This window comes from Ambystoma mexicanum, chromosome 6q, assembly GCF_040938575.1.
Source record: "Ambystoma mexicanum isolate Mex_15411 chromosome 6q, UKY_AmexF1_1, whole genome shotgun sequence".
NCBI classification, from domain to species: Eukaryota; Metazoa; Chordata; class Amphibia; order Caudata; family Ambystomatidae; genus Ambystoma; species Ambystoma mexicanum.
In genome coordinates, this window is record NC_090937.1 from 518,969,743 (window position 1) to 519,041,831 (window position 72,089).

Here is a 72,089-nt window from a genome sequence, read left to right on the forward strand (position 1 = left end):
CGAGTTCTTTGATTTTCTTAATAACTCGAACTGGGTTGGCAATGAGATCTTCTATATTACAGGCAACTGAGTCTAAGATGTTCAAAACTTTAGTTTCCCATCGGGTGAGCATATGACAAGTTCCTAGTCGGATTTCTTCGTTTATCAACTGATAGGCGTGGGGCGTATCTTTCTGTCTGCATTTCCGATAGAGCATGACACTATTACAATCCACAATTGATTTTAACGAGGAGAGGGTTAGTTCACGTCTGATTACTGATATCGGGGTTGTTTTCGGGAGGCCCAAGATTGGGCGCCAGAAATTTGCTTCTAGTTTTGGCCATAAGTCATCTGGAAGATTCGGCATTGCTTCAGCGCCATATGTCAAAGATGGAATGACTTTCCCTTTATAAAAATCTCTTGCAGGTATGATTGAAAATCTGCCGTATTTGATATCAATTGCCTTCCCTTGAGTGGCTAGCTTGGTAGTTTTTGCTCGTAGGTGCTCTTGCATTGCTTTTTCCTTATGTGAGCTGTCTATGATAACTCCCAAGTATTTGAAGTTAGTGACTTTCTCGATGTTGGTTGTGTCTAGTTTCAAGTTCGGTGTGTGTTTCTTTTTAGGGAATTTCTCTATTATCATCATTTTTGTTTTGGATTCGTTAATTTCCAAGTTATTTGTCATCATGTAGAGTTTAAGATTTGTTAGTTGGCGTTGAAGACCAATAGGGGTGTTATCCAGCAAGATTAGGTCATCGGCGTAGAGTAGGCGACTAATTTGTTCTCCTCCGAGTTTCGGAGGGAAAGCTCGAATCTTTGTTTCAGTTTCTTGGAAGTCGCCTAAATAAGACCAAAACAGAGCCGGAGCCAATGGACAACCCTGTTTAACACCTCTGTTAGTTGCTATTGCTTCTGTTAATGTGCCTTGCTTGTTTAAACGGACCCTCATGGTGGTGTTTGAATACAAAGCTTTATTTATTTAATTATATATGTGGCAGCAAGCCACTTTTTTAGCGTTGAGATTATCAGTGAACCAATGCTTTTAGGCGCGGTACCAGACTGTGGGCTATGACCAGACTATTGACAGTGAAGCAGGTCAAGTAAAGTACTGCACAAGTTTCAATTCCCCCCCAAAAAATGTAGGATTATCTTCAGAATCCGTTCCTTTAAAGGAGCAGACCCAGAAGGAAGAGGACACAAGAAAAGGAGGTGTGCTTTGGTGAGTGTAAGCAATACCAACAATGTTCGTGAATTAGGAAGGGACTCATGGAAAGTGGAAATGCATGTGATGCATTTTCAGGGAGCAGCCCATTCCTCCATTATATTTATGGAACACTTTTGGGGGGTTTTGCATATGAAGGTCAATTGAGAAGCATACTCAAATCTGTCTATGGGCACCTACTCCAATCAGATAGTCAGAAAGACTGCCTATCATCTCATGCTCCTCCAGCAGATTACCCACTTCTTTACACAGGATCAGCTAGGACGTATTGCCGGTGCTATTCGTGGATCACAAATTGATCACTTACATTAATCATCCGTGGGGATACACTTATATAACCAATTCCCTCAAATTTGTAATTCAATCCTTAGCAAAGGTTATCACTATTACTCCCCAGAGTCATCACATATCTCAAGTCTTACAGAGCTTGCACTGGGTTACCCTTCACGCCTAGAGTTAAGTTAAAAGCCTTGACCCTTGTGCATAAATCCTTCTATAGCATGATGCCACATTAATGGAAATGGCACGTGAACATCTACACCCCAAATAAAGATCTAGGGTCTCTGGGTATATTGTTGATGGATGTTCCCTGGTTCTTGAGGGACGGCAATCCTCTGAGCAAATCAATTCGTTTTATCATGTTTACTGTTTAGCAAGACACAATAAGACAAGCCGAACACAAATGCACTGCAGTGAAACCAGGAAACACACTTACTTGACAAACTTGACGCACAGCAAGTTCCACACCAGCAAGTTGCACACCAGCATTTCAGAGCTGATGTTTCTACCTTTAGAACAATTTTGCAGGCAAATTTCTTTCTGTTTTTACTCGCTTTTATACTTCACTGGTGATCAATTGAAACCATGCAACATAAATATAGTTTGGCACTCATTTTTAATCAAGGAGGGAGATGTGTAGAACTTTGTTCCAGGAGAGATGCTTCTAGTTCACAATCAATTATAATTTCAACAGAAAATGTACACAGGCATGCATTAGGTTTCCTCCTTCTGGTTGTCAGTTCCATCTAGTACCTGCCATCTGTATCTCCAGTGGTCGAAGTGGGTGGGAGTGGATGGGAGTGGGGCTCCTCTACTTTTTTAAATTAAGTTCACCATTGCTATACTTTCATTTTAAAAATAAACAGTTCCGGAATTATTTTGTTTTCAAATAAAAGTGTCAGAAGAAGTTGAAACTTGCACTTCAGTGCACTGAGTCGGCGGTAAAGTGGGAGGGGTTGCTTTAATCTTTAGCATGCCCCTTTAGAGGTACGAATGGTGGGTGATTAGAAAGGGAGGGTGTGTAATGCTGCATGAAGTGGGGGACTACAAACAAAGTTAATGGGTGTTGTTTAAAATGCATTTTTCCTTTTCCTTTTCTGTGTTTCTTTCAGTCTTTACACAGTGGTAGGATTGGAATTAAGGAAAGGTGGGACCCATGTAAGGGGTTTGTATTGTGCGTGGGAGGGGTGATGATGAAGTTTTTGGGGGATGGGCCACCAGGGAGCATAGTTCCACAGTTCCACTACTTCTTTTCATCCACTTGAGCACTGGTAATCAGACTTCGGGCGTCATTCCGAGTTCGGCAGTATTCTGGCAGTAAATCTGCCGGAAATCCAGCCAACAGAAATTGCTGTTACCACCACATGCTCTGACGGAATTACCACTGGATTACAAGTGGCAGTGGCTGAATAAATCACAATTTTTTGAGAGTCGAATGGACTCTATGGGGCATTTTTGGCAGAATTACCGCAGGCGGAATTAATACCACCAATTTTGCTCATTTTCCAATGCCATACTTCTAGTACGGTGGTGTGGGAAAAGTGGCAGTAATTCCATTACCGGCAATGTTATCCTGCACCGCCGTACTTGTAATGAGCCCCTTTATATTGCTTATCCCAATGACGGAAGTGCACTCAGGTAACTTATTTAGGTCATGAGCACCATCCAAATTACCAAATAAAATCGAATCCCAAAGCTCTGGTCTTTCTGCTCTGAATAGAATGCAGAGGGCAGGATTTACAAAGCATTTTTGGAATGGGATTTTCCAATAGAAAACGCTTTTGTAAATCAAGCCCGGAATATTGTGTCAAGTTCATCTGAGTCTTCCAGATGTGTATGTCAGTCTGGAGGCTTGTAGAGTTTGCTTAATACATGTTTGCCTCCATTGCAGACATCTGATATGTCTTCTTCAACTAAAACAGCCAGCTTACCCATCAAAACAACGTCCACACTATCTTTATCCCAAAAAGATGAGGTTCTCTTTAGGAAGACAAAAAAAACTGCATTCAGCATAAACACAAGAAAACGCAAGAACAGACTCTTGCCTGCTCACATCACAAGCCCGGGGTCACACCACAAGCCCTGACATGATGCAACCAGAACAACAAAAGAAACAGAACTTCTTGCATTTTAAAGAAACCTGAGAAGAGAATTGATTAAAGGGCCTACACGCATGCATAAACCTCACTAACACAATCAACTTCTGTCAATTATGAATATTTGTCAACAATATACAATTCCCAGGAAGGTGTTTTTCTAGCTGCTTTGAAGGGAATATCGTGTCCCATTGGTCCCTCATCGACACGATCACCCTACAGTGGTTTGATGTTTGCCTTTGTATATGTATAACCTGCGCACGAGATATGAAGGATATTATTTTTTGCAAGCATTGCAGGTATGAATCCAAAGATATAAATAGATCAAATGTGGTGGACGTGGCTCCCAATGCATGGCATATGTTTAGAGTATATTGCATGCATGGTTAATGTATTCGATGCCTGGCTTGTGAGAGCAGAACCTAGCTGTATGATGGCAATACTTGGACACTTTAACCCATTCCTGGACTACAAAACTTATAAAACAGAACATAAATCCCAATCTCGCACATGCAACCACACACAGACAAATCATACAACTAAAAAGCACCACAAACGAATCTCAAACCGCTCATCCGTCTGCTCGTCTCCATTCCACGTACTTAGCTCGATACTACACAATGCATGCACGTGAGACAAGCCCTGAATGCTTGCTTAATGGGATGGATTTCATGCGTGTTTTATGAATGGTGTGCTTGTGTGTTGTACTACTCGTCACATTAAATAAGGTTGAATTTGTTTATAATAATGGCCAATCAGACACATTTTTTTGTGCTGCCATTTCTTTGGAAATGTCATGTTTGTATGCATCTGTGACTGATCGCATGCACGAATTATGCCTACCATGTTGCGTCCCTTATTTTCCGTTTTGCAGCAATATAGCTTTTGTTACAGAAAAGAATCTGGAAACATAGCCTTGGCAATTCTTTCTGACCGTTGGCAAGCACTCATTTCCCATGGAAGGATGAATATGTTGACATCTTTCGAACAGAATTGTTTTGTGGCATACATTTTTTTTTCATACAAAGAGTTTCATTTTCTAATCTACCAACAATCAAGGCAACATTGAAAATGATTTAATATCGATCGTGTTCCTGGCATGTATGTAATGTATGTATGGAAGAACTACGAAGTAAGCATTGCATAGAAAAAGATAAAACACTATTAAAACAGTAGTAGCAATTAGACAAATGGAGACCTTTTTGGGCAGGCTTTGCAGCCACACATTAAAACATGTTTAAGTGTTAGAAGTGGCCACTAAAGTGTCTAGACACACACGACGGAATCTGAAACACATTGAAATCCTCTGCATGTACTGAAATGTCAAGCTGGCTGAATGCATGCAGAAGACATATTTGCATATAAAATATAAGACTATTTTTAGAATTACATCTTATATATAGTAACTTGGACATGGTGCTATCAAAATCTTTATCTAGCCTCATTTGTCTTGTATTTCGCAGCGACGTTATGACCTTCGGAGAGAAGAATGACAGCTTTATTGAAATAACTGTGTTACTGTGGATGCTATTTCTGCATCCAGATGGTGGCAAATATACTATCCAGTCCATTAAAGTTAGAAAAGAATCATAATTCGCCGAGCGCAGCAAGTATTGCAACAGGGACAAATGCCGCTCATACATGCACGCTTCTGTGATCCAGTGCTTCTTTGTTCAATGTAGCTGCTGTCCTTTCACAGTGCATTAACACTCATTGTGCTATTGACCATCTGGACTTGACATTTGACGAACTTTACACATTGAGTCAACTCAGTAATCATGAAACATGGAATGATTGTGTATCCCTGTACTAAAACAAGTTAAAAATAAATAAAAAAAATGGCTTAACAAATGTAAAAGGTTAAACATTGGAGAAAATAATGAGTTTGCATCTTATGATCGTCCAGCAGCAATAGCGGTTTTTCAGCATATTGTATTCCAATTATAATAATGCTAAATGCAATTACACTCCTTATTCAGGAAAATAATGATTCATATGTCTTCGTAGAATTAGATGTTACGAATATCAAATGCCCATATCTTGCTCTCCTTACAAACAACTCAACTGTAGAAAACAATCGTCTATTGTATAGATACCCCTTGGGACATCATTAATGCCTCAATCAAGTTCAGCTTCTCTTTGGTCATTAGAATTGTGGTACACAAACTGCTGTACCATATTGGAGTACACACACACACACACACACACACACACACACACACTCTCTCTCTCTCTCTCTCTCTCTCTCTCTCTCTCTCTCTCTCTCTCAGCAGAACCATGCACTCTCCTCCCGTCTATGTCATCTCAAGCTAGAGTGGCCCTCCAACCCATCAAATGTACTGTCTAAAAGTGAAAAGGATTACTGTTGCCAGACCTAAAACATGAACAACTAGCATTCAGTGGTGAGGAAGAGATGAGAAAAATCAACAGAATTCCGTGGCCATGCAATAATTGATCCATAACAATCGATTCATCTTCAGAGGTGCATCCGTTCATAGAATAAACTCATTCAACACCAGTTGGCCAAAATTAAAGGCACATGGGGGAAATGAGGGTATGACTATTGCAGTTGGAATTTGGTCATTATCATTCAAGGCATGACCTTACAGATTTCAGGAAGCAAAACTAATCCTTGATGGCTCCCATGCAGTCGCAACATTACTGCTTGAGATAGATGCACTCCCAACAGTGGTACATGTATTTACATTTATAAGGAGGTAATACATAAAGCAAAGCATCAAGCACATGGTTTCAATAGGTCAAGCTAAAAGGGGCTCTAGTGCAGATACTTTGCAACGTTGAAAGTGCAAAGATGCATGGTATTAGCACTTGGGCAATGTTTGCACTATTTCTAAAAACATGGCTACATATTAGAAAACAATTGCACCATGGCAAGTGTAGTTTGGCCTGCTAGAAGCACCAGGGCAAAAAGTGCCCAAGGGTAAAAAAGATACATTTTTAATGTATTATAATGTAATGTAATTTTGCATCAGGGCAAAGATTGTCCTGGTGCTAGGGCAAACATCTTTTCTGGTGCAAAAATGCAGTGAATCTGCAAAGACAGAATGTGAGGATTCAGATATGCGCAGCAGGAACGAGGTCAGTTGTAAGAGTAGCAGCGAGTAGAGGGGGTATCAGGTGAAGGATTCTGACCCATATGAATCTATGTCTCCATCCTTTGTAAAGGGCAAGCCGGGCAGTACTCCCGCCTGTTAAAGCGAGGAGACAAACAGAACAGTTCAGACCTTTGTGCAAGCTCTGCAAAAAGAGTGTGAAGTGTGGCAAGAAGAGTGAGCATTAAGGCTCACAGAACATCCACCACCTCTCTCTCCTTGGCACACTTCTCTATTGGTGCAGATGAAGCATCTGCTATTGGAGATACAGGTCATTAGGCACATGCTTTGAAACATATTAAGCTGTAACCAGCACCCAGATGTGCAAGGGTTAAGTGCGCTATACAAATGTATAAACAAATAAATACGTAAATACAATAGGAAGACCAAAGGCTACAACCTCTGTACTGTGTGCTCACAGGATTGTTACATTAACCAATACAGTGCAAAAGAAATTCTTAGCCTTAGTATTGTTCACTTGGAAAATCCAAACATTAAAAACGTTTTTTTGTACATATGTTCCATCAGCTGTGGAGGAGAAGAGACATATCAATTTGACCAATGCCTATAGAACTTAATCCTTCATCACGGAAAATAATCTGTCTACCAGAGAACGAAAGGCAGCCCACATCTGTTTCAACCAAGAGAAAGATTAACTGGCTCAATAATTGTGAAATAAACTAAGTTACAATATTCAACAAGTAAAATGCGTATCACATACCCATATTGATACCTTCTGCTGAACCAAATGTAAGACAGTCCCCATTATCCAAAGTTTCTTGGTGGGTGATCATCAGTCAGATGACTAATAATGGACTTGAAAATACAATTCAATCGGGCTTCTGTAGTAGACACTCCACCAAGACTGCACCACTACACGTCTCCAACTTTCTCTATGAAGTTCATCACTACACACTATTTTCTCTGCTCTACATGTTGACCTGTCAGCTGGTTTCAACATTGAACACCACTCCTCTATCCTCCTCACTCTCTAAGGGCCTCATTACGACCCTGGCGGTAAGGGGTTTACGCCAGCGTTAGCTGCGCCGACCCCTTACCGCCAATTACGAGGTCCCCTAGCGCCATGGTGCTTTTAACACCTGCTTTTAGCAGGTGTTAAAATCCATGGCGCTAAGGGACCATGGAGTTAATTACGCCACCGTAATTTACGGTGGCGTAATTAACGCCTTCCCCACTCCCATTATGCCCTATGGGGCAAAAATGGGAATGGGGAAGGGTAAATGGGGATTGGGGACTTACCGCCCCGCCAAGGTCGGAATGGGGCGGTAAGTCCGCCAACCACCATGGCGTAAACGTAGTTTACGCCATGGTGGTAAAGTCACGGCCCAGGCGGTAGCTTACCGCCTGGGTCGTAATGAGGCCCTAAGACTTTAGGCTTCATAAATCTGCTCTTATCTGGATTGCCTCCTACCTGGAATGTATATGCTTTAAAATCTCATGGTAATCGCAAACCTCTGACCCCACCCTTTTCCTGTCAGCATCACACAAGTATCAGTCCTTGGACAAATGCACTTCACACTCTATACCTCTGTCCTAGGAGACTTACCTTGTCCTTTGGTTTTCTCATTCACCTTTTTGCTAATGGGACTCAAACAATTGTTCTCCTTTCCCCAGCTATCTTAAATGGATTAGGAACTGTCTCTCTGCAATTTGTCACGGGGTGGCTCTCCGCTGCCTCATGATGAACACTTCAAAAATAGAAGTAATCTTTCTCCTTGCTTCCAATGGTTTCCACCTCCTATCTCCTTCCCACAGACCTGTTTTTTCCTTCAACCAAGGCACGCAATCTTTCGATCCTCTGTGAAAGCAACGTCTGACTGAAACCATTGTTCATTACCCTTGATTCTGCTGCTTGTATTAACCTCCTCAACATTCAGAAAATGTGTCCTTTTCTTAAAACCATTCTGCAAAATCTCTAATCTTCACACTCATGCTCTGTGGGATATATCGACCCACTCAACGTATTTTATATTATTTATTTATTTTATTTTTTTACATTTATAAATCGCTTACACAGCCCGCAGGCATCGAGGCGCTGTTACAGGAATTGTTTTTTTTTCTTAGTTGCGTAATTGTGTTTTTTTTGGTCTTAGTTACGTATTTATAACGCGCTTAAACACCCAGAGGTTTCTCAGCGCAGACCTGGGGATCGAACCTGTTGTTGCTTCCTGTCGTCTTGCTTCCAAGACGCGCATGCTGCTGCTGAGCTATCCTCCTGGGCTAAATGTGGACTCAGTGATGTGGGCTGATTGCCCCACATCACTGAGCTGCATTTGCACTAGAAACAGCAACCTGGCTGTGCTGGCTCCTGTGCGCACCAGGATCTCTCAACTGCGTTTTGGCAGCACCAGAAACATTGCTGCATCATCATGCCACCCACATTTCAGGCGGGGTGGAACAGGCAACACACTGCAGGAGCATGGCAGTGTGTTCTGAGACATATATATGGAATCAAGTGAGCCGGCAGCCCTGCATTGCTGCAAAAGACAAACAATTCCCCTTCAAAATGAAACATTTTCACCCTTTCAAAATGCTGCTTTGGTGCCAATTCCACCTGCCATTCTGAAACCACTGTGAGTGAAAAGGCCCAGTCAAACCAACTCTCAAAGAAATCAAAAGCAACTTCATTTTTCCCTCGCACAGGAACACACGTTTATTTCTTGACAAAAAGTATCTAGGCACAGCAGTTCAAAGAGACTTTTTACTCTCTGAGCCATGTCAAGGATAAATGTATCTATGCTTTAGATAAGAGTCCTGCTGCAAGGAAAATGACTACAGCTGCCCAGACAGTGGCAATCTGAGGAGCTGCAATCCAAATTAAAGAAAGAATGCTAGCAGTTTTTTACACATGTGGAAAAATGGGCTGTGCCTCTTTAAAACTCAATTGTTAATGAAAGCCTGTTTACTTAGCAATAAAAAGGGATTATGTTAGTGGTGATAATACACACATAGGCTACCTTCTGTCACAGGTTTGTTTAATTCCAGAATCAAAGTAAGAAATTAAACAGTTTAAAACACATAGGCTGGATTTGGAAGATCTCAGAAAAACCTGTGATTCCAGTTGCCAGCTATGTATCTTCCCAAAGGAAGGGAGATACACCCTAAATCCAGGACAGGTAGGTGCGAAGTGCCAACTTGAAAAGCGTTGTATGGGGGAGGACAATGAGAGTTCACAAGCTCATCAGACATTCGTCTGTGCTCCAGGCTGGGACAATAGCTGTCCTGGGACACTCACCTGTCAAGTGTGAAGAGGCAATAAAACCTTCAATTAAGACTGGAATCCCCCTTGCCTGGAAGGAAATGACAACTGATTGCAGTTGAAGGAAGAACAAAAAAAACAGGATCAAGTAACAAAGGGACTGCCTTTTGGTGCCAGAGACTAGGTTATAAAGAAACTTTAAATACTCTTATTTCTGTAGAAAGAATTAGCAGAAATGTAAAGGTTTACAGTGTTAAATCTAATTTTGTGGGCCATCTTTTAAAACTTGCTAAAACTCATTGCTGCATGGGGAACAGAAGTTATGAAATATGACAGATTCCCAGGAAAGTATTAATGTGGCAAACATAAGATTGTGTACATACATCCCTGGAGACAATTTACATTTGTGTATAAAATTGTGGAATTCTAGGCCAAATCTGTAAAATTACCAGAATGTGTCAGAAAGGCGAAACAAGGTCGCACAGACTGGAGTTTTGGACTAATCTGTGCTGCACATCATATGTAACCTGTGTGCATAATTTGCCAAGAGATTGCAAGTAAAGAAATGTAGGTTTTTGGCAAAATTGGATTTTAAGTAAAGTAAATGTGGGAGTGTTGGGACTTTGTAAACTTCATCTCAGAAACCTGACATCATCTCCTTAGAAATCCAACCAGCAGAGAGCAAGGCAGAGATTACTACCCTTGCCCAATCCTATTGTTAGGGGTGTGTGTAGTAAAGCCTGCCCCTGTCAAATACTGTGATGATGTCACCTGGCATTATAAATAAGAGCCCCTGACAACACACATGGCACACTGATTCCTGACTCATTCCTGATTTCCTGCCCGGAGTCCTGTCTGTTCCTGCCTTCATCTTGCATTTATCCATCTAAATGCCAGATCCCAACCACAAGGCCAAGCAGTGCTGATTCTGCTTCAGCTAGGCTTCAATTCTAAAATAATCCCTATAACCAAAGGAAATGTTGTGGCGTTTTGGGAAGCATCCTGAACTAACCTTGCTGCCACTTACTGCATGCTGCTGCAATCCTGCTATCCTGATGCCCTATAGTATCCAGTAACCAGAATTGTCAGTCCGGAAGAACTATCCTTTGGTATCCAGTCCATCCCAGCAGACCATGCACGCTGATTTTGTCTGGCTGTCCTGTGTTAGACTAGATTCGTGTGGTGATCCAGAGCGCTGACTGTCCAAAATCCAAACTAAAATTAGACTGTGAGTATCAATAGGAACCATAGAAAACCATAGCCTAACTTGCCTTGCCTTGTCCTTAGTGCCACTGTCTAAGTCCTCCTATCCTCATCCTGATCATTGTAATATTGTCAAAATCATTCTTGAAACCTTGCCTTTGATTCCTTGTGCTAGCGCCAACATCTTTAATAATTTTGTCTTGTAAAATCCTAAAATATTAATCCTGTTTACAGTGAGCGGACTGGGTCCACCAGGGCGGGCGCGTTGGTGTTAGGATTGAACTCGCGAGTCAACCCTGTGGCTTACTGTGTCTCAATCTGGTAACCTAGCCTGAATGCCGTAGTGTAGATTAAAACTGTTCCTTGTCAAAACTGATTTCTTTGCCTTTTTTCATGCCTTCAGTTTCTCAAACATGGACCTCACTAGATCCTGCATAACTCACTCAATTTAACAGCTAGAGACCTCATTTCACTTCCATGTTGTACCTAGGATCCATAGCTACCCCCCCCCAACCCAAATACTGGATCCCACACTATTTCAACCGTTTTTATTAAAACAACATTTTGGTAAATTCAGGTGGGACTTGCAAAAGTGTGTTAATTTTAGAACGTGTCATTTTGATTATAAACTGTTCTTAGTCTTCCATTCAATTTCTAATTGTATGCTTTTGCTCAATCCATTCCTTGTGATTGCTAGTATCTTTCCAGTTTTGCTCCAGTAAAGCATTATTTTTGTTTCAAGAGTTTTAGACACATTCATTCATTTATTCATCTATTTCCCAGTGTCATTTTCTCATTGCCAGGGTATAAAATCAGTTTTTCTCTCTTGTTCAGACATCTTTTGTCTCAATGCCTCTCCCATTGTTAAATCTCTTATTGTAAGTCATGTCTGATCGAAATTGTCAACTATGTTCTTCACATAAATACGAATACAACACATCCCAGCAACAGGTGTTGAAGGCTTAGGCATTGTGCCACCACCATGTCCAGCAAAAACACTCAATATATCTAATATATCAGTAAACAGAAAGACAGAGCCAAACACTTGACAAGCTAGAGTCAAATAAACTTCATTAAAGGACAAATAATTGCTTGATGTATAGCTTAATGCAAAGCATAGCAACATGTTTAGCTTGAATTTTGAGAATAGGCTAAATTACATTAATAAGGAATTGACAAATGTGAACAATCTGCAATCAATACATTATCACTAAAAAAGTAAATTCCTCCTAGAAATCTTGTTCCTAATGTAGTGCACAACACTAGAAATACGTGCATATTTTATTAAATTATGATTAAGCTATAGAAATCTGATATATCAAAATAATGTGGGAGGATATGAACTTTCTCAAGATGGAGACCTAAATGTGGCCCTTGTTGCACCTATATCACTCTCATTCAGGCAGCAGATACATGAAAGGTGTACATCAATCCTGGTTCCCTCAACTCCAACACCGATGTACGACAGGTGTGTGAAACGGTATTCACACAGGCAGTCATTTAGACCTTATCCTTGTGATGTCTCTGAAGATATAAGTTTGCAGTCAATGGAGCAGGTAGACTGACAGAGACCATGCAGACGCTGATGGCATTAGACAAAGAGAGAGGCTGGCATGCTGATTTTGCAGTGATGCACAGACCAGGCTGTCAGTGTTGCCACCGTGCATATCCGTGCCAAAGACACCAAGGGAGAATGTGTCATATTAGCAAGATGAGATTGGGCACCTGCGTGAGTACAAGCTGAAAATCCTCATCAATGCAAGAAGAAAGAATTATGTTTGTGGTCTCTGCACATGTGATCTGAACCTTTGAGACAAGGACTATTCATTAAAGCTAAGCAAAGGCAGATGTTCCCATCCATCTAAAGACAGGATGATACAAACGTAATACCAGGTTTGAAGCAAATGTTTTTTCTCAAGGCCTAGAGGATCAAAGATGGTAATTTGTTTGGAACATTCAGCACCTTCAGGGTCATTATCACCACCTTGAATAGTTGCACCTGGACTGATAACTGTCCAAAGCTCCAAGGCTGAGAAGCCCCTTCCTGACCAATCCCTATTCATTTCCACATTAAGCTCACACTTTGTTGCACCACACAATCACAGCACACTAACAGGAGATATTTGTATTTTCAACATTTAGGAGGTGGTTGCAGGAGCCACCAGATATGTTACACCCAATCAATGTCCTAATTCCCAAGACATTGTATATGTAGTATACCTTACTAACCAATCCCGTTCCACGTTAGGTTTTTACAATATATCTTTATTTTGAGACATCACAGAGCCTCAAAAGGGGTTGACAAGCCTGAGATCTTTGAGCACATTTTGGAGATTGCTGTGTTGTCCAACTTAATCCCTGCTGTGACAACTTTTGTAATAAAGCATTACACCTTTTGTTACATTGCTGGACACTTCCCTTCTTTTAATGGTGGGGGATTTCCTCGGCCCAGTTCCTCTTACTGACAATCAGGGAGACTGATAACTCCCTCACCATAATTCAGGAGATAGCAGAGGATGGTCGCTAAATCCCCAGGCAATTACCATGTTTTCCTGCTGTGTGCCGGATTGGATGCATTGTGACCCGCGAGGACCGGACTAAAGACCATGTGGACATTCTGAGAAGGAGCCCTTTTGGAGAAATTCCTACCTGCTTTCCGTGGGAGCCAAAGCAGACTGCAAGGCAGAGTGGCAGATTTTGGGAGTGATGGTGCCCGAGGGCAGCGGATCCATAAAGTGTGAGTATAGACAAACAATCTAACAAATATTCGGGACGTAAATTGTTGTCTTGTGATTTGTTTTGTGTTATTTATGTAAGTATCCCTGTTTTCAGGCATTAGCTAAGTTAAGGATCACTTATCTATGGATCCCTGTTCCTAGTGAACATAAGGTTCTTTGGGTAGCACATCATGAAGTGGATGGGAAACAGAGTAACTCTTACACCAAATAATGGAACCAACTCAGGAAGATGGCTTTTTTCTGTTTGAATATCAATTGTCTAAAACCAAGAGTTACAATGGACATCAATGGACATCACACAGCATTTGTTCAACACATTACATAATAAATGTTTTTCATACATGATGTCATACTATGTGGCACACTAAGTAAACCTATGGGGTGTTGTGATACACTAAAGGGAAACATCTAAGTATACTTTCTATAAGGGTTCTTCATCAATTATTAGATACACGGTATATCGTAGGCTCTCAAACTATAAGGCCCTTCATTATATGGCCCTCTACATTTGGCTGGCACACCCGTGCCAGTCTGGAACATTCAGCTCACTAGTAGCATGTAAGCTCATTCCCCAGGTGTCAGGAGGTGGACTGGACTGTACCTCCCCACCCAATTAGCCCGACATCTCTCATCACAAATGCCTTCTGCCATGAAGATTGTCTTTGAACTTGGCCTTGCACATATCCTTGAATCTGAGAATATTGGGGAGTATGGCAACAATTTGCATTTTCTGCAGTGCTCTTCACACTGGCAATCTTTGTTTTGCATGTGGAAGTTTACTCAATTCTTCACTGTGTCATAAATTCTATAAGGTCCATACACATTCTTCTTCAGCCAGTCTCTGTGCATAACGCTTGTTTCGTGTAACGTCACCGACTCCTTTGCTTGCTCTTTTCATATTTCTTCAGGGACTTCCTCCAGGAGATTGTCATCTTGTCGGGAGTACATCTCCTTCACTCAAAGATTTGCTGCAGAATGGTCACAACCACTGGTGTCAAGCATGACACAATTTCAGGCTTTTAGCATATAGGTTGGAGGGGGGATGGGCCTTCCTGTAGGGGCAGTTGGCTGGTCCTCTACACTAGGCTGTTAGCTAAGCTTATGGATGAAAAGACGTATACCTGTTTCTAGACGCTAGCTTAGTTTATGGATGAATTATATATGTATACCTGTTTCTAGGCGGTTAGCATAGTTTACGGATGAAGAGATGTATCCATGTGTCTAGCTGCTAGCTTAGATCGCGGAAGCTGGTACCTTAGTGAATCTGTATGGATGTATTCCTATGCTGTGGTACAGAAAAGGGACGACATATTCTGCAGAGATGGTATCCCCTGTGAGTTGAAAAGCAGGATGACGGCAGTGGGGTATATGGAATGTCATGTCTTGTGGGGTTTGAGTGTGCACTCAAAGTATTGTTTTTGCCCAAGGTTTTGTGATGTCACGCAAAAGGTTGTTGAATAGGACATAAAGCATTGATGTGAACATAAATGCCTGCAGTGGGGTACAGAACTCTGGAAAAAGAAAAAAGGAGAGGAAATAACATGAAAAAAGATTATGGTTTTTAAGTGGAAGAGGTGGTGTTGAAGTCTCAGAAATCCAGAGGCTTGTCATACCATTTGGGTTGGGCTCTAGGAGCAGTGCTGGAATGGTGACTTTGAGGGCGGAAAATAGAGTGTGGGCAGTGTAAGGTACATGCCTTTGCTGCTATTGGGAAAGACAGAGAGGCTGGTGGAACTAACTGGAGGATAGGTTTTGGAGAAGTTTGATGACAATAATGTGTTATGGAATTTGGCATTGTTGAAGTGTACAAAACCCTGACTTGAGGTTATGTAAGTATCGGTAGTCTGAAAGTGATGTCCCACCATGGGGGATACATCCCTTAAACATTTGTGCAAGTCCCTTCTGCCATATCAGGCCAACATATGCAAGTATAGCATAGAATGGACTTGCAAAACTGAAGGCAAATCGGCAAAGCCATTTCCCAGGGAGGGCTCTATTTTGAAATATGTCCTGCAACACATGACCACATACCTACATGCTGCATATAAGCAAGTTAGCAATATTGGATCTATGGAAGATGTTTGAGGACAATGAAGAGGACCCACCCAAGAAAGAGTGGAAGTTAAATCAGCATGATGCAGAGGACGAAGCACTCACAGATCCTCCTCCTCCTCAAACCACTGAGCCTCTGACAGACGTCCAGGGATTTTACCCCTTGAAGGAACTAAAAGCAGTGGCAGGATACACTAAGCCTGTGTATGCACTATCTGCGTATAGTAGTGAAGATGTTCTTAGTGGCACTAAGGTGGCAAATAAGAAAATAGGCACCATGATTGATGAATGTAAAGATCGCAGCAATCCACAAGCAAAGTTAATTGGAGTGATTAGGTAACTAAGGGATGCAAAGGGGATGAAGAGTTGACAGTCCTACCAAACGAGTGGGTTGGAGTGCAGATATTGCTTAAACTGGAAGCAGGAGTAGAGCGGAGCCTATAGACATTGAGGAGGAAGCTAAGAAACAAAACGAGGAAGAGGACAGATGATGGCGGAAGTGAGCATAAGAGAAAGGGAAGAGAGGAAGGAACAGAAACAGTTCATAAAAGAAGGAAGAGAAAGCAGAAGAAAAAGAGAGACTGGAGAAAGAAAAGCAGAGATGACAGAGAGAAATAGAAGAGAAAGGCAGAATTGGAGAAGGAAAAGCATGCACAATTGAGAAGGGAAAGAATTGATAGCGAAGGTTGACATTGAGAGAAAGAGGAGAGAGACAGAAGATAGAATTGGGAGAGAGAGACAAGTAGATAGAGACACCTCAAGGAGGTAGAGGACTAAATGACAAGACCTGAATCTTCAAATGACGATGAAGACGAGGGAATACAGAGGAGAATTGAGATATTTTATAGGAGCAGAAGAGATAGCCCATCTGCCCCTAAAGGCAGCAGAAACGTAGTGGGGTCCCCAAAGTGGGGGGTGGGGTGACTCACTGGACAGCACAGTGGGGAAATGACAAGGGAATAATATGTTGAGGATTCTCAACTTTAAGAATAATGGGGGAGAAGACAGCAATGATAGCTTAGAGAAAATGGGGTCAGACGAAGAACTAGAGGACAGACACGATGACAAAGGCTGGAGGCTACACTGTCCCTCTGAAGGAATAAGCCCGGAGCGGGAGACCCTATGGGACGAAGGGGAAGACTAAGAAAGGGGAAAGCTGGAACTTTAGGGGTAGAATGAGCACTTGAAAGGTAGATTGCATAGTGCAGACAAAGTTACCCCATATGCGCAGAGGTTGAGGCCATTACCAGTATGAAGTAGAATTAGCTTTAGAGGAGCATATACCCTCATGAAGAACATAGGGAGACACAACAGAATTGTAGGACTGACACAATGTCTACTGTTAGAAAAGGGTGGTGGACGACTGCAATATAAACCGTGGCAGCAGATGGACAAAGACAACATGAGATGAAAGCTGCCATCGTTGACTGCAGGAGTGGAAAAATTGATCTATGAGCTAGACATGTTGACAGCAGGGATGACATTAGCAGTGCGTTACAAGAAGAGAATGGTTAGGGTATCCTGGAGTGACAGCAAGTAACACAGTGCACAATGGAGTGCTGTTCAATAAATGCACAGCAGCCATATGGCAGGTTTTGAGAGAACGGTATGCAGACACATTTGACATAATCACAATGATGACACCCAAAATGCGTGTGGACGAGGATCCACTCCAATATATTCAGGAGATACAAGAATGTTGGTGTCTTGAGACGTGTGAACTGTGGTACAAAACGTAGGTTTATTTGATGATATATGAAGTCAGGGGTTACCAGAACAGATACAGAAGCAATTGAAAACAACTACTGGGGATGGAGGCAAAACTATGGTTAGGAATTCATTTGACTATAGTGCATCACTGTTGCAGGGAGAGATTACAGGGGGAAGGGAGCCAGGGCTATAGAGGAGGAGAGTGAGTGGTTGAGACAGATGAGGTGACAAATATATGTATATATATATATACTGTCGACTAATGCAGGAGAATGCAAGAAAGAAGCATGAGGAAAGACAACAGCAAGAAGCAAAGTTAGTTCAGAAAAAATAAAATATCAAAGTATACATTGGAAGGAGCAATGTTGATAAGTGGAGAGGGAGCAGTTACCAAGAAAACTCATAACTATCAGCAAATGGCAGGGGGAAGCTTTGCACTAACCATTGGCCACAGGGAAGAGGATGCATGTCATGGGGGAGAGGAGCAGGGCACGCAGTATAGCAGCGAGGAGACTGGTTTAACAGGGGCATCCCATATTTACAGGAGGTCCACTGCAGTGTTGGACAAGTGGGAACATCAGTCATATATCCCAAGTCTGTAGAAGCAGAGAGGGAACGTAGCAGGGTGGGGAGGAGACATACCCAACACACAATGCCGGGCAACCCAACAATCATGCCCAAGATCACACACAGATGCAGAACTATGTGCTGCACATGACACCCAGCACAACAACCACCGTCCTAGTCACAGCAGCCCATGATGTATATATCACAGGCTTGGTTGTATGCCCAGCCCACACAAGCAGCCTAGTAATCACCAGCGCACCAAGCCGATGTAGCCGCGAGACACACAGACACTGCAATGTAGACTAGGGGAGGAATCCTTTCTCAGGGACAGGGAAGACTTTATAACCACAATAGGACAGCCCACAGAATGACTTGGTGTGTTCAATCCTATCTGTTACACCCGACCCGAATGAGGAACCATGTGTAGGGGTAACCATAGCTGACAAAATGTTTTCTTTTCTTGTAGACACGGGGGTGACTAGGTCCTTTATTAGGACGGGGAGACATCTAATGCCAGGCATTTCCATGAATGCTTAAGTCTTATCTGGGTCTACAGATATGGTTCTTTTTACTGAAGAATCGCCAATTTCGATTGTGGAACATGACCTTACTATATCACTGTTATATGCAGCCAGGCGCCAGTTAACTTAATGGGAGGTGACATGATGACTAAACTCAACATGACCGTCTCATTTACTGAGCATGGGATTGTTTGTTCTACTCCGGGAGTTCACTATATGAATGTGTGAGAATTCTGGCATGCATTTTGCATGCATATTGTAGGGGGGATTCCAATATGGGGTGGAAGTGCTGTAGCATGGCTTCCAGTGATACAGGGCAAACTGCTCTGCCTTCCTAACAAGGTGTTGTTCAGACCAGAAATTCCCATAGATGAGGAAGAAGGACCGGTGTTTCCACTTAAGTTGGAGAACATCATTGCATGGGGCAGATGATACAGGGGGAGCGTGGAGAACAGTAATTGCAGTAGGAGATGGGCACATACTGACAGACTTGACAGACAAAACATTGTTTAGGGATGATTATTCATACATTGAGACAGTATTCTTTATGAACATTACATACCAGGTGAGAATTCATTACAGGGAAGCCCTACAGCGAATGGCCCTGCTTAAAAAGATGCCACAGCCATTCCTTGAGGAAGACCTGGCACAGGTACCGAGCATAATGTGGACAAACAGCCCATATGACATTGGCCTATTGAAAGGGGTATGAGCTGTCAAGATCATGCACAAGACAGGAGCAATGTTGCCAAGAGAAAAGTAATACACTCTATCTAGAGGCAGACACAGGTTTTGTGAGACAATATGCACACTAGTGCAGCAAGGAATGTTGGTACTGGTCGAGTCTCAATGTAACACAGCTGTGCACCCAGTGAAGAAGGCGACAGGGGGACTTTGGTGTTTTATCCAGGATTTGCACCCTTTAAACTATATTGTTGAAGCAGAATTTCCATTAGTTCCCAATCCAGTGATAATACTATGTAGCATCCCGCCAGAGGCCACTCATTTCATGGTGATAGATTTAAAGAATACATTCTACTCTATCCCACTCCATGAAGAATCACATGACTTGACATTGTTTCTATATAGAAATAAAAAGTAGAAACATACATCACTCCACAAGGATACAGTGAATCACCTTCTATATTTAACAGGTTCCTGCAACTGGACCTGGAGAACATACATCTGGACAGCACCGTCATCCAATATGTGGACACAATCTTAATATGCAGTAGGACAGAAGGGCAGTGACAAAAAGATTCAGTACACTTGTTAGAAAGTAGACAAAGCAAAATGGCAGTTTTGCCAGAAGGCCTATACAATGGACAGCTAATATCGTAAGAGGGTAGAAAAGTGACCCCTGAGAGAGCAGAGGCAATTTCTCGAACACGTCCACTAAAGATGTTGAGGTGGCTGCAGCAATTCTTGGGTCTTTAAAACTATTGCAGGACCTGGGTGTTTCATTACAGCACTTACACTAGACCTCTCCTAAACAGGCTCAAGGAAGTTCATAGGGAGGGACAGCAAACTAACGTGGACAGGGGAAATGACAGAAGTATACAATGAACTAAAAGGGGCTAACTGCACAGCTGCAGTCCTAGAAATCCCTGATTATAACACTGAATTTTCTTTTGTTTTAACACAGGAATGGGGCAGTAATGACAGCAGTGTTCATACAGAAGACTACCTTAGGGCACAGACCAATGGCTTTTTACAGTGGACATTTAGACCCAGTGATGATAGGCCAGTGTTCTTGCAAGCAAGTACTGACTGCTGCTGCATTTGCTGTAGAAAGATCAGCAAATTTCATAATGGGCTGTAGCACTGCTCTTTATGTGGAGCATGATCTTTTTGCCATTCTTGAAAAAAACTAAGAGCATGTTGACCACACAGAGAGTATCCAGATATGAAGTAATTATTGTGAATCCATTGATAAAGGTTGTGCGGTGTACAATTGTGAATGCTGTGACATTCATACCAGAGCCAATAGAGGAGGGAGACTATACACATCCCTGTGCTACATATACCGAATACTATGATGACGTTTCTAGAGCAAGGGACAATGCTCTTGGGGGAGGGTAGGTACTCGTTATTGACATGTCCTCAAAAATTGACCAGGTGATGGGAGAACGACATACTGGGCAGCAGTTGTGAAATTAGAGCAAAATGCGACATTTGAAATGGTGAAAAGCGCAATATTACCCTCTCATTTTTCAGCACAAGTAGCAGAATTCGTATCACTCATAATAGTGCAAGAGGCACATAAGGACGAGGAGATCACAGTGTACTCCGACTCCGCCTCAGTGACACCAACTGTACATGCAAGACTATAACATTGGAAAAGGAGGGCTTCCGACGTGGTGATGGCACACCCGTGCAGCAAGCACCTCTATTGGACAGGTTCATAGAAGCACTACAGCTCCCAACAGCAGTCGCGGTAGTGAAATGCCAAGCCCACACGAGGTGGAGCACATGATTTCCCACGGTAACAAAGCTGTTGAAGCAAAGCGAGCAGCCTATTTTTTAGAAATAGTTGAATTTGACACTGCACCTAACAAACGCTTGCAATGGTTTAGCATGAAACTGTGAGATGGGTATAGTTCATTGCCCATTACCCAGATAAAAGAACTGCAGGTGTGGGGAACAGCAGAGGAGAAGGAGCATTGGATAAGGAGGGGGTGCTTGATATCCCCACAGATGCGACATGGTGACAGGAGAGCACTGGAAAGCCAGTAAGGCATGAACATTATTGCAAGTAGCTCTTATGCAGCTACATTTCCTGACTCATCTTAGTAAAGAAGTTCTTGCAGCACAGATTGCAGAAGACTGGTTCTGCCCCAACCTGGCGGAACACGTTGCTACCTTTATGACCAATTGTCTTGTATGTCAGCAGTTCACACTGGGACACATATTGCATGTACTGAGAGGAGCAATGCCGTGCCCTAATGGTTCCTTACAACATCTCCATATAAATTACGTAGATATAATTCAGGTATTTAACAGCAACAGGTATACGCTTGTAGTAGTGTGCCCATTTTCCCGATGGATCGAAGCTAGTCCATGCTCACACACTGATGCCCTCTGCGCAGTGAAATTCCAGAGGTTTTTCCACAGTGGGGGTGTGCAAGGTGCTATGATCTGATAATGGGCCTCACTTCGTAAATTAAGTATTTAAGCACATTACAGCCCTGCCGGGAATCAAGCACAAGTTTTCGTGCGTTTAACACCCACATGCAAATGGGATATGTGGACGCCTCAATGATGTTCTCAATGAAAACATTTCCGAAATAAAAACAACACTGAAAAGGGATTGGCTCCTTTGCCTACCCATTGCATTATTTACTGTGCACAATCAGCCTGCATCTGGCCACAATTTAACTACTCATGAGGTGGTGATAGGGCGGTGCAAGCATTTCCTGCTTGCTCCTCCCACTAGAGTGTTGACAGATGCCCAAAGTTTTGCCATTTGTCTTGGTGATTAAACATACAAATATCTTGCTTCGATGATGGCTAGTGCTTCTTGTGTATCTCAACAGCTGGATACGAGGTTCGGGAGGACAAAGATGAATGATGAATACGACACACCAGTAGAAATGCTTCAACTTCTCAAGTCACCTCTTCTTTATCCTGGAGATTGAGTATTAGTAAAGAACTTCACAAGGGCATGACACAAGCCTCGCTTTCAGTGACCATCTACCATAGAGCAAGTAACTGACAAGGCAGTAAAATTAGTAGGTAAAAAGGCATGGAACTACCTTTGAGATGGCAAACCCTGCAGAGATGAAACCCCCAGGCCCAACTCACAGACAATACACTTCAAGAAGAAGAAGAACCACAGTGGCAAATCCAGACATGGCCAAGAACCAGAGCTAGACAGGAGTGTTTTGAAAGCTAGATTAGGCACACTGTCTTTTTCATCACACTAGGTGGACACTCCAAATATTTGAACTGATTTTCGATGAGTCATTCCACTCTCATACAAACATTGAAGGCCATTTATGAACTCCTAACAGCCTCAGAACAAATGAAACCACCCAAGGTTTTTATCTATTCTTTTCTTCTCTATGTTGCACACACCTTTCCAATACTGACATAAGTAATGTGCCCATTATTATTTTTCTTGGTAACCAAAAAGTACCATTCATTTTTCGAGTGTCTGTTTATTGCTGCAGTAGCACAGTATTACCACAGAAGAGCATGATTATCCCAGCAAATGATAATAATGAACATTATGAGTTTTGGTAAGTGTTTGTTTGTTTGTTTGTTTGTTTGTTTATTTATTTATTTATTTATTTATTTATTTATTTATTTATTTATTTATTTATTCATATTTGTTGCGTGCACAGCAGCTCGTAGGCATCGTGGTGCTTGTTACATTGGTGCTCACAGCTTAGTTACATACATGGATACATACAATGGCCCATGGCATCGTGGGGGTTGTTACAGTGGGTGGGGTTATCATTGCTACTTATAATTACATATAGGCATACTAGAAGTGTGTAGTATAAGTCTTGGCAGAGTGTAACAAGGTGGGTGTGTGAAGGTGAAAGATAGTTAATTGAAGAAAGCTGTTTTGAGATTTTTGCGAAAGGCATGCAGAGATGTTATATTGAATGTATGGACAAAGCCAGGATCATACAGCTCTACAAGACATTGAAGCTGCAGCCAAAGCCATTGTGTTGACATATTTTTCATTCTGCTGTCTCTTCCTCTTTGCCCTTGTTGCATTACAAAAGGATACATTGCCTCATGCACGCACTGAAGTATATGTTAACACAACCCCATTTCCTGTTATCACTGAAGCTATGCCTGAGCGAGTAACCAGTGCTGCCCAAGAAGTTAAAACACTCGGGTGAAGCACAGACATATATTTTGAACATCAAAATGCTTATTTAGCTGATTCAGCTCACATTTCTAATAACTTGTGATATCAGCATATGATCAAGGTGGGGAGAGAAGCCACAAAGGGGAGCTGCTGTGTGTGCTCTCATTTCCTATGCACTGAGTGCTTCCAGAACATTTATAGCCACAGAAATTCCAACAACCACAGCACAATGCCATATGCATTTAGCGCTCTGCACCAAAAGGGTGCCCATTTCAGTGGAAATAGGCCACACTATGATGGATGTCACAGAAGATGTTCCTGTATGAAGACAGCTATAAAAAGACTGAAGCAATGATTGATGATTATTGGAGTTCAGACAAGACAATAGAATACATTTTGTACGCCCAAACAAAGGAGAAGCAAGAATAGTCACACAAAGGGATTTGCAATGTCCGAAGACAGGGAAAAGGGGAAAAGGAGCGATACCAGCATGCTTTGAGAGACCTCAACTGCTTGTGTATGGACACGTATTCACAGTAGAAGAATGGAAGGTAGTGATGGTGGGGTGCAATGCGCAGGCACTGCTGACAGTTCCAGTAGAAGTGGTCCAGAAGGAGAATGATGACTGTTTCAAACAATGGACGACAAGTGCCAAGCTGCTCACATGGGTGGAGAACAAAGCAGGTTCTATGCCAACAATAACAATTGAGAATGCTTCCCTTTGTTTCCAGAGTGATGGTTGAGTGAAAGTTGGAGTGAACAAAGGATGCAAATAAACAGCGAAGGTAACGGGTATGAACGTCGGTACCGCAGTGATAATGGACCACTACTGGGCCTGTGGTTCCAAGTCAAATATGCAAATACCACCCAACTGAGAAGGGATATGCTCTCTAGTACAACTGAACACACCAACATTAGCGGTGCCTCAAAAGGACGCAAAAATAGATGGGTTCCCCAAAATGTAAGCACACCAGAGGAAGAAAATGCCTGCAGATCTGACAAGAGTGAAGAGAGGAAATTACATCTTGACAAAGATGGAAGAAGTGCTGGATGCAATACCACCAGAGCACAGGCTGTTCAGCAGAACTGAAATGTTCTTTGCATCAATTATTCCAGGGGTCCAGGCCAACTCAATGGGAACTGTTGCAGACATTTAATTGGACAGTCAAGGAGTTTAACTCTATCAAAGAAGAACTGGGAACTGTCCGCCTGATGACCCTACATAACAGATATGTTCTGGACCCCCTCAAGGCCATTCAAGGGGGCGTGTGCACAAAGATCAAGCCATCTTACTGCATGTGAGTGTCCTCCCATGATGGAGAGAAAGGAAAACTCACAGAAGCAATAATGCATTATCAGAGCTACATGCCAAGGTGGAGTCAGTAACCAACCCGATAGAAGATGAAGATTGGCTGACATACATCTTTACCTGGATGCCACCATGGGTAGCTAATGGTCTGAATGTACTCATCGCTGCCTTAGTGCAAGTACTGCAGCATTCTGTATCATCAGGGTAGCTATAGCACAATGCAAGAAGACCACCAAGAAGACAATAAGGTTGAAAATATTATTGCATCTGGTGACAAAAAACAGATTGCGAGACGCAGACTTTCGGCATGCTACAGTCCCACCTGGAGCAATGTTCTCTGTATCCTCTTTTCCACAATATCCACGCAACTACATGGGAAGATAGGTATGGTGCAAGCCTGATGGGGACTGCTGCTATATGACTTGGAGTTTAGACAAAAAAGTGAAGTATCATGGTCACTTGAGAGGAGTTGCAAAAGTACAGGGGAATTGAAGAGGGAGACCTAAATGTGACCTTTGTTACACATATCTCACTCTCATTCAGGGGGCAGACAAATTAAAGGTGTACATCATTCCTGGTCACCTCATCTACATCACCAAATTACCACAAGTGTGAGAAACGCTATTCACTCAGGCAGAGAATCAGACCCTATCCTGAAGACATCACTGAAGAAATAAGTTTACAGTCAATGGAGCAGGCAGACTGACTGAGACCATGCAGAAGCTGATGATGTCACACTGAGACTATGACATAGATGTGTTAGACACGAAGCACATATGCATCCCAGCATGAAGCTATGCAGAAACTTAGATTAAACTGCTTTCAGACACAAAGAACATGCTTATGATTCACTCAGATAGAGGACAGGTGTAATTTTCCTATACAGTAACCGCAAGTTGCACGAGTATACATATAAACTGCTTGCTGATGCTAAATGCAACTAACATGGGCGGGCATGTAAATCAAGATGGAAGTCACAGCTACATTGAAGTGAATGAAAGGTGCTGAAAGGAATACAGAGAGAGCTGGGAGACAATGCCTATTCATGCGAGCAAAGCTAAGGCAGTTGATCCCATCCATCCGAAGACAGGATGATATAAAATGAATACCAGCTTCAAAGCCTTATGTTCTTTCTCAAGGCCTAGAGGATCAGAAATGGCAACTTGTTGGGAATATGCACCACCTGTTATGCTCACCTGGTCTCTGCGGGGGCGTTGGGGCACGGTTGGAGCCCTCCCTCGACTTGGCTCCCTTGGTTCTACTCTCTCCCCCTGCTGCTACGGAACCAACTGTTCTGGATACTGGTATTGCCCCTGAGAGAAGGTGAGAGGCAATGAGAATGGTGTGGTGGTGTCTTGAATCCCCTCGACGCTTTTGTGCCAAAACAAAGTGTGCAAGCGTTTTCCCATGCAAGCTCACCTGTTGTTTTGGAATGCTGGACTCTCCGTCCTGCTTCTTGTAGACGTGGCACATAGAGTGGACCTAGTTGCTTCACTGGTCCATGAAAGTGGCGATCCAGACTGGCTGCAACCAACCACGTAGGAGGTAAGTCTTTCAGCAATGAGTATTGTTCGTTTGTTTTAACGTCTTTTGCCGTGGTTATAATAGTAATTCTTACAATGTCTTTTCTCTCTCCAATAGGTTTGAAGATGACTGATCGGAGTCGCAGAGCGAGTCCGGGAATTCCCTTGAAGATGATGGAGCCCTCAAATTAGTTGGTAAGTTGGCCTTTGAGATAGATCTCTAGACTCAGGTATGGAGTACCCAAGCGTTAGGTATTTATGTGACTCCTAACCTATTATGTTCTTTTTCCCTTGCAGGAGAAGTCTGGCGGTGTCGAGCGGAGTCTGGTTGCTTGAAGGTTGATCTGCGGCTTCAGGATGGAGGTACCGCAAAGAGGAAGTAGAGAAGCAGAGCTCCAACGTAGCTGGATGCCCAGATCAGGTGAGGAAAGGCTCTGACTCCGATAGCGATGGGAGACAGGTAAGATGTGCGCAAAGTGATGGAGCGGCTGGAATCAGGTAAGATGCGCCTTCTGCGATAGAGTTGCCGGATTCAGGTATGGTGCGCCTTCAGCGATGGGGTAGCTGGTTCAGGTAAGCTGCTCCTTCAGCGATGGAGATGCTGGAATCAGCTAAGATGTGCCTTCAGTGATGGAGATGCTGGAATCAGGTAAAATGCGCCTTCCGCAATGGAGATGCTGGAATCAGGTAAGGTGCGCCTTCAGCGATGGAGATGCTGGAATCAGCTAAGGTTTGTCTTCAGCGATGATCAAGCAGATGCACAATGAGATGAGGAACAGGTAAGGACAGCGGTAAGCGTTACACTGCAGAAAGCAGAATAACGCGAAGCGGAAGCATGCAGGCGGGTTGGCCTTAAATTGGTTGGCCCCGGCCCCTCCCTTTGGCCCTGCCTTGTGGCTCCACCTTGCCACTCCCAGAGATCCTTACACGTGCCTTCCAATGATTGTCTATGGCCACACAGCGGAAGTGCACCGTGAAGTGTGTCTGGCGTCTGCTATCCTCCTGGCCCCTGGATATACACCCTTTTGGATCATTTGCACTGGCGCTTTTGGCTCTGCCCACTTAGGAACGTGCATCCACAAAAAGGAGCGAGCGCGCGCACAAGCGCGCATGCAAAGCGGAAGTGCACGGCGAAGTGTGTCTGGTGTCTGCTATCCTCCTGGCCCCTGGATATACACCCTTTTGGATCATTTGCACTGGCGCTTTTGGTACGCCTTTTTACAGACTTTTACAAACCACATGGACTCTAATGTGCTTTTCCTCTCTATGAGTGTTTTTGGGGATGTATATTAGCCTATACTAGCCTAATTTCAATGCAATCTTATATTTTTATTATTATTGTGTTGTGCACAAAGTGCTATCCCCTAGCTATCCTTTTAGTGTAAATATTTACATTTCACTCTTGGTGCTTACTGCTGGCAGCGGACAGTGGAAGCGTTATTCTGTAGTTCTGGGATCATTCCCGTGCTGTCTATTGTTGCCAATCGCCACTGCCTACTGCCTTGTTCGTCAATCTGACACGCTGTGTTCCTGTCCGTGTACTGCCGTGTACTGGCGTTGTTGAACTGGCATCTTAGAAAGGCTTAGAACGGTGGTGGTGGTCACCAGAGATGTAATCCAGGAAATGCCCAGGGTGATATCTCGAGGTTAGTGAAGCTAAGTTAATGTTAATGTTAGAGGATATTTGTACCGCGCACTCTCACCACCGGAGTAGTCCACTGGCGCTCTGGCAGCTCTGAAAGAGGGAGGGGGGGTTGAGTTAGTGGGAAAGGCTGGAAAAGTGCAAGAGAGCAGTGATTTGCTGTTGGCAGCCTCAGCCCGGTGGGTCCGTTGGCTGGGCTTGGGGTGTTTTATGATCGGTAGTCGTTGTGTGCTGTTGTGCAAGTCTATGTGCGGTTTGTTTTGTTGTTGCAGTGTAGTGAAGTTTGTGCGGATTGCTGCGTTTTAGGCTTGTGGTTGTGTTTGGTTAGAGTTTGAGCTGTGTATGCAGAGGGGTGAATTTGTTAGTGAATTGGTTAGTTGGTCTTTCTGTCCTTGCAATTATGTCTAGGTGTGATGTTTGCTATCATTCGCTATTCCATCAGAGTGTGTGGTGCTTTGATTATTTCAAAATTCTGTCTATATGTGAGGAAGGCTAGTGATCATGATTCCATCCGAGTGTTGCCATTGTCATCATTACGGTTTCATCTAAGTGTGGCGTGTGCTAACATTCATAATCCTGTCTAGATGTGACACAAGCTAAAATTGAGAATTCAATCTAGGTGTGGTACATGCTAACATTCACATTTCTATCTAGATGCGGAGCAGGCTAAAATTGAGAATTCTAGCTAAGTGTGGTACCTGCTAACATTCACATTTCTATCTAGATGCGGCGCAGGCTAGAATTGAGAAATCTATCTAAGTGTGGTACATGCTAACATTCATAATCCTGTCTAGATGTGACACAAGCTAAGATTGGGAATTCAATCTAAGTGTGGTACAAGCTAACACTCACACCCCTGTCCAGATGCGGCGCAAGCAAAATTGCGAATTCAATCTAAGTGTGGCACATGCTAACATTCATAATCCTGTGTAGATGTGACGCAAGCCATAATTGAGAATTCAATCTAAGTGTGGTACATACTAACATTCACGTTTCTATCTAGGTGTGACGCAAACCAAAATTGAAAATTCAATCTAAGTGTGATACATGCTAACATTAACGTTTCTATCTAGATGTGACACAAGCCAACATTGTGAATTCTAGCTAAGTGTGGTACATGCTAACATTCACATTTCTATCTAGATGTGACGCAAGCCAAAATTGAGAATTCTAGCTAAGTGTGGTACATGCTAACATTGTTACACCTGTCTAAAGGTGATGCAGGCTAATCTTGACATTTATCTATCGATGTGGCGCTACTTAACATTGGCTAGTGTGTTAGTGCGTAATGCAGTAAAACATTTACAGTCAGGCCAAGATTGGAGTTAGGCTGGAGATGACAAATCTCTCTAGGTATGCATGGTGTGATTCTATGGCAGTGTGCGTTTAGGAGAGGTAAGGTAGAGTGACGAGCGCTTTCTGGAGTTGAGTAATTGCTCTACTCCCCACCCATGCCACACTTACAGTTTAGTTGGTGTCTGTTGGCTTATTTTGCTCCCCCTGCGGACACCTGCAGACACTTAGTGTAGCCATCCTTTGCCTTGGGGTCCTTAGCCGTAGGGGCTGCAGGGCAGGGGGCTGCCCTTGGAAGGTGGCTTAAGAGCATTGATAGACCAATAGGGGTGAGGGGGTGGGCATGCCAAGTCTCAACCTGAGTGCCGTGCTCACCTGCAATGCCGAGATGGAATCAGGCGTGCAGGGAGCGCTGGTAACTCCACATACAACACAGGCCTCAGCCTGGCCAATCACTGGACGGGGCGGGCAGGGAGGCGGGAGGAGGGAGGGAAGGGGAGCTGCAAGCAAGGGACGCTTCGGGGCATGGCGGCGGCGTGCCGGGGCCACTACTGGCCAAAATAGAGGCAACCCATGCCAAGTCTGGTCCGGAGTGCCGTGCTCACCTGCAATGCCGAGATGGAATCAGGCGTGCAGGGAATGCTGGCAACTCCACATACAACACAGGCCTCAGCCTGGCCAATCACTGGGAGGGGGGGGGAGGAAGGCGGAAGGAGGGAGGGAATGGGAGCCGCAAGCAAGGGACGCTTCGGGGCATGGCGGCGGCGTGCCGGGGTCACTACTGGCCAAAATGGAGGCAACCCATGCCAAGTCTCACCCGGAGTGCCGCGCTCACCTGCAATGCCGAGATGGAATCAGGCGTGCAGGGAGCGCTGGCAACTCCACATACAGCATAGGCCTCAGCCTGGCCAATCACTGGACGGGGGCGGGAAGTGAGGAGGGAGGAGGGAGGGAAGGGGAGCCGCAAGCAAGGGACACTTTGGGGCATGGCGTTGGTGTGCCGGGGCCACTACTGGCCAAAATGGAGGCAACCCATGGCAAGTCTCACCCGGAGTGCCGCGCTCACCTGCAATGCTCAGATGGAATCAGGCATGCAGGGAGCGCTGGCAACTCCACATACAACACAGGCCTCAGCCTGGCCAATCACTGGACGGGGGCGTGCAGGGAGGCGGGAGGAGGGAATGAAGGGGAGCCGCAAGTAAAGGACGCTTCGGGGCATGGCAGTGGCATGCCGGGCCACTACTTGCCAAAATGGAGGCAACCCATGCCAAGTCTCACCCGGAGTGCCGCGCTCACCTGCAACACCGAGATGGAATCAGGTGTGCAGGGAGCGCTGGCAACTCCACATACAACACAGGTCTCAGGCTGGCCAATCACTGGACGGGTGCGGGCAGGGAGGCGGGAGGAGGGAGGGAAGGGGCGCCGCAAGCAAGGGACGCTTCGGGGCATTGCGGGAGCGTGCCGGGGCCACTACTGGCCAAAATGAAAGGCAACCCATGCCAAGTCTCATCCGGAGTGCCGCGCTCACCTGCAACGCCGAGATGGAATCTCTCAAACTGAAGGCAGTTTGAATAGACTGTGATCTGATTCATGTGACTGCAGTCGAGCATTTAGTTGCATTTATTGTGTAACATAAACAACAGCTCGAATACACCTGTGACACCTGCTTTATTGTGATTTAATGTGATTCAATGACAATAGTGTGCCAGTGATTGTATCTTGTCTTTTTAATATTCCGATGTTTATATTCACACAGAGACTCTTTTTATAGTGTGTCCTGCGTAATAGGGATTGTTGCACGTTTCTGCTGACTATAACGCAGTCCTGGAGTAACTGCCATAATTGTGATTTTGGAGTGTAGTGGAAAACACTAGGGTGTTGTTGGTATTGAATATTCATATTTAATACACATTTAACATATATATTTTAATGATGGCGTGTGCTCCATGCTGGAAATGTAGTGCAGACAGGGACTGTACCCATTACCACACTTGCACCATATTCACATGCTAGTCACCCGGCTGCCCCTCTGGTCCATGTTCCAGCTCACTGGCCCTTCTGCATGTAGCCTGGGGTGTCTTTCCACTCAGCACTCGAACTATGTCATCACATGACTAACATACATGTGTGTTCTGCCTGCGTGTGGTTACTCCACATAGGCATGCTCCCTTTCCCCTCCACCCCTCTGGACCCCAATTTCACCATGGCACTTTTGGGTAACATGTTGGACTACTGCAATGGCCTGTTCAACGCTCCTGTCTACATGCATACTTCCCCCTGCCAACCTGCCAGACACATACTGTGGGGTACATCCTTTGTCCTTGATACAGGGTGTCTCAATCGGACTGTGCAGATGGCAGATGCTCCGCAGGGATATGAGTGCCCATTCATCCTCTATGTGCAATCCATGCATGCCCCTATGTGTCCTTGGCAGGATGATCATAGCAGTATGTGTCCAGGATGACATACATTTAATGGCTTTTGATCATCCATACCATGCCCACTCTGGGTCAGTCCTGCATCACGCACATGTTTAGGGTGTCATGGTCTGTGTGGGGCAGAGGCCTTCCCCAGTTTCAGGCCCCCTGACTCTGTTCCACTGGTGTAGTGACTTCTGCACAAATGGGTGTACTACAGTGGGTTCATCATGTGTCCTGCTTACTGTACCATTCTCATCTGCTGTGTTGTCAGTTGACTCAGATGATGCAATTGACGCTAATCAACAATGTCTGCCAATACACAGTTCTCTGGTCAACCTTTCACTGCCATGCAATGCCTCCCTGTATTTTCACTAGGGGGGCCGGGGGTTGACTGTAGCCATGCAACCCATTGCATGCACATAGCACGTGATGCCTGACCTTGCCCTTGCACTGCCTTCATGTTTATTGATTGACATCATAATGTACTTGTTGATGTAGATAGTCGGTAATGTACACATATTCTGCACTGCACCAACCCACTTCTGAGCCATGTTACACCGTTCTACATGCCTACTCACTGCTGCAATGTCAAAGTGACCTGGCATGTATGGTCAGATTGTCATCCCTTAACTGTCATGAAAGGCACAGGCAAAAGGTGCATCCTGTGACACATGTACTCAGTATTGGAACACCCTAGCAGGTGTTTAGCAAAGTTGAGTGGTCAATCTGCTGTCTATACTAACTGGTATAGGCTGCAGATTGACTATAGCCTGCCAATGAGGTTATAATGACTGTGGAGCTGCCTGCATGTGTGTATGTGTACACTTTCACATACATCAAAGCAAGAAGTGTTATAGCTTGTATAGGATGCTGTTCATAATCACCATACGGGGGTATGTGGACACGTTTGTATTTGAACACTTTCACATGTACATATGCAGGCAGCTTCAACATTGTGTAGTGCAACATTGCGGCTACTCACTTATGTGTGTGTGATAGTGTTCATTTACAGTGTTCATTTACACATGTGTCCTCTGCAGCTTTTTTGTTGAATGACTAATATGTAGTTGATTAACGTTAATGCTGCTGAGATTTCAGCATTGCGCCCTTTATGTTCAACTGGCACAATCCTGAAGGTGCACTGTCCCACTTAGCTAATCTGGTGGGGCCTGGCCGTGATGAATTGACACACTGAATAATGGTTTAGGGCACAATCAATGCACAATGTGCTCAATCAGGCCCTGAGGGGTGGTCTGGAGGCTTCGTGGCTGGCAGCTCGGACCGTACTGGGCATTATGGTCCCTCATGCCTGGTTGCAGGTCCTCGCTTTGCTCGGAATATTCACTATGTCTACATGGCCCATGACGCCTAGTACGGCCCAAGGTGCAGATGGATGTAGCTATATTGGTCATGATGATTTAGTGATGCATGTGTACATGCATATTACGTGTGCCATGGTGTGTTTGGATTCACTTGCAGCTGTGGCCATTTGGCAGTTCAGACATGCTTATGGTATGTACCATCTCTTTGTTGCCATCTGTCATTTCTGCCTGTGACATGTGCCTAACAGAGGTGGTGTGTGATGGAGGTCATATACTACATTCAGTACATGTGTAGGCTTCGTTTTTTACACACATCCATTTCTGCTTTTGGGATGTGTTTGCATATCAATGCCACTGGCTGCAGGCCGGAATTTCATTTGTGTGTGACATGTCTGCTTCATGTGTTGGCTGTCGATGTGATGTCTATGTGTGTGTGGGTTATGTGTTTCTGACATGTGTACTCATGTTTGTTTTTTCCACATAACAGATGATGACGCAATGGAGCCAGAGGATGGTGATGTCATTCCTGACACAGGGTTGCTATTACATCAGCAAATCGGCACAAGTGCGGGTCATGGGGTGGTAGGCCATGAGAACCCACTTGTGCTCCAGATCATTGTGTCCAGGGCTGGCGATCAATCTAGCTCGGATGATCACTCTGACAACAATGTTCAGTTGGATGAGTCTCATGTCCATTCATCGACAGTGAGTTATTCTGATTTGGACGATCTTCTGTCCACAACACCTGCACTGAGGGGCCAGACGGTGTCGGAACCTCCGCCTGTGGTGGATCGGGACACACGGTCACACTCCACACCAGTTGCTGATGTGCCTGGGGCATCGAGTCAATGGAGGGATATAGTCTTGCAGCCGTGGGCGGTACCAATTCAGCGAGGACCATGGCTCTTTGGGCCCCACGGGTGTCAAGTCTGGCAACGCGGTGGCCGTGCGCCATCGGGGTATACTGAGTGGGAGCAATCCATGTATGCCAATTCAGAACAACAGGGGCCAGCTATTGATAAGATCACTCAGAGCATTGAACGTGTGGCCCAATCCGTGCTCCCCCCTGCTAGGAAGGTGGATCTCCAACAGCGAGCAGCACAGTCCAAGGCCGCTCACTCAGGCTGGGCATGGCGGCTTCAGACAGGGCAAGCCGGACTGAAATGGTGTCTCTACATCAAGCACTTGCTGCTCACGCAGAGGCACACAAGGAGGCCCTGAGAGATGACCATCAATCCCTCAGATCTACTCTGGGTGTGCTCAACATATCCCAGAGGAAGCGGTCAGAGGAGAGGTTGGAGCAGCTTGAGAATACCATCTCGGCTGAGCTACGTGCATGCCGGGAAGTGCTCCAGATGTCATTCGAGGCCATGCAGGCAGAACTCTGTGTTACACGTGCTACCTTGCAAGAGCAAGCAAGCGTATCACGTGAGGTGCTGCATGATGACCTACGTGTCATCGCCACACAGGACCAGGCTTACCAGTCCCGCAGACTTACTGCTGTTGAGGGGCAAGCTGCGCATAGGCGTGGTCAGGGAACTGTGCCATGTTCACCTTCTGCTTTCCATCCAGAGGGTGAGCAGGATAAGAACTTATCTCCCACACAGGTCGGGCCATGCAGGCATTGAGCCCATGGAGTTTTTTTTTTAAATCTCAACATCATTGCATGTGGGTGCCCCCCCGGGTCATATGTGGCCATTTTTTATTTTATTAGTTTAATTAGTTTAATATTGTTTGTCTAGTGTGCATTCATGTGAAGATGTGGTGCTTTGTGGCTTTTGAAAGCATCCACTGTCTGTTCCAGCTGGGCCCATTCAAGCTTGTCTCGTGTATGTGTTTGTGGCTTGGGGTCCTGACACATATGCCAATCCTGCTTCCCCTTTCCATGGGCTTGCAAGGATGGTTCAGTGTGACAACAATTTACACAAGGACATTGGACTTTTGTCATATCTGTGGCCTGTCTGCTGCTGTACTACTTGTGTTTACACCCCTGGTGGGGATTATGGATGTTTTCTCCACGGCATGTCTTTAATCAATTTTGGTGAGTACATTGTTGAACTGTCCATTTATTGATGTTGATTGTGATGTATTTTCATTTCTTGCCTGTATATGTGCTTGGTGCAATTCATGCTGTAGACGGTAGCCTGCACCATTTAGCTGTGAAAGTCACGCTGATGGTGGGAGGGGGCTGCGTGGTGACAATGTCAAGTTGTTACGTGTTGAGTTCAGCCCCTGCGGATTGTGGCAAAGGAGGGTGCATTAGTCATGTGACCCAAGAGGCACAACTCACGGCCCAGTCCTAACCTGAGATGTCTGCCTATAGTATTACTCTGCTCCGTTCCATTTGAACGGCACGTTGTATCTGTCTTCCCTCTTGGACTTTGCAGCTGCCTGACGGTGCAGTTTTCCTAGTTGACTACAGCTCTTTTACTTTTTTTTCACACTCTCGTGCCTATAGTCCCTGTTTTTCTTCCTGCTACTGTCTTTGTTGCAGATCTGTCTGTATCTCTCGGGCAGTTATTTCCACGTCCTCTTACACTGCCTATCTTTGCCTCAGTACACTTCTGTTCTGCAGCATCTCTCTATCGCTCCTCCTGTCTTTCATCTATTACATCCATGCCTTTATGACTTTTGGCTTTTACCAATGCTTTTCAACTGTTGTGGCTCTTAACTTGCTGTCAGCTGTTTCCAGCTATCTGCCATTCAGTGTGCCCTTCCAGATGTGTGCTGTGTCTGCCTTTCTTTGTTCATGCTATCAAGGATTGATTGGGTTTCTGCTCAACCATACAGTTGTGCCAGCCTCCTTGGTTATTTTCTACTCCAGCTTTACCTGTCAGGGTAATGACCCTGGGTTTGTGTGGGAGGAGGTCAGCTATAGGTCTCAGACATGGCCCAGTAACAAGCAGCATAAAGAAACACACACAGAAAAGATTCCAGCCTTATAAAAGGCTTGTATGCCCTTTCTGCAGGAAAAGGAGCGTCTAGACTACCTTTCCCAGCAGACACCGGGCCAAGAACTATAAAACCCTGCCCACGTTGAAGTTGCACTTCACCACACACAGCTAGCAGCACATCCAGGTCCCATACTATCATGTGTGATTCTTAACGAATGGTCTTCTGTTTACCGCGGAGCCACGTGTGGCTACCTTACCACATGAGCAGTGTATAAACCATCACAGGGGCAAGCACAACAATATGAACGAAGCAGGAGACAAGAGTGCTTGTTTGGGGAGGCGTCAGTAATTTTGAGGCATGAATGGTGTTATGTGTGTGTGAGGCAACACCCACAGAATAGTAACTCACGCTCTCTTTGCAGTATTGAACTGCTCATGTTACAGGACCTGAGAGTGCGCAGGCAGGAGGCCAGCACTCACCCAAGAGATAAATCTCTCTTTGGCTCGCCTTTGAGCCAGTTTTTACAATGTTCATGAGGAACATGGTTTCTCTAATTGAGTATGTGTAATTGTCAATTGTTGTATTTTGTATTTTCCCTACTTTCCCTTGCCCATCCACCTCCCCTCTCCTGACCCTCTTTCCGGTTATCCTAAATACCGATACTTATCCAACCAACAGATTCCTAACCCTCTTTCCCCGCCGGGGTCTCGGAGGCCTGTGTAGGTTTTACCTTGCAGGTGCCCAGACCGCGGAGGGGGTGGTTGGTTCGTGCCACTCCTGCGCTTGGAGACCAGAGCTGTGACACTACCCATAAATTGTGGTATCCTCATTGATTATTGTGTACTGAAATCGCTACCCATCCTGTTGAACCATTGTTCAACTGTGCTACCTTGGTAGTTATTCTATCATTCTGCTTGGACCTTTGCTTGGCCATATTCTGCGACTTCAGGTCATCTACTGAAGACTCTCCCAGGGTTTTTTGGTTCCTAGAGGCTTTAGCCCTGGTTTGGGGGTTTGGCTCCTTGGAGTTCTCTGCTATTTGATATTTCTACCAGTCAAGGTGGCTCTTGAGGGGGCTGGACCCTATTTACACGAAAGGAAGAACAAGGAAATCAAGGAGAAGGGGGATCCTGAAGCCAGGAGAACTAGAAAGAAGAAGCCGATGGACCCCAGACACAGTTCTTCTGAATGGCATGGTGATGAGTAAATGATTAAGGGCCTTTTGTTGTCTGACAGTACTCTTGGGCTACAGTGATTGGGCACTCTCTGACATTGTCATTGTGGAGTACTATGTACATGATGTGTTCTGCTGGGCAATGGCTGTTCCTGTGTTGGGTTTACTTTCAGGTGTCAGGGGATTGTTGTGGTTTGACATACTTGGGTGTCCACATGGGCAATGTTCACATGTGATGTGTACAGGACACTGAGAGTCACTTCATTTCACATGCCATAATTAGTGAATGTCCCTACTGACACACACACTTACGCAATGCTCCACCTCACATACAACCACCCTTCCACGCCCACACATGCACACAGATTGCCTTCTCTGGCATGCTGTGTCCCTGCAGCGCATGATCACTTACCATTTGGGGATCATTTACATGCATCACTGGGTTATTTGTGTTGCTTGTCCTTTTTATATGATGCTCAGGGTGTATCCCCAACACAATAGCTGCTCACTGTGCAGTGTGCTGAGTGGTGTGTTGTAGGAGACACACACAGCACACAGGTGTGGGATTTGTGTATTTGGATTGGCCAATGTGCATGACAACAGGCATTCTGTCTTTTGTTGATGGTATCACTGGTGGCATGCATTTGTGTATGACTTTGTATGTGTGGGAGGTTGTTTTTCAGTCATTTCATCTGATTCCATGTCAGGTGTGATTGTCTTAGGCCTCTTTCTATTTATCATGTGTCAGATTTTTTTGTTGCCGATTTATAGGAGGCGGGGTTGGTAAAGGGCTATGAGGGGTAGAGGGTTAGGGTACAGGTAATACATTACTGGGAATAAGGCTTGACAGGGACCCCAGAAATCTAAATGAAATTGAATTTGTTTTTTTCGGCCAAAATTCAGTGCCAAAAACTCAGCAATAAAAATCCTGCAGACTGAATGATATACAACCGTGGGATGTCATACCTAAGAGCCATGTGCATTGTCCTCCAAGTGTGGCTAATCAAGCTGAAAGGGAGATGTTGTGCATTACCATGGTACCCTGTGTTGACCCAAGAAGATGGTTGCAGCAGTGAGTAATTAGTTAGATTGGAATCACGCTACCGGCATTCTGAGTGTGTGTTTCATTCTACGATCTTTGTATTCCCGTTTGTGGGAATGCAAGGTTATCAATGGAATATTGTGGAATCTTCTTTCAATGGTATTGATGGTTTCCAGGCTGAATAGGCTCTGGCATGGTAAAGAGGCACAAAAGACCGGTATGATCACATGTGAGAACATTGGCTGTGATATGCCACACAACACCCACTGAGTGCTGAAAGGTGTCATTGGCAAGGAAATGGAGGGTAGACACCATTACTGTGCTTATTTCAATGTGACTTTGCACGTCTCCCTGTATGAGTTGCAGAACTTAAAGGATTTTCAGCATCATCACGAGTTGAGCAGTATCCCGACTGGGATAGTGCCCAACTGTATTTGTGTTACCGCCCGACCCTCCAGCGGTATTACGGCCAGATCAGGGGCTGGGTGGTAACTGTAATTCCCCATTCTCCACTGGGTTCATTGGACCCAATGGGGAATTTTCAGCATAATTAGCGTGTACTAATAGCGCAGACATAATTGCGCCCGAAAATTGTCATTTTTCCAGCACATTTACGCCAAGTTAAGAGCTGGAGGTAAATGCTGATGCCCCTTAAATGGGGTGGTACTATCCTTTACTGCTGCATTTAAGGGCTACCGCCTCCCAACTCGTGTATCTATCGAAACAGTACAGGGTAACTATTTATCTGTCTGGGAGGCCCATTTGGGATAGTGGGAATCTATTGCCTCCTACTACTTGATTTTGACCTGGATGCCCTCTGCAATCGTATGGCATCACATCTCCTGACTTCAAATATCATTAGCAACAATTTAATGTGGTGTGACAGGGCTCCACCTTGCTGCATGATGGAGTTTTTGTGGTGCTGTGTTTGCCTGCCCCTTGTCTATGGTTTTTCCTGCTATGAGGCACCTGTGTTGTATTTCTGAGCACTTGCAACTGATTGCCACATGCATTTGACAGGAGGGGGTCTTTAGTCGTATTTCTGCTGCTATTGGTAACCGGAATCCTTCGGTTTTTACAGTAAGCACACTCAGCATGTATTGCATGCTTTCTCTTTCCTTTAACGCAGGTGTCTTTTTTAAACTTGCCATGTCAGTTATTTTTCAGTGAGTTTAATTCTCTGAATATGATGTCATGGTAACACGTGGTAGTTGGACATATGGCATTTTAAAATAATCAGCACCCACTAAATGAGGCCTTAGGACTTCTAAATATGTGTAATGATCCCCATATTGCATTAGTATGCAGTATGAGTTCCAATACATTGCCATATATACTTGGCTGTAGGTCAAAGCCTGTAGTTTAAAGAGTGGAGATGGTTGGGAAATTTGTTCAAAGGATATATAGAAAAACAAGTGCTGTGAAAGGAGACGTGGGTAATCTACAAAAGGTTTGGAGCATGATTATCGGGGTAATTCATAGAATCCAGCGCACAAGTGGCGCACGCGGCTGGCGCACAGTGTGCTCATGGGACATTTTGCGGCAGCCGCGTTCGCTAAAATACATTTCCGCGCACAGCATATTCATGGATTTCAACATTCAAAACCAGCCGTGGCGCAGAGTGGCGCAGCGACCTTGCAGCAGCGCCAGTTACGCCCCCAACCCCTCCCCGCATGCCATGCACAGCGCACAAATCCCGTACATGGCGCACAGGCCATTGGACCAGCATACAGCCCCCCCAACCACGAAAATGCCTGTAAAACTCCCTGTGCACCCCTCCGAATACATGTACACCCAGGCGCGGGGAGTTTCACACCCGATTGGCCCTGTGTGAGCGTGGTACATGTATTACTGGGGTTTGCGGGGTGTTTCACATGCGATTGGCCCTGTGCGAGCGTGGTACGTGTATTACTGGGGTTTACGTGGAGTATCACACGTGATTGGCCCTGTGCGAGCGTGGTACGTGTATTTCAGGGGTTTGCGGGGTGTTTCACATGCGATTGGCCCTGTGCGAGCGTGGTACGTGTATTATTGGGGTTTACGTGGAGTATCACACGCAATTGGCACTGTGCGTGCGTGGTACGTGTATTTCAGGGGTGCGCGGGAGGTTCCACACGCGATTGGCCCTGTGCCAGCAGGGTTCGTGTATTTCGGGGGTGCGAGGGAAATTTCACACGCGATTGGCCCTGTGCAAGCGGGGTACGTGTATTACTGGGGTGCGTGGGGAGTTTCACACGCGATTGGTCCTGTGCGAGCGGTATACGTGTATTACTGGGATTCGCGGGGAGTTTAACACGCGATTTTGCAGTCAGAGCAGGGTGCGTGTATTTCAGGGGTGAGCATGAATCTTCACACGCGATTTCGCTGTCAGAGCGGGGTACGTGTATTTCGGGGGTGTGCATGAAGTTTCAAACGCGATTTTGCTGTCAGAGCGGGGTACGTGTATCCAGTGGGGTGCGCAGGGAGTCCCACATGTGAATTGGCAGTGTGGGTCCTCCCAGGTGTCCCCTCTACTCCCTCCACAGCCCTTGCAGGTAGCGCACACCACAGGGGACTACCCTGCACCCCTGGTCATTTCCCTCAGTCAGCCCATCCACCATGGGCATGCCCCCAGCCAAGACACATATCACCTTGCAATATGACCCCCCACTCGTGTCCCCCTGAACCCCCACACCCCAGCAGTGAGGGGCACCTACCAGCAGGCCCCCACTCATGTCCCCCTGTACCTCCACACCCCAGCAGTGAGGGGCACCTGCCAGCAGGCCCCCACTCATGTCCCCCAGCACCCCCACACCCCAGCAGTGAGGGGCACCTGCCAGCAGGCCCCCACTCATGTCCCACTCATTTCCCCCTGGACCCCCACCACCCAGCAGTGAGGGGCACCTGCCAGCAGGCCTCCACTCATGTCCCTCTGCACCCCCACCCCCAGCAGTGAGGGGCACCTGCCAGCAGGCCCCCACTCATACCCCCCCAACATGTCAACATGACCCACAATCATGGCCCTCATGGCCACCAAAATCCCACGGCACGCCGCCCCTGCCCAAATAACCAACCAAGCATAACATACACCCCACATTGAAATGCCCATTACATGAAACAACCCAAATGGCATGTATGTACATCAACACATGTCCGTCACATACACACAATGGGTGCCAGTGAATGTGAAAACCCACATTGTGACATGCATGAAACCAATGATAGAATACCCCACATTGAAGTACGGGAACAAGTGTATTGAACAAAAAATGTGGTGAAAGAAATCCAAAGACCAAACAATGTACATAAGGAAAACAATGCAGAATGTCACATAATGATAAAAAAAGGAAATCAGAATCCAGCATATATGAAATCAAAAATGTCTCCAAAGCCTCCTTCCAACAAAGCAAATCCAAACAGAAATGAAAAAGTAAAATCCATTGCCTCATGGAAAAATCAAAAAACGAAAATGCCGACAAATCCACACTCCAACTATTTACAAGGATGAAATCCTGGGTCCATGAGCCCAACTGTCCAAATGAAACCTACAAAAATACACTAACTAATGAAGAACTATATACAAAAATGTGGGGTATTGTCCAAGCGCCCCAAACAAAAATGAAAACCAAAATGAAACCTAACACTAACTAACTAACTAACTATTTACAATGGCAGCGGGCTAGTCCGACGGCTCACTTTTTGTTGTCCCGGGCCAGGGCATCATCGACCTCCCGCTCAATGTCCTGGAGGCGGTCCTCTTCCATGGCCCAGAGGGTTCGCAGGGACGATGACATGTTGACCTCCAACTCCCTGCGAATTTCCTCGAGGCACTCTGCCCACCTCAGTGCCCTACGCATGGAGTTCTCCGCCCTGACCATTGTGAGCCGTGCCTCTTCTGCCCGCTGCCGCTCCGCATCTATGGCGTGGCCCAACCGCTGCCACAAGGAAGACACTTGCAATCCTGGGGCCTCCTGCCCTCTGGCCGATACCTGCCCCTCCGATGTTGAAGGCCCCGAGCCATCATTGCTCCCACCATGTTGCTGCTGCTGCTGTGCCTGTGCCTGCGCCCTGGCTCTTGCTGCCTGCACGTCCTCCTCCGGCTGGGGTGCAGTTGTCGTGGTGGCCACCCCTGCTGGATGTCTGACTCCCAACTGTGGCAGGGATGTGTCCTCCACCAGCCTGGCCGCTGGGTCAGAGGCAGCTCCACAGGGTACCCAGGTGATACATGGGTGGGAAGATGGCATGCAGGACGACAGGCGCGTAGGGGGTTCATATGAGGAGGGGGTCGCAAGAAGGTCCAGCACACGGAGGAATCCAGCACTGGTGACCCATGCCAGTAGGTCAACGCGGTCAAAGAGGCATCCGAGATGTCGTGCAGTGTCTTCACGAAAACACTGCAGGTCACCTCGCATGCCCCTTTGATGCAACGCTATCCCAGCCAGGACAGGCTCAACCCGGTCCCGGAGAGCCATGTCCGCAGGGAGAGGAAGGCCAGTTGTTGTGCGCCCATACCCTTCCTGAAAACGTGTCTTGACATAGGCATCCCTGCTGGTCACAGGATCAGGGACAGGATTACACACAAGCACCTCCGTGGCGGCCTGTGCTGCCTCCTGTCCCTGCCCCTTTACTGCACCACTGGCACCAGTGGAATCCCCACCTCCAGACCCAGTGTGTGTCTCTTCCACGGCCTCCTCCTCCTCGAACCCCCCCACCAACCTGGATGACTCCTTGCCATCTTCCTCCATCAGACCCTGTGGGGTCTCAGCTGCTCCTTCTGCTGCTGAGGAGTCCATCTCCAACCTTCGCCTCTTGGACATACCCTCGGCAGCTGCGGCCTGGGACGTGGCACCAGACTCCTCACTCCCCGAAGAGATGACAATCTGGGAGGGGAGCCAGACCTTGCTTCTCCGGCTGGTGGTGCGATCCCTGCCGCTTTGCTCCACAACACCCTCTCCGCCCTCTTCATCAGTTGACGCTGCAGACAGGGAGAGATAGAACACAGGCATCAGGGCACTGTACAATGGACTGATACACACATGACAGTTGCACATGAGTGGCAGTGTGAAACTTCAGACATGGCATCACACTCCCTAACACACATGTCATTTCTACTCACACACATCAGCAATTCCACAGCAATATTGCACCAGGCAGCACCATCCATACACATACAACAGCATCAGCATCCGAAGGTAAGCCTGACATCACATGAAATACGGGGAGTACACAACACATGCACACACACCAACACACTTACATGCATGTGTACATGTCCACGAACTGTCAGAGTGTGAGATCGCCATCCATGTCACATCTGGCATTCAGCCTTCTACATGTCAGTGCCACATGCATCCATGTTGCATCACAGTTGCACACTTGTCAAATACACACACATGCACATGTACACAGTGCCGATACATGCATCTGGAACCAACATCCATGTGTGACATCACAACCATGCCAACGTATATACACAGTAATTCAAACATGTGTGCTCCCACATCTTCATTTGGCCTGCATGCTTATCCACACATACACCATCCATGTGTCTCACACATGAGAGGACTTGCATGTGTCAGCCTCACACCCCTGTACATACACAACCATACATGGCCCTACAGAAACACATGTGCAACCTGCACACTACTGGCACACCACGGCACGCACAGCGTCCAACCAGATTCCATGTACACTTACCGCTTGACTCCAGGTGGGTCTGCCTCTCAAGGACCTGGACGTGGAGCGCTGGGATTATGCGTTCCAGGACCCCTATTTGGTGGTCAGACAGGTGACCCTGGCACCCCATAGCATCCGCTGCCTTCAAGAGGCACCGGGCCTTGTCGAGGGTCATGGACCTGAAGTCTTCCCAGCGCTTCTTTACATGTTTGATGTCGCGGACTGCCACCCCCTCCTCGTTAATGGCAGTCACAATGTCCACCCAGATCCTGGTCTGTCCTTCATAGTCGGCGCACAAACCTCCAAAGAGGGCATCATACTGCCCCAGCACTTGCTCCACCAGGACACCAACGTCCCTGGTACTGAAGCTGGTGGCCCTCTGACTCTCTGGCTGGGGGTTGCCAGTGGTGCCAGATGGTGTTGTTCCCGACATGGCAACCCCAGAGGCAGGTGTGGGTGGGCAACTGGGTCCTGGGGCTGGGCTGTGGAGCGATGGTATCCCAGTCAGGAGTCTTCAGTTCCAGCAGGGGTGGTGACAGCAACTTCACCCCGGCTGACGTGCAGGCAGCAAATAGCAGGGCACATGGGCAGCAGGCAGGCAGGCAGCAGCAGATAGCAGGTCGGAGCGTGATCTGGGCTCTTGGGGGCAGTAATTCAGCCTCCTGGTCTTCCGTGTGTTGTCGCGTGGCCAGCTTGATACGGAGTGATTTGCATGTCAGCGCGTAATTCGAGGAAAGGGCCTTAGCACGTAAGCGTGTCTGTGACCTTACACGCGCGGGTGTTTCCCTCGTGACGGGTGCATAGTGAATCAGCACGTGAATACACCGCACGTACGCAAATTCATTGGGCCAAAGGCCCTTTAGCGCGTAAGCGCATCTGTGAGGTGACGCGCAAGGGCGTTTCCCTCAACACGGGTGCATGTTCATCGTACACGTGCAAAAACTGCTCGTCTGAGTGTCAGCTCGTGTAATTGGAGGAAAGGGCCTTAGCGCGTACACGCTTAAGTGACGTTGTACATGTGGGCCAGTTTAAAAGGTACGTGTAGGACACCATTTACTTGTACGTGCTTTTCGTGGAGAGCGAGTGGATGAAATTTGTAATTCTTGTCGGTTCACACGCGATTACTTCACAGCGTTTCAAGTTTGTACTCCCTGTTACCTCTGACAGCGTTCAATTTTTTGTTATGCCTGTTTCCTCAAACACCGTTCCCTTCTTCTTTGGTGGGGGTGTTGCCAACAGACACGCGCGCGTCATTTTCATGTTCTTTTTCCAGGCATATGGTGTGTTGCGCACGTATTTACCAACTGTGCTTGCCCAGTGTGTCGCGTACCCCTTCAGAGGTCATTGTAGGCTGCGTGTAGTACGCGTACGTTTATTTTTGTGTTTCTGGGTGCCACAGTGGAGTGCGGGTTCATTTTTCCACACACGTGGTCTACGAGGGCTTGCGTGCACGTTCATTTTTGTTTTCGGGGTGCCTGTGTGTTGCATGACCCGTCACCTTCCCCCAGGGGTCACAGACAGCCTTGCTAGAGCACTAGGGTGTGAATTCCAATTAGTACCCTACCCCTTTCACCCCCAATTGGCCAGGACAATAGTTTACTGCTACTCCCATACACACAGCAACATCAGTGCCATGGCTGGGAGGCGACCAAGCGGTAAGGGAGGCAAAGGTGGCCGACCTTCAAAAGGTGGGCATGGTGGGGCACGTAGGGGACGTGGCCAGGATTTGCAGGGTGCCCCTAGACCCCCATATGTGGAGGACCAATCAGGGACACTCATGCCCCACCCCCCCATGGTTGTGGGAAACGTAGCTGACACCATCCCAGCTCAGCCCTTGTCGGACCGGCCCATTGTGGCACCTGAACCGGCACAGGAAGACTCCCAGGCTGACTTCCAGGTCAGCAAGTCTAAGCCACATGTGGTGGTGCGAGTTGGTGTCACCAAGCCACGTGGATCTGGGGCAAGTAGGCAGGGTGGGGAGGCTGCAGGGGCAGCTGCAGCTCCATACACCCCAGCTCTGAGTCTCCCAGCCGGGAAAGTGTCGGTCTAGGTCCATCAAACCGACGTTGTCCTTGCCAACATCACCCTGCAGCCAATGCCTATGGTCATTGTGCCTTCGCACACTCCTAGTACACAGTGCACCGGCGCTTCTGCTCCTACTGACCAGAGCGGCGTAAGCCACTCAGGATCCACACCACCTTTGAAAAAGAAGAAGAAGGGTGCTCTGGAACTACAGGCTGAGACCCCAGACACGGCTACACACTGCGGCACGTCAAGGAAGCCTAGCTTTAATGACGCCGAACTTGATGTACTTGTGGCCTATGTGTCGGCACATAGCGGCAAAATGGTGGTGACTGCAGGGTGCAAGACCACACCTGGTCAACGTAGGGCACACTGGCAGACCATCGCGGACCACATTAGTGCCCTTGGATTTCTGAGGCGCACAGCTGATGATTGCTACAAGCGGTGGAATGACCTGAAACGCAGAGCAAAGTACAAGCTGGCCTCAAATCATGCCTCTACTCTGGTGACTGGCGGTGGGTCTTCACAGAGGACAACCAACTCACTGAACATGAGTATGTTGCTGGAAACTTTGTCACAGAGGAACAGATCTAAGGCGTGGGAGACCTACCTGATTACGACGCATTGTGCAGTGAGTGCCCATGCATGTGTGTGATCCATGTGTATGTTGTTTGGGTGACGGGTTCTGATTGAGTGCCAGGTGAGGGTGTGTACTCCAGAGTGGTATGGGTCACCCATGTGCTTCCTCCAATACATTAACATGCCTTGGATTTGGGTATGACAATATCCCTTCTGCCCACAGTAGCCAATTAGTGCCACATTACTGCAGTTGCCTTTGAACTGTCATCTTGCAACAACATTGTTCAGATTTTTTCAGTGTTCATTCAGGCTGATTGTTTCAATTCCCCCCTATTTGCTGCGCATTTTTCAGCCCTAATGCCACATATGTGACATGCTTCTGTAATTGATTACACCACAAATTGGGCCACATTTGTTACCTGGTTATGTGAATGATTAGACCATTCAGGCCGATAGAGTATTGGCCGGCTCACATTTATTTTTAGGGCCTGTTTGCCTGTGGAACATGATAGTTGTTTCCTGTCATGTTAAAGTGACCAACCATTGATGTGTACATCTGCCTACAATCACTGTATTATTGTACACTGGATGTTTTGCAGTGTGTGGCATTTTGGATTTTTCATCTCATCATGTCCATCTCACATGGATGGGTGACAGTACTCATTCAATGACATATCGCTGTAGTTGTCTAATGTACCATGGCTATGCTACATGCCAACTGTGTGCTGGCATCTGTCATGCATGTGTATTGGACATGCCACTCACAGGCTAATGGGTGATGCCAGTGCTACCCACCATGCAGCAAGTGTGTTGCTTTTCCATCTTGGTGTCCTCAGTGTCTGCTTTTTGCCTCCCCTTCCAACTCATTGACAGTGCATGCATGCCAGGGTTATAGTCATGTGGGACATGTGTAAATCATGTACAGGATCTCTGTCTTGTCAGGCCTATGTGTGTGCTATGGTGTTCATGCCTGTTTCCATTTGTTGTATTTCATGTTTTTGCAGGTGATGACGCACTTGATGCTGGTGAGGTTGAGGAGATGGTGCAGACCCAGTAGGGATCTCAGCCACGACCGGGCACCAGTGGAGGAGGTGGTGTGGTGGTCGGTGAAAACCATTTGTTACTGCACACCAGGGTTGTCTCTGGGTGCACCTCCCCAGACCTCTATTCAGGTGCTGAATCGGATGATGAGACTTATGTGCTGTTGCAGGTGAGTGCTTCTGACAGGGATTCTGTTCTGTCCAACCCACCTGCACCAGGAGTAGAACCCTCTATGGGGATGTCAGTGTTGGTAGGTACACCTTTGGCGGTTACGGATGCAGGGTCACACTCCACAACATCTGATCCTGTTCCTGGGCCAGCAGATCACAGGGGGAATGCAGTCCTGCAGCCTCAGGCAGTGCCAGCACATCAAGGTGCAGATCGCCTTGCCCCAAACAGGTGTGGTGCCCGCCAACGCGGTGGCCGTGCGCCACCAGGCAATACTGTATGGGAAAACTCCATGTACGGTATGGCAACCCAACAGGCAGCATCAGTTGAAATGATGGCTCAGGCAATGAAGAGGGTGGCCACTTCCATTATCCCCCCTGAAAGGCAGATGGAGCAACAACAGCAGGCAACAGACTCCATTTTCCAATCACACAGGGAAGACATGTTGGCGTCCAACAGGGACCGACGGGCGGCACTGGAGACTCTGCGCGAAGCCATATCAATAGAGTCACAGGGCCACAGGGAAGCTCTGAGGGTAGAACTCCATAACATCAGGGATACTCTGCTTGAACTTGAGGCTTCCCGAAATTTTAGGGCAGAACAGCAGCTGGAGCAGCTCACACGTTTGCTCTCAGCTGAGCTGCAGGCAACCTGTGAGGAGATCCGGGCATCACTCGAGGCCATGCGTGCAGAAATGCAGGCAACCTGTGAGGTGCTGCATGGGGATCTCCGCACTATCATCCTCCAGAATCAGACCTTCCAGACCTGCATGCTTGCTGCCATGGAGGACCATACCAGGGGTTTGCGTGGGCTGCCTCCCATAGCACCACCACCTCCTGATGCAGCAGCAGAGGGTGAAGAGACCGACAGCAGTTCTCCCACAATGGCATAGCCGTGCAGGCCATGAGCCCATGGAGGTATTTTTTTTCACAACATCCACACAGGTGGGTGTTGGTATGCACCTTGTCCTCGAACCTCCTGGGTGGCTCCCCCCACCCCTGGACGCCACATGGCCATTTTTCTTTTCTTTTTTTTTTACAGTGTGTTGCCTTGTTTGGCTCCCGTGGGCATCCACTGTGTATTCCGGCTGGGCACATGCAGGCTTGTCCTGAGTTTGGGTTAGATGCTTGGGTTCGTGACACACACACCCCTCCTGCTTCCCATTTCCATGGGCTTGCAAAGGGTGTGACCAAGAGACAGTGACTTACACGGTGGCATTGGGCTCCCATAAGCTGTGTGGGCAGTCTGTAGTCAATACTGTGTGGACATCCCTAGTGGTAATTGTTGTTGCATTGAACACTGCATGGTGTATTTATATGTGCTTGTGCATCCATGTCTTCCTCAAAATTTGCAGGTACCTTCTTAATGTCTTCACAAGGCTGTCTCCTTTGCAGATGGAGTTCATGTCGTATGCAGTACACTGACACATTTGCGTGGCAGCAACAGTGGAAGGGGTCAATGTGATGGCTTATTTAGGTTGTAAGACTACCACTACTTTGACTTTGTACTGTCATGTTTTTGCAATGTTTCATGCTGTGTTGCTGTATTGTGTTGGTGGTAAGTATTTGGCCATGTGTGCTGTTTGTTATTGATTACTGGGAGCATATTGTCTCTGGGCTGTTTCCATTTGGGACAGTGCACTTTGTGACACTTGTGTTAGGTCATGTGCATTGCTTTGTTTGCTTTCACATTGCTTGACATGCCATGTTGTGTTGGGTGGCGGAGATGGGGAGGGGTTGGGTGACATGGTGCTATTTCATGTTGTATTTTGCTAGGGGGTAGTCATTCATGCAGAATGAATGTATGTCTTTTAATGACACAGCATTGGTTGTCTTTCGGTAGGTAGGGATGCACACAATGTGACACTTCCAGGTGACCAATCTTAGGCTGGTATGTTTGTGACTGTCCCTTATGTCATCATCATTGATTGTCAGCTGGTATATGCCAGGGCTGTGTGCACTCCACAGGGGTGTGATTTTAGGTGAAGTAATTAGCCACCAGCTGCGTACGGGCTGCCTCACCACATGCCCTTTCCCCTCCCATGTGCAGCGGCCGTGCATGTGGTTGGGGATGTGGGGGCACCACCATGTCCACCGGCAGGCCCCGGCGTGTTGCAACGTTGTGCAGGACACATGCTGCCACTATGATCCTGCACACTACTGGGGGAGCGTATAGCAGCTGCCCACCAGAACGGTCAAGGGAGTGAAAGCTTGAATTGAGCACTCCAAATGTGCGCTCCACTATGCCCCGGTTTGCAATATGGGCTCTGTTGTATCTTACCTCGGGTGGTGTGGTGGGGTTCCGAATTGGTGTCATCATGTGGGTGCTCAGAGGGTAGGCACTGTCCCCTGGGGAGGTGATGATGGGTATCATTAGTGGGGTTGTGACATTACTCAGTATCTGACATGCATGCATGTGCAGTGGCATTTATACTCACCAAGCAGCCGTGTATCGCCATGCCGTCCAGCTTCTAGGTCCCGGTTTAGGGTTGACATTCTGTATATGAAACTGTCATGGGTGGACCCTGGATAGTTGTCATATACTGAGGTGATGATTCCCTTGGCATCACATACTACATGCACGTTGATGGAATGCCAGTGCTTGCGGTTTCTATAGATGTGCTCTGATGCCCTGGGAGGACGTAGAGCCACATGGGTGCAATCAATGGCACCTAGCACTTTGGGAAAGTGTGCCACCCTGTAAAAATCCCGGACAACAGCCTGCCTTTCTGCAGGTGTGCTGGGCAGGTATATGTGCCTGCGGACTGATGGCCGTGCAGTCATGATGGCCAAGACCTGGTGTAGGCAGCGTAACGGCGTGGCCTGTGACAGCCCCCCCACTATGGCACTTGTCTGCCGAAATGACCTAGTAGCCAAGAAGTGCAGTACATTGAGCACCTTTTCCAAGGGGCTCAGTGCTTGGGAGCACAGGGTGGGTGATGTGAGGTCATCCTCCCACTCACTCACCAGGTTGAGTATTATGTGAGGTGGAAACCTGTACCTCTCATACACCTGGTCATCAGGCATCCCAAAAAGGCTGGTCCTGGGTGTAAAAATTCTGCCCCTGACTATCCTCCTCCTCCTGCGGTATCCTACGACCACTGCTGCGAGGAACGGTATATTCATCGTAGCGTCTGAGCTTGTTTAATGTTTGCGTGCACTTTTATGGTGCGTGGGTCCGCGTACACCTGCTTCCTGCTGGCGTACATGTTTCCGGATTAGCGTGTCTTTTTTGACGCACGCGTTAGCCCTGTTCGATTCCATGAATACGTGTTCTAGGCGTGCGTGTAGGCGTTCCGTGCATTTGCCTCCTGTACTACCCCCGTAATGCCCACATTTTCACGCGTTGTTCCCCATTGCACGTGTTACGCCCCATGTTCCACCTACTTTTGTTGTGTGCGCACACTGTTTGGTGAAGTGTGCGCCCGAGTTTGGATTTCAACGCACATCCATGGATTTAAACACGCACGGACTTCCATGAAGCGCGGGTTTCGCTGCGATTTTCGTACTTGCGCTGCGATTCACACATTTTGCATGCTTGCGCGGAAATTTTCAGCGCACATTAATTCCTTGAATCGGCCTATATATATCCACCGGATTGCTCGAGTGGCGAAAGTATGCAAAGGGGGCTTCTTGGATAGCTTAGAAGAAAAACACCTGAATAACATCTGGAATGATGCGTAGCAAGAGCTCAGCAATTTACCTGATCCAACTAGAACCTCGGACCAGTAAATTCTATTCACCATAAAGCCATATATAGATCAAAGCACGCTTATCATGACATCTGAGCCACCACCAAGGGGAATGCCCTAAGTAGGTGCTCTGACCTTTTTACCATCTATGAATGGATACACTGGGGGTGCTCATTTTGGATGTGTCCAGATCATCTGCCTGTTACCTATGGAAAATTCAGACAGATACGATGGGAACAAACTCATCTGTGTGGTTGTTGAAAACTCACTTAAGAAAACACGTTTTGAAATAATACGACCAGTGGTTTAATAATACACAATTACATATGTTTTACGATAAATATTGTATATAGTTGTTCATACAAATTGCACCTGCTCAGGGCAGGTGCATGCTCGGTTGGCGGTCACAAAGGAGGCCCAAATCAGTCACCAAAGCTATGCTAGCCCCTGTAAAAAGCCACACATAGAGAACAATACTAATTATAGGAAGAGGAGATCACATACAGCTTGGCACTTGCAGCAGCATAGATGTATAGAAACCTGTTACTAATCATGAGGAAATGCTAAGGAATCCTGGCTCGATCAGAGTTGGGTATACTACAAAAGAGCAGGGTGGTCCTCTTTTTTAGGGGGCTGTGTGGATGAGGACCAAGTTACATGGTCAATGAACAGATTCCACAAAAAAGCTACCCAGCTTTCACACCCCAAGGTCGTAAGTATCCACACAGCAAGGTATATAGAACTGTCTTAAATCATTTAGACAGAGGTACAAAGTCTAATAAAAAATAAAATCAATAAAACAATCATTTTTTAAAATTGCTACAAAAAATACTAAAAACATATAAAACACAAGACTTATTTCCAACTAACAGACATTTTTTGTCCAATTCGATTCTCTACCTCTACCTCTATAGGTCACCTATCACTACAATATGGATAGGCCTCCCAAGAATAAGTGTAGGTAAATAGTGATCACACTGTGACAACAGAAAGGAAGTCGGGACACCAAGAAGAAAGGAAATATGACAAGATGTCCCACTTCTTATCAACATCAGAGGTGAAAAGGGCCACTAATAAGAGAGAGAACCTTGCCCAAGTGTGCTGAAAAACAAGATCTATAACTCTCTAAAAGAGATATCTGATCAAGACCTATTATTATTAGAATGCCGAATTGTAAAAACGTAATAATAATCAGAAACGTATAAATGCATATTTGTGCCGCATTCGATAAGTAAAGGTATAACATGAGGACACACAAGATGGTGCCCTTGAGTGCATCATTGACTATCATCAAAGAACGACCAACTTTGTAGCACAAACTATAAAGCACGGAATTAACCATCACGTGGTTGTTGTCCGAAACATACAGTGATTGCAGGCACCACTTTGAAGTAAGTGTAAGACTTGCGTTGCACAATTAAATTGAAAATATGCAATAGGCAACTGTGTGACTGATTACGTGCACATATCTTTATAGAACCACACTATAGATGCAGCCAGACTGAATGCTGACGGGAAGATACATTCAGAATAGGGATACCCAATGGGAAGGCAAGTAACAGAGCAGAAACGCGGCGCATTGTAGTGGACGCATACCATGGGAATCTGAGGTAATTATCTCAACCAGATGATATATGCGATTGATTAAACGCAAACAAATACCATCTAGTGAGATCGTGTTTTGAGATAAAACCATTAGGCTGACGTAATAGAAGGACTATTTCCACTCTTTCCTTGTTTTGTTTGGATGCATGAAAAAGTGGGAAGACCCGACGGGTAGACGAACTGAAACCTGTCATATTGCAGCCAAACTCCGAGTGGAAGAACTGAGCGGATTAGACGCATAGAAACTGGCCATGGTAATCAGCTAGTAATGTAGGCATATTTGTGAAATGAGTTTAGCAATATAGAGGGCAGTCTGTCCTAAATTAGAAGTCCCATGATTAGGGACAATGGCAGACTTGCGAAAAAGAAAGTATAAGAACCGAAATGGGACAGAAAAAAATCAATCTGGTGACCCATTGTTTCTGCATTTAGATGTCCTGTGACAATATGCAGGAGTGTAAAAAAGTAAACATAGACTTTCTGTAATTTTTTCCTACAGTGTGCAACAGAAGCCACTTATTGGGTAACTGTAGAAATACGTCATCCGGCAAATGATACTTCATTCGCTACAAAGAAATTGAAGGTCAGTGACATGTATCCACACCATAGGTAATAGAGACAATACAAAGGTACACATCCTTTTTAATAAGCAACATTATTCTGTTTTTTTTATAGTATGTTACACATATGCTATCACGCATTATAAACCACGTCAAAGTCAATCATGTGTTATCAACAAGAAATGTCCCAAAGACAGGTGTGAGGGAGCACAGAAAATAGACTTATCTGTGAGCGTGCGCCTACCCTCGGATCCAGAAATACGACTAAGTGTTGACAAGTTTGAAATGAAAATAGAGAGGTCTAACATATTGAAATGTGGTTATAACTATGTACCTCACTTTTCAGTACTAACCTCACCTCCTGTCTCTGGTTTAGTAATAGGTGACCTATACAGGTAGAGAAGCGAATTGGACAAAACATTTCTGTTAGTCGGAAATAATGCTTGTTTTTTATATGTTTTTTGTATGTTTTTGTAGCAATTCTGTGTATACTGATTAAAAAAAATATTTTTGTATTGAATTTCTTTTTTATTGGACTTTGTACCTCTGTCTAAATGATTTAAGACAGTTCTCTACACCTTGATGTGTGGATACTTACGACCTTAGTGTGTGAAAGCTGGGTAGCTGTATTGTGAACTCCATCAGAGTTGGGACAGCTGCTGCAGTTGCATCTCTAGCAACCAGTTAAATATTCTGCTTGGTACTGCCCACAGGCAGCTTGTGAGACTACACGGAAATCCCTCAGGAACCCCTGGTCACCTCATCAGCCTGCTGTGCACCCTCATGCAGCCCCCCACCCTGCTCTGCAGCCTCAGCCAGTACACTGCTGGCGCCATATCCCCCGCTTGTCATCCCACATGCTTGCCATGTAGCTTCCGTATCTATCTTATCAGTCTGCTCAGCTCACACTCACTGCAGCAGCAAATTGTCAGGAGGGGGATTAGGAGAGAGAACCGACCTGCAGAACCAGGATGAATAGGTCAAGAATATCAAACTGAGACTTAAGTTACCAGCAGGTCCTCAACGTCTCAAAACCTACCACCTGTTGCTACCTACCAATTTAGGACTCTTGGCAGAAACTGTGGGGAACTTTGAGCCCAGGATTGCCATTATGACATCCATCCCCCTGATGAACTGTTAGGCGGAAACCTGTGCAGTTCCCTCTGGGACCACTGCAAAAGATTTAGGACTACAGGTTTTTGGCAGTAAACCCACTTGGTAGCAGTCTGTACCACACAGATTCACTTGCTGTGGCTGAGCAGTCAGACTTCCCTCAAGAAAAGTTAGGCAGTATGTGGAGTATGCAAAATAGGGCAATCTACACAGTAGAACAAGTAGACACGGAACAAGGCTTCGGTGTAAAGATATAAAGGTATTTATTTATAACGACACATCTATGGAAAACACTCTGGCACTAATACAGCAAAGAACTTCAATCACAATCACTATACGAAGAAATAGATTCAACCCCCTAACAATAGTTCGACAAGTCTAGGTTCACCGGCATCACTTATTTGCAGACAGAGGTGTATGCTTTAACCTAGATGGCACTCTAGTATTCGTTAGGACGGGAGAGAAAAGATAAGGCAGGTTATGAAATCAACTTGGTACCAATACTTTACGGACAAATGCAAGGCAAGTAAGGCAGATCACAAAGTTCAGGGGCCAGGCCCACTCGGAGAGAGGCAAGGCGGAATGTCCCAAAAGTGTCTCAGTGGAAATGTGCTTCGAGTCTTTATCGAGAATTGTTATGGAAAGGTTGGACCAGTTCAGAACAGAAAAGTTAAAGAACGCTTGGAGGCGACCCAACGGAAAGGCGAAGAATAAGACACCTCACTCTATCCGGCAGAAAGGGAATCCAGGCGGACACGGTACCTTGTTTGTGGAGAGACAACTCCGGTGGGGGCAGTTGTTCCTGGTGGTGGATGCACGAGGGGTCTTTGCCAAGAGTAGAGATGATCTCGTCGTTGAAGAAAAGTGAAGTCTGGTGCACCACCAGGGAAGAGACCAGCCGCGGAGTGCTCCGTCACAAGGCACCACCTTTTGGTCGCGGTACAGGGGTAGTGGCTATCCGGTTGCCGGGGTGCTCTGCACGGGCAATTCGACCACTGCGTCCTGGAGCGAAGAAAAAGCAAAGGTGACTGGTTGTTCCCACCAGCCAGGGGAAGAGACTCTCCGGCAGGGAGATCTCCTCTGTCGTCGGGAAGTGGTGAGTCGGTTCAGCAGGGCTCCACCGGAGGTGTCGTCATTGCAGGTCGGCTCAGCTTTACCCTCGTGGGATTCTTAGGTCCTGTGGCGACTTCTGAAGATACAGTCCCAAAAGCCCTGCTTTTATGCAGAAAACCCCCATTCATTCAGCCTAGCTGTCACTGAAAACACGCTAAGTGGTGAGCGGGGTGGCTCACCACTTGGGCCAATCACACCAGAGTGCGACCGGAGTTGGCCAGGCAACTCGGTCCAGGGTGCCTAAACCCCCTCCCACACCCCTGTGGTAACCCAGACAGAATAGCACCACTTTGGAGGGCCTCTGTACAGAAGCCCACCAAAAGTGGAACAAAGGGCTCAACCTTTGGTTTAGGAGTCACAGAGACGAACACAGAAGTCATTTTAAAAACCGAGTTCTGGCAGAAAATACCATCCGATAGACTTATTTAAGATAAGTAAACCCGTGGTACGTTAGAGATTTAACGGGAAAAAGGTATTAATCTCCAACAATGGGAAGAACCCCATAGGGTTATATTCGGGGTCGAATATAACAAGTAGTTTCCACTGCCACCAGCCAAAACTCGACGAGGGGGGACGGGACAGTGCCCCCTCGAATAACAGACCCAGGAGTAATCGAATTACCCATACTAGTACATCCATAATAGGGTGGTTTGTACTAGTTCTGTTAGTAAATTTAGGTCTAGTAAAGCCAATGGTGACTTTACATGCCCGGGGAGACAGTAGTCAGTCCCCGGGTATGGAGTCTATGATGGAGGTCCGCTAGGACGCCCCAGTGCTACGGCACGGAGGGTGCGTTGTAACACACATAGTAAAACATATGAGACCCTATGGAGAAAAAGACCCCATAGCCCATAGAACACATTGACATTCAAAGGAATTACACACATTCACGTCCAAGAGTGGGAGAAAAAGAATCTCACTCTTGGCAGGATGGAAAAAAACAAACTTCAGAAATCCAGCAAAGCTGCTGGGGGACTCACTAGGTTAGTAAATTCAGCCTAAACAGAGAATTCTCCCTAACATGAACCCACTCATAGTGCTTCACTTCTTTTCCACAAGCACATTTAAGCATGTTGTTTTCTGGAACATGTCACCACCTAGCCCTGCTTTGTCCACATGCTCTCCTCTCATAGGTATCACACATCATAAAGAGACACATGATGCAATACAAATCAGTACCCAGTCATTCGCTTGCACTCAAAGAGATAAAGCCACAGCCGTTTAATAAAGCTGGCACCAGAATTTGATGAGGACCTTGGGCTGCACACCTGGTGCCCTTCACCAGCGGAAAGAAGAAGGCAGATTTCCAGGCCCATGGAAATGCAGCACTCTATCAATGTGCAGATGGCTAATGGTAAGGACTCGCTCTCCACCAGCACGTCTGTGTGATTCCCTAGCTAAACCCAAGACTCCAGAATCCTGGGTCAGAGAAACCGACCATATATTAAGAAGGGTTTATGACAGCATCAGGCATGACCGCTTGGTATGTTCATGAAACCACATCTCTTCAAAAACACCAACACACACTTACTTGGCATGTGTCCATACAAAATCCCATATCATTCACGCATCTGGCAGAGAGCACACAGAGATGATGGGGCACATCCGGCACAAATAATTCCGGCAATTCCAAATCATACCACTACAAATGACAAAGTTATTGTGTATTCCCATGCCAGGTGTTATTAGAGCAGTCTGTACCGGTTCCATTTCATGCATTATGGAATTTATTGTGCAAATACATGTTTTAAAATGTGCATTAACAAATCCCAGAATGCAACAGAAAATACAGGACTGGTTGAATGACCCAGGAACACCACGAGGAGTAGTTAGATGTCTGCCTGCGGAAATCTTGACATTTTCCCAATCAGTTAGTCAGGAATTTTTATTGTAGCACTGAAAACAACTCTCTGGCAAACACTGCACCTCAAATTACCAGAATCTTTGTTCCTGTTCACTTCGGATAGATGGCAATTCCCACTCATTGATGCATACAAACATCTTACCTGGCCTCCACACACTACTGAGAAGCATGCACTTATTCAAATTGCATGGACCAAGGGCCTGAAATTTATTCCCTATGAAAAAAGCTAGCAATTGGGCTTTTAGCAGTTACACTCCCTCAAGCAAATGACTTGCAATCACAACTCTCCTCTCCCCTTCGCAGGTTACTCTAGATAACAGGTGCACTCATTTCGTAACCCAACAGTTGCAAAGAACCAACCCCAGAAACTACCTCTAAACTGTTGCACATTCTTAAATGAATAACATGTTGGGCAGGAATTTGTTTTCCTCAAGAATAACTTTGGGCGCTTTCACTGGGCTGGTGGTGCATTCATGTTCTGATCAAAGAAAATCTGACTCATTATGGCAATGTGTTCATAATGTGCAACTTCACCATCAGATATAATGTGTCCATGCCTGATGAGGCAGGAGACAATGAGATTTTGTTTATAACACACGTGGCCATGACATGCTGGCTTCACCACCTTATGTTGCATATAGAATTCTTCCAGAATGTATTCTGAAAAGGTGAGTGCATAACTGCAACAGAGAACATGACCGTTGTCCACTCCCTTTGTCTTCAATGAAAATGTATATAAGGAAATGACGATTGACACTCTTGGACCTTGCTTTTGTGCCAATTGGAGTGGAGTCAACTGTCAAATAAAAGAATACAAATCCAGGGTGGGTCAAAATAAATCATGCAGTCAGTGTAAATCCAACAAAATACAATGTCTAGTGTATGCACAACAAAATAACCAGGTCAATGGTGGATAGAGAGATAACAAGTATCTAAGGAGGAGCAAACAAAATCCAAGGTGATTAAAGAGTGTGGAAAATCCAATAGAAACAAGACATCAGCATTGGAATGGGCCATGTTAAGGTGGGTTTCTTGAATCAGGCCCTGACAGATTTTAGGAGGTCACCCAATTTATATACAACAGATTAACTCTGAGAGGTTAGCCATTCCCAATCAAGGTAAGCATGGATAGTGGTCAAGGCTATTCTCAGGAGAATGTGAGTGGGTTCGGGGGTCCACCGAGAGTCCACACAGTGAAGCACACAATAATTCAATTTGGAGAGGTAAGTGCAAAAATGATCTTTTTATTATAGGCCCAAAACACTCATTAGGAAATAATGAAACATGCAGGTAGTAATAGCAAACAATACTCAATTATCAAACAGATTCAGGAAACTGCTTAAAACCTCGCTGTTACAATGAGTAATACAGTCCCCTCTCCCAGCTTCCAATCTAATTCAAAGATGAGAATGACATGTTTTTGAGGTTCTTGGTTCCCGTGCCCTGATGCCTGCAGGCTACCGGCGCATAATTAGCAGACACATAACATAACATAAGATATGTACGGTCACATTTAGGTTTTTAGGGACACATACAATGGGCCTCATTACAAATGTGGCGGAAAGGCAACAATGGTGCCAGTAGTGCTACCAGCACCATTGTTACCTCTCCGCCACATTACGAGTTCTGCTTGCCGGTGCCTGACTGCACGCATGGTCTGACCAGGCGTGCAGACCGGCCCCTGCGAGCAGGACTCATGATTGCACCGGCACGGCACTCTGCCAATATATGCCACTACCCCCACATAACAACATGCACCTTTTGGCTGTTCCATTAAAAATACAATGCCACAATGAGAAAACATGTCCAAACTGGCTCCAATGTAGACAGTATTAAACACCTATCATGCTTGCTGTAACATAGATGCCACAGTAAGACATGGCTAGACCAAAATTCCAGTCTAGCCATGTAATAATACACATCAAGTTGTTTTTTTCCGTAAAATTGCAGTAAAACGAATTCACACACATTATATAATATACATATACACCCCCCACATGACCACTCCTTCCCACACCCAAACCACAAAATCAGCTCTTCAGCCCAGCATTAAACACTAGCACACACCCATTCACACACCATTCACACATGCACCATGCACTCACATACATGCACACCCACCCATACATCATAGACTCACATTTATTTTCACACACATTACATGATATACATATATTACACCCACATCCCCTCTCTCTCCCCAACCCCCAAAACAGCATGACAGCCCAGCATTAAACACAAGCACAAACGCACATTCACACATGCACAAATTCACCATACACTCAAAGAAATGCACATCCAGCCACCCATACATCATGCATTTACATTACATAATATATACACCCCCCACACATCCCCTCTCACTCCCATTTCCTCCCCAACCCCCAAAAAAGCTCATTGGCCCAGCATTAAACACAAGCACACACTCATTCACACAGCAGTCACACAGGCACCAATTCACCATACACTCACAGGCATGCACTGCCAGCCATCCATACATCATACACTCACATTACATAATATACCTATTCACCCCCACACATCCCCTCTCTATCTCCCACCCCTTCCACAGCACAGCTCCCCAGACCAGGATAAAACATAAGTACTCACAGATACGCACACCAGCCACACCTATTCACCATCCTCTTGCAGACACACCCACCCAGCCAGCTAAACATCATACACTCAATCACACACATTACATAATATACATATACACACACCCTTGCACGCACACACACACAGACATTTCACAAAAATAAAAGGTTCTTAGCTATTTCCGGGAATTTGTCACTCCAAGGCACTCATCCTTTGCAGGCAGATGTCAGGCCTTCGGCTTCATGATCCACGCAAGACAGGAACAGTGCCTGTCATACATAGAGTAGAGTAGCTAGATGCCTCCATCCATGTCCTGGGTGGGGAGGAGGGGATCTGACTTCAAAAAGAAATAATGTTTTTTTGCAGTCAGTCTCACTTCCAAAAGAAATTACTTCAGTTATGGAAAAAAAAAACATAACAAATATATTTTCTTTCTGAGGTTAGAGGGACTTCAAAAAAGTAAATATTTAGTAAAGAAGTCCGAGCACACCCTCCCATTCAAACAGCCAGAGACCCCAGACAACTCCCAAATGATGTCCTTGGTGCTACTGCATCACACAAGCAGAGTACATAACCTGTCCTGCTCAAATAATAAATTGGCCATTGAGGAAGTCTTTGAGCCACAACATCTTTGACCTTGCACCTTGAACCACCAAGATCTTCTCATCTAATAGACTGTGCCTAGCCTCAAACAGCTGTAAGAATTGTTGCGCACACCACTCAACCCAATGGTACTCATTGCATAAAATACACACAACATTACAACCTGTCCTGGTGGGCACTTCAGACCATAGCCTTCTTCTGCTGCATTGAACCCCAACGAGGTACACATAGAACTTGGCTTAAACCTAAAATGCTAAATGCTGCCTAGAGCACCACGACTCATATCATAGGTACCCCCTTCAACCCACATGAACACCACTGAGAAGCCTGCTTCAATGTCCTTCAATCAACCGAGAGAAAAATAAGGTGCTATTGAGAGGCCCAGCACCCTTGGTCCACTTTTTGGACCCTAGTGACTTTTAAGCCATACATTTTCGCCTTTTCTTTGTAAGATATATACTCTACAAGGTGGCATTTTCGCAATATCTTGCTCTTCACTCCTGCTACCCAGAGGGATATCATCTCCATGCTCTGCATTTTCTGAGTTCTATTAGCAGGGGTGGGTTCTATTTTTACAGTCAGTTATAATGCATATCAGTGTGTTTCATTAAAGTATAATAGAACCTTGACTGGACATTATTTTGAGGCTCATTATAAGTATGGTGGTATTTTGGGATTAACAAATGGTGGTGGCGGTGTTAGTCCCCATGTATTTGGAGTTCATAGGACTCCATGGGGCATTTTGGCAGAATTACCATGACCATAATTCTGCTGGTGGTAATTCCACCGAAATCAGGTGGAAAGTTGGTGGATTTACCTCCAGCTCATAGCTGGAGGTGAATCCTCCAACTTTCTGCCCAACACATAGTTGGGCTCTGCAGTTATGCAACGTTATACAGTAATACTGCTGCATGTAACCTGCACCGCCCAACTTGTAATGACGACTTTTGTTTTTGCATCTTAAACTATTGCTGTTTAGGCTTCTACTCCTATCACATTGACACCCCTCTTAAGAGTATAGCCTACCCTGGCCCACTTTACCATAAAAGACATAAGAGGTATATCTCTTGACTGTGCCTGTTTCACTTTTATGATTGGGATCTGTAAGGATATTTGGCGTGTTACAGTACACAGTACAGCAATACTGTACAAGTAGCACAATTTTTTTTGCAGCACCACCAACACAAGGGTGCGGTGCATTGCTATATGGGTTAGCAGATTAACAAGGAAAGACAGACTATTCAGTAAAAAACGATTTTAACATATAAGATGCAAATCTATTTTTACAGTTAAAAGCACACGTGTTCATTTAAAAATGCACACTATTTTTCACCTGAAATGCCTATATTGCTAGAGACACATTTGAAAATTAACAGCTAACCTATTAACCATTAACCTGACTAATAAAACCTTATTTTAATATAACCCACTAATAAAATGTGTTCTCTACTGCAGAATTAGGCATACTCTGAAAACCATTTAAATAAGTGTGCAGATTTTTCTCTTCTCTTCTCTGCCTGATTCTCCGTGTTGTTGTGCACAGTAACTGCAGGAAGGAGGAAGTCAGATTTGCAACAATTGCAAATGTATAAGCGGAGCTATTGTTGAAGAGTAGGAGGATGAGAGATGATGGATTTCATTGGGACACGTCATAAAGAGGGCTGAGAGGAAAGTTTTAGTGGGCAGTATCAGGGAAAAAGACAGGGAGACATCTTTCTGCACTACTGGGGAGAAGACCTGGCTGTGGGGTCCTGACTGAATGCAAATTCCGGTGTCCTGCTGCAGTCGAGACTGGGGAGAGCTGAAAGAAAAACCTTTCCACTGGCTGAGGCATTCCTATCTGAAAAAGCTGAGAATTCCAGGCAATGACCCCGGCTTGAGAAGGCAAGCGTTCCTTTTTGCTGGAGTTAATCCAAGAGAGCCACATTCACAAAGAGAACAACTGAAGAACACTCAGATAAGGTAATTACCTAAGCGTGGGAGCCGGGTGTGTGCACGAAATTATGCAGTCAGTGTAGGATTCCTGTGCGTGTCTTAATCAAATACCAATGTTGCAATTTGAGTTTTGTTCTCCGCCACGCTCTTTGCAGTGTGACATAGAAAATGCTTTTACTGTACCATTTTATTTATTTCTGTAAAGAATGAGATCATGTCTAAGTGCAACTTTTATAATACAGAAAATATTTGAAAACAGACGGGTGGTTTATTTTCTATTTACCATTACAATGCCAATGATGTGGGGAGATTTTTAAACAGTGCAATGGTCATTTTAAGACAGATGTGTGTATGTCAGAATCAGTATGAATAATTGTGAGTGACTGTAGTATAACTTGTTGGAGGTACATGAGCCAACAGGAAGAGAGACTCTCTGAACATAGCTCCCTACCGTATATAAGGTAGTGGAAATTACCACAAGACTACCACATATAGCTCTCTGTCGTAAATAAGTCAGTGAGTTTGCCCATGGTGGCGCACCAACACTATCACTGGAAAATGTGGTATCTCTAGAATGCAGGTCTGAGGTCTCTCTAGTGATCACACGAAAAATCTAAGCGAAGATAAGGGATTCTGGACATTGGGGCCACAAATAAAACAAGGGAATTATGCTCACCAAAATACCACCAACCACGTATACCAAATAAGCAGGTCTGGGTGCTGAAATAATGCATGTCCATTGTATTATTGTTGCACATGGCCAAATCTGAATACAAAGAGTGATTATTGCTAAGTTATTTTTCGGCGGTAATAAAATACCGTCAGGCCCCAAATCTCCACAAAATACCCTACATATTTATGGTGCGTTGGCCGGGAAAGTGATCACAGAATACCTACTGGGCGTGGCAAGCGTGTCTCACACTGCCATTTGCACATTAAAGGGAACCCATTTTATAATAGCAGTGTGCCACTAAAAACGAATTTCAGAATGTCACAAAGGGAAACCACATTCTCAGATCTAGTGCAATATTTAGAGGCAAAGTTATTTGCACATGGGAATTGGTCTTCGAACAGTACCTTAGAATGGAGTAACCGCATTCAGGGTGAGGTGCAGAAAGAAAAACTAGACAATATTTTTGCAGAAGGCAGCATAATTCAGGTCTGCCTTACAAGATTATTGAATGCAGCCGATAAAAGTGCAGAGAAAGACTGTTTAATACGGCTATGCGGCAAAATATGGTTTATTTTAAACAAGTCACTGCGAATGCAAGAGAATGATACTCAGCTAATTAACAGGTTAAAGACTGAATTAGATGGGGCAAGTAAAAATCAGGAAATGTTGAGAGCAGAATTGGATGTATGCCAAAAAGACATGCAATTAAAATGCAGAGACTTTGATACTCAGTTATCCAAAAGCAAGAAACAATTTGAAGATAGTGAGCAAGAATTGACACACTTAAAAGCCTTAGTGGATCACATTAGGCAGGATAAAGATGAGATTGTTTCAGAAATGCAGATTTTACAAAAAGAACATTGCGAAAAAGAAGGTGATCTCCAGGGTGTAGAACAAGAAATGATTAAAATGATTCAAGAAAGAGACAAAAGAAATAAAGAGTTCAATGAATGCCAAATGCAAATGTGTGACATGCAGGAGGCGATTAATAAAATGAGCGATGAAAATAATTATTTACAGAATGAAGCAACCAGACTCCTTAAAAAGTGTAAGGACTTAGAACAGCAAATGTGCATTCCCAGGTCCCAGGAGAGGCGGCAGGGTACCACATTCAATGGAGTGGAGGTGAATTCTAGCTCTGCCCAAAGAGCTAGTGCCCCAGTGACAGGGCCGGTGACTGAACTTGGTTGCAGCGCCCTTGGGGGATTTGATACTCCCATTGGGGGCAGTCACCAATCTCATACACCTGAAAACAGGATTGACTCACAAAATAGTGCAATTCCATGCATTGCAACAAGTAGCCCCATAAAAATAATGAAATCCATTAAAGCCCTGATCAAACCATTTAAAAAGGGAGGTGAATGCTGCATTGAGGATCACTTAGAAGCGGTGCATGACATTTTTAAAGCACTCCAGATACCTAAGGAACAGTACAGACAATATTTTCATTTAACTTTAGATGCCCCGACGGCCAGCATCATAAGGGGATTAAATGAACAGCAGAATATGACATGGCTGGAGTTTGAAAAAGAAATTAGGCGTCATTTTTCTCCTTTTCAGTCATTGCAGGAGGCAAAGAAAGTCGCGTACACTATTACTGCTGGACCTAATACATCACCTCGCCAATTTTTACAAGACTTAAAAAGAGCATTCTCTCGCTTTGATGTATCTTTTGACTCAAATTCCAATGAGTTTAAAACCGCATACTTCTATGGGCTACAGAAAGACATCATATCCCAATTGGTCCGTGAATTTGACCGTGACAAGTCCCTTGAATGGATTGTACATCAAAGCACCAAGCTATATGAGGTACTCTATTGTCAGGGTAGAGAAAGTGATAAAATGAAAGATACTAGGCCTAAATCTAAAGAACCCTCAGCCACAGTAATGGAAATCAGGTCAGCCAAAATGTCCCTTGAGTCTGCTCAAAGCCAAGGTAAAAATAATGTGACACCTGAACAAAGGGGTAATCAACAAAGATCGCCATTTCCTGTACCAATGTTCCAATCACATGATCCTAGTAATAGAGAGAGCTACATCAGCCCTAGATATTTAGGAGATAGACCCCGGGTAAGATACCGGTCTGATATGGCAGGTATGAACAATAACCAGAGACAAAATCAAGATCAAAGAAATGATGGTCCCTACCAGTCATTGGGGACACAGAGCAGATTTGATCCCAGCACCATGATATATGGTAATCAGGATAGGCCCCGATATGTGGATCGATTTACTGATAATGGAAATCAATATAGGGGCCAGTACCCACAATCTGAGAGACAGGACATGAGGCAAAACGTGAACTACAGTCCACGCCAGTACAATGATTCCCCACCAGGGGACTATAATCAAAGGATGGGTGCAACCCGCTCCCCTCCACAAATGAATCAAGAGTTCAGAAACCATCCCAACCGGTATCAATCACCTGAGAGGTATCAGAATAGATCCAATCAGGGGGAAAACAACCAATATCGACCTAGGCCACAGAAAGAGGATCCTAGAGAGATGGAAAGGTTCCAGTGCCTTGAGGCCCAAGTGAAAATGTTAGCTGAGCAAATAGGAAAGCTCTATACAGCGCAAAAACAACCTTCCAAAGAGGGGGCTGATGGCCATAGCAATGACCGGGGGGCTTCCGAAAAGTGACTAAGTACTCATGATAACTGCAGTGCCAAAATGACAGATTGCTCTGATATAATTTTCCATGACAACTCTGAGGTGACTAATGGATTAAAAATGAAAGTACCAGTAAATGAAATTGTGATAGAAAGTGTAAATACTTCTAAAAAAGAGGTACGGTTTAACTTAGAGCTAAATAAAACAGTAAAGATTTGCACAAATGAAAAAGAAACATTAGGAATTCCAAAAGAACAAAGGGACAGATTTAAGAAAAATGACTCATGCATGGGGAATACCAGTGAACAGGGAGTAAGTGGGGATGCCATAGCTCCTTCCATGGGCAAGCAAAACAATGACCAAACACAGACAGAAAAAGGAAATACTCACAAGGAGGGTACACGTCTATCACCTGAAAAATTCTTTGAGCCACATATTTTTGAAGAGGCTGAAAGGGCTGGTATTACACTAAATGATCACAAATGCACAGAATTAAAAAATGACAAATTGCTGAATGATGTTGTTACACATGTTCAGTTGGAAGGTTGTAATGTGGTCTCTGATGTTACCCAGATGGATGGGCGAACGGTGGCCACACTCCAAAAAACCTCTGAACATGGAGAAATGAATAAAATATCTCGCACAGAAATGGGTAAAAAGGAGGGAAAAATGTCTTTTCATTTACCAATGTGCTTAGCCAAAAGTGAAAAAGACCTGAGAAAGGTGAGCCCTGAAATCAGTAAGAATTCACATTTCTTATGTGTATTAGAGGAAGTTGAGGACAGATATTATGCACCCATCACTGTAGAAGAAAAATGCCACACCTTCGCTATGATTGACACTGGCGCACAGGCCACAATTATGTCCAAGGAGCTGGTAAAGAGTATCAATGAAGGGAGGCCTCCACAGAGTCAGATCACAGTGAAGGCAAATCAAGGCCCAGTGCATAACTTTAATGGGGAGGAGGTGCCCATCATAGGTGTAACTGAGGTTGACATAAAAATAGGAAAGCACAGAATGAAACAAGAGGTATTGATCACATCTATTTGTGAAATTCCATTTCTGATGGGGACAGATTGCCTGAAAAGATTGTCTCCTCTCATAGATGGGGTGAATGGAGTGCTGTGGTCCTTAACCAAAAAACCATTGAGGCCTAAGAAACTAAAATCACAAAACAGCAATATAAAAGAATGTCACACCGTTGCCAAAACAAATGATGCTGTGGAGGTATATCTCCAGAATAGCTGCATACCTAGTGTCACTGTTATATTAATGTGTCAAGACAAAGATCAGAGCGACAATGAAAAACTACCTGTACAAATCTACTTGGACCCAAGGAAAGATTGGCAGACTGCTATAGATGAGCACACATTACGTTTTTACTTAAAAGAGAATACATGCAAACAGAATATTGTTCCTAAAACAGATTCAGAAAAACACATTACCACTCTGGCAGAGATACACATGGAAGATGAGCAACCATGGGTTCACGTTGGTATAAATGATTATCTTAAAACAATAAAAGCCACTTTAGCGCTTGAACATGAAAGGAGTTTCATTAATGAGAAATTGTTGCAAAAAATTATGGAGAGGGAAGAAATCCCGAAATTTAGGATTAAAAATCAATATGTTTCTGGGTTGGACAGTCCAGACTTTGAAAACCGAATTACAGGCAGATGCATGCTTAAAATTAGCATTGGGCAGAAAACAATTTACCATAATGTATGGATAGTGAGTGGAGCACAAAATGAATTTTACATGGGCAATGACATCATGCACAGAATGTGTATGGTGTTAGATTTCCTTAATCAAAAAATATGGTCACGCCTAGGTGGGCCGGCGCCTAAATTTGAAGACAAAAGAAGGGCTTATCATTGTGCACAACTAGTTCCTTATGCAGTCGAATTACAGATGAGGAAAAATACTATTGTTCCTGCATTTACAAAACAGTTTGCAATAACACTGAAATGCAAAAATGGACAGCAGATGAAAGGCTCTGATGCATTTGTATGCCTGAATGAATCCATAAAACAGCAAGGCCTGGATTATGAATACATTCCATTGGTAGACATTGGTGAAGGATCTGTAAAAATCATGGTAAATAATAAAGGTTGTCAGGACATTCATTTAGAGGAAAACTCCCCATTAGGAATGGCCATACAAAAATCACATTATACGGCAGATTTAAATAACATGGTGATTGGGAATATTCCTGAAAAATATGTAGATGCCAAGGGCGAGTTGCCAGAACACCTGGACTCTCAGCCCAAAGGAATATTTAAAATTCATTCTGTGTATCCTTATGATTCAAATGAGACAGTGTGCTGCCATCAAGAGGATTGCATAATATTTAATTTAAATGAAAATGAAACAGGAAATCAGCCCATTGAAGTGGAAGCTGATATGCCAAAATATTTGAAAGTGGCAGCTCTACAAAAAGACACAGCCACACAGTTAGAGGAAAGCGCTGAGATTCCTTTACCAGAAGAGTTTCCAGAATTTTCCAGAATGGTAGAAGAGCAGATCTCCTTAGCGGATGCATGTGACAGCGATGAGGATCGACGCAATCTGAGGGAAATATTTATGGAGTTTAAGGATGTATTTGCAAGAGATGCTTATGATTGTGGTTTAACTGATTTACATGTGGCCACACTACCAGAAGGTTGTAGCAGAAATCCAGTGTTTGTACGCCAGTATAGACTACCGCTGGCATGTTTAGAATCATTGGCAGAGATTATTAAAAATTTGGAATCACGGGGAATAATTAGGCCCATTCATAGCACATCCAATACGCCTATTTTAGGTGTGTTAAAGCCAAATGGTCAATGGCGGCTGTGTGCAGACTTAAGAGAGTTAAATAAAAGAGTACCAGTATCTAGATGGCCACTACCATTCATTGATCAGGGCCTAGCTCAGATACATGGTTCAAATGTATTTACCACGTTAGATCTCACATCTGGATATTGGTGTGTGCCATTGGCAGAGGAGATACAACACCTATTTTCCTTTACATTTGACAGGACTCAATATGCCTGGCTTAGAGCTCCGTTCGGGTACATCAATAGTGGGAGTGAATTTGGCATATTTTTGAGAAAGGCCATGCCAGATGCAGCGGAAAGAGGAACAATAGTTTATGTGGATGATGTCTTGATAAAAAATGAAAACCTTAAAAGCCATTTTGATGAAATAAGACATGTGCTTGGCCAATTGCAGAAAGCAGGCGCCAAAGTATCTTTGCAAAAAGCACAATGGTGCAAGAAAAAAGTGAACTTTATAGGGCATGAAGTGACTGAACATGGGCTAAATCCACAAAGGAAGAAAATAGAGGCCATACCAAGATTAAAAGATCCTAAAAATGTGAAAGGAGTAAAAAGTTTATTAGGGATGACAGGCTATAACAGAAAGTTCATTGAGAATTATGCAGAAATCACTCAACCATTGACTAAACTGCTTAAACTAAATACTCCCTGGAGATGGGAAAGAGAGCAGTCTGATGCAGTGGCTAGATTGAAGGAATGTCTTGTAAAGGCACCATGTTTAGCGTACCCCATAAAGGACAGGGATTTCTTTATAGAAATAGGCTTTTCTGAACATTGTATGTCAGCAGTGTTATCACAAAAACACGATTTGAATCACAAAACCATTGCATATGCAAGTAAGGCATTTTCCCAAGTTGAAATGAAATTTAATGAATGCGAAAAGGCCCTATTAACCACTGTGTGGGCGCTACAACATTTCCGCCCCATTGTTCAGGGAGAAAAGGTGATTATTGAAACAAATCATCAACCTTTGCAATTTTTAGAGAGTAAAAGAATTAGATCAGACAATCTAGCGCAATCCAGAATCACTTCATGGACGCTGGCATTACAAGGTTTTCCCGTAGAAGTAAGATATGGACAAAATAAAAAGAGCCCAATTGCTCAAGGGTTAGCTGACTTACATGACTGTGCAGCTGAACAAATAACAAATGAAATGGATGTGGAAGCTAGTTTACAGGAATTTGAACAATCACCACACAAAGCTTTTGATGAAAAAACATGCAAGGATTTGCCAACTGTATATGTGGATGGTTGTGCTTTTCACATTGAAAATGACAGTAATAAACAATTAGTGGCAGGAATAGGAAATGTCTGGTTGAAATGTGAAGGCGTTCCTAGTATAGGGATGAGGATTGGAGATAGGAGCAGTCAGGTGGCGGAATTGGCAGCCATCTATAAAGCAATTGCTACTGCAGTTGATAAAAAGTTCAGTGAAATTGTCCTGGTGACTGATTCTGACTATGCACGGAATAGCTTTGTGGAGTATTTGCCTGGTTGGAAAGCAAGAGGCATGGTTACATACAACAAAAAGCCACTTAAACATGGAAAAATGATACAAGCCATAGACAAATTGGTGTCAGAAAATAATTTAACAATATACTGGAGAAAAATTCGTGGGCATTTAAAAACACCAGGAGAGGATAAGGAGGGAAATGATAAGGCAGACCATCTGGCTAAGATTGGGGCTGTGATGGGAGAATTGCTACCTATTGATTATTTAATGGGTGAAATACAAATTGATGCAGTCACACGTTCTAAAGCACCAAAGGAGGTAGATCAACCGGTGGTGCAGTGGAGTCATGACACGCCAGACCAAGATTTGATTGAGGCACAAAAGAATGATCAAATTTTGGGAATCTATTATAATCATTTGATAGATCCTGAACAAAATCCTTTAACAGAAAATGATTGTATGGGAAAAGAAGAGTTGAGGGTGTTATTAAAGAACAAAACACGAATTAGATTACAGGATGGGCTCATGATTAGAGAGTCCATAACAGGGCAAATACAGTGGGTAGTACCCCTTTCATTCAGAGGACTAATGCTACACCATGCACACGATGCCATAACTGCAGGCCATAGGGGTTCACAAAAGACATTAGAAATACTAAAAGATTATGCTTACTGGCCACATATGTCCCAAGATGTGGAATTATATACTAGAGGATGTCTAGTATGCGCCCAATTTAAACCTGCTTCACCAATGCATAGAGCACCATTGATGAAAAGAGGCCTAACTCTCCCATGGTCAGATTTGCAAATAGACTATGTAGGTCCTTTAAAAAGGTCGAGCAGGGGACACCGCTATATTTTGAGTGTGGTATGTTTGATGTCAAAGTGGATTGAGTGCATTCCCGCACCAGATTGTAGTGCGCAAACAGCAGCCACATTGCTGGTGAACCATGTGTTCTCAAGGTTTGGGTTGCCACAAAGAATTGAGTCAGACAGAGGAAGTCATTTCACAAGTACTCTAATGAGTAAGGTATGGCAAATACTAGGTGTGAAAAGGAAACTACATATCGCATATCGGGCGGCGTCTTCAGGTACAGTTGAAAGAAGCAATAGGTCTGTTGTGGATATTTTAAAGAAATTTGTGGCAGAAGCAGGTTCCAGCTGGGATTTGCGTTTACCATTGGTTTTGATGGCAATCAGGTCGACTCCTGCCAAAGCAACAGGTGTTAGCCCCCAGGAGGTCTTAACAGGTAGGAAAATGGTGTTACCACAACACCTACTATACAGAACACATGAGCAAACTCTAGTGAGTGCATCCACAGTTCATGAATATATTGATGAACTGAGGAGGCATTTGCAACATGCATTTGCTTTTGTGCAGAGAAATCTGGAAAGAGCTGCTGACAGTGCTAAGTCATATTATGACAAAAAGACATCAGTAAAGGAATACAATGTAGGGGATCAGGTGTACAAGTTTCATTTTGGAAAAAGTAAACAGAAAAATTCTAAATTTCTGGCAGCCTGGCAGGGGCCATTTCGAATTATAGATAAAGTCTCTCCTGTAGTGTATAAAATTTTGAAAAATGAAGGTGAAACAGCAATAGAGCAGTTTGTCCATGTAAATCAAATCAAACCATGCCATCCCAGACATGAGATCAGGCAGCTTGAGCATGTGGAAACGGATAGAGTCCCTTGAGAAAATAAATGGGTGTGATCAGGAGGCAGTGACAAAGAAGTTAAAAAAAAGTTGATTGTTATGATGGCACATAAACACTGTAATATATGTGAAAATATATAATATAAATAAATAAATAAATAAATAAATAAATAAATAAATAAA